The 61,298-nt window shown below is 35.4% G+C and overlaps 1 protein-coding gene across 1 annotated transcript; it reads right to left on the bottom strand.

Annotated features, from left to right (window-relative positions):
- Nucleotides 1–37,945: 37,945 nt before the first annotated feature.
- Nucleotides 37,946–43,246, bottom strand: LOC133329922 (uncharacterized). Its single transcript, XM_061538380.1, has 2 exons — nt 42,956–43,246; nt 37,946–38,395 (listed from the first exon to the last, which is right to left on the bottom strand). Exons 1-2 carry the CDS (start codon nt 43,244–43,246, stop codon nt 37,946–37,948), a joined length of 741 nt encoding a protein of 246 aa, XP_061394364.1.
- Nucleotides 43,247–61,298: the final 18,052 nt, after the last annotated feature.

Here is a 61,298-nt window from a genome sequence, read left to right on the forward strand (position 1 = left end):
AACGTTTTGTTCGTATTGGTTCCTTGGTGCGTCAATTACATAAAATCAATCTATAATAAAATGGAGCTATATCTAAATCTGGACCGATTTTCACGAAACAAGGCAGACATCACTCTAGGCTCAATTCAGTACGTTATGCCAAATTTCGTGCAAATCGAAAGATATATAGCGACTTTGGTGAACCATTTACATGAAATCGGACGAAACTATATGTGGGAGCTATATAGAAATATGGACCGATTTTATCGAAACTTGGCAGACATCACTCTAGGCTCAATTCAGTACGTTGTGCAAAATTTCGGGCAAATCGAAAGATATATATGGATGTTGGTGCACAATTTACATGAAATCGGACGAAACTATATATGGGAGCTATATCTAAATCTGGACTGATTTTCACGAAACTTGGCAGACATAACTCTAGGCTCAATTCAGTACGTTATGCCAAATTTCGTGCAAATCGAAAGATATATATGGATTTTGGTCACAATTTACATGAAATCGGACGAAACTATATATGGTAGCTATATCTAAATCGACCGATTTTCACGGAGCTTGGCAGACATCATTCTAGACCTAAATGATTAGGCTGTACCAAATTTCGTGCTAATCGAAAGATATATAGGGACTTTGGGGCCCCATTTACATTAAATCGGACGAAACTATATATGTGAGCTATATCTAAATCGGGACCGATTTTCATGAAACTTGGCAGACATCATTCTAGGCCCAATTAAGTACGTTATGCCAAATTTCGTGCAAATCGAAGGATATATAGGGACTTTGGGGCACCATTTACATGAAATCGGACGAAACTATATATGGGAGCTATATCTAAATCTGGACCGATTTTCTTGAAACTGGGCAGACACCATTCTAGACTCAATTCAGTACGTTATGCCAAATTTCGTGCAAATCGAAAGATATATAGAGACTTTGGGGCACCATTTACATGAAATCGGACGAAACTATATATGGGAGCTATATCTAAATCTGGACCGATTTTCACGAAACTTGGCAGACATCACTCTAGGCTTAATTCAGTACGTTATGCCAAATTTCGTGCAAATCAAAAGATATATAGGGACTTTGGGGCACCATTTACATGAAATCGGACGAAACTATATATGGGAGCTATATCTAAATCTGGACCGATTTTCACGAAACTTGGCAGACATCATTCTAGACCTAAATGATTAGGCTGTACTAAATTTCGTGGAAATCGAAAGTTATATAGGGACTGTTTACATTAAATCGGTTAAATATATATATGGGAGCTATATCTAAATCTGAACCGATTTTTCCCAATTTCAATAGGGTTCGTCCTTGGGCCAAATAAGTGACCTATGCCAAATTTCATCCAATTCGGATCATAAATGCGACCTGTACTTTGTTTACAATTTAACATGGACAGACGGACGGACGGACAGACGGACATGCGTAAATCGACTCAGAAAGTGATTCTATGCATATTCTCAAAAGGAACCATGGGTCTATCTCGATTATTTTTGCCTGTTACAAACATATGCACAAAGACATAATACCCTGTACCACAGTGTGGTGAAGGGTATAACCATGGGTATATCTCGATTCCTTTTGCCTGTTAAAAACATAATACCCTGTACCACAGTGTGGTGAAGGGTATAAATACACAAGCGATATTAATTGGAGTGAGAAAGGGATCCCAATCATATCATGGGGAAATAGTTGAGAATACAGACATAAAAAATTGCTGTAATGTAAATGAAGGATTGAAGTGGTCTTGGAACGTTTAATGAAAAACCTGTAAATATTGGAGAAAATATATTGTGTATGGTACAATTACAACTGATTAGAAAAAACAAGCTAAATTTGTTTTTAATATTACCATCTATTGAAAGGAATCAAATATACTAATACATAGACCGGCTGCTACGAAATACCTACAAATAGTTTTCGACGTTAACTATCCAATGTTAATAACTTTAGTAGGGGCAGCGAAGCGCCACGGGTTTAGCTAGTGTTCTATAAAAAAGATGACTTGGATAGAATTTTTTCTATTTTGGCCACTCTACAAATAATAGAACGCCCATTTTTGACAATGAAAGGTTTGCCTCTGGGCATCATTACAGAAAATACAAATAGCCCTCCATAAATATAGGAATTGCCTTCTCTGGTATCCAGTAACACAGCAAATACAAAATTATTTTGCCATTTAAGGTATAAAAAGCAACTGGAAAAAATTATCTGTAGTTTTACATTAAATTTACTTACGACAACAATCTGCAAAATTATGGGATCCCAGTAGAAAATGTTGCTCAATTCTGTTGCTTTTCTTTTCCAATGGTAGCGGCGGATACGCAAGCAGACAAACAGACAGACCTACTACATCGGTGTGTGGACACAAGAAACGAGATCTGAATTAATAAAAACGTTGAGCAGACTTCAACTGTGTTCGGAAGAGACAAACGGCAACAACAGAAGCAGAAGCGAATCAGACAAAAACACTTAAAGCCAGCTAAATCGCAACAATTGCTGCTGCTAACTACTGTTTGTTTGTTGTTGGCAACTTTTGTAGTTGAAGTTGTGTATCCATCCATCCATCCGTCAGCAGACACAACAGCAACTGCGACAGCAACCAAATATCCGTAACGCAGAACCGAATAGGCAGGGGTGTGACAGCAAAACTATTTAAATAAATAAAGGAAAAGAAAAAAAAAATAAATGGAATTGCCTGGCAACATCATCATTCCCGCTAAATAACTTGGGAGTACACAATAGAGAAAAAAGAATCGATTCACTTGTCCTGATTCCATGATGGATGGTTGGATGAATCAGAATGGATGGCGAATGGAATTTCCATATCCATGGCATGGAAAGATGAAATCCGCAAATCATCTTCTGAATGCCTGTGACTATCTTTCCTCATACTCTCTCGCCGAGTCCACATTCATGCTCTTTTGTTTCTCCTGTGGAGAGGTGCCAAAGAAATGTTCTTCTAGGAACCAACCAACAACATTGGCTGTGTACGTGGCAGGAAGAAGGAAGGTGTATCATTATAAAGAGATTTTGTTTCATGGTTATGTTAATTTGCTGAACAAACTTAACCACCACATGGAATAGTTCGTTATGGTTCACATTTTATGTTAGGGGTTGATGGAAACGGAGACTGAATTTAGAAGCTGTAACGTCACATGTCCTTGAATTTTAAATGTCTTCCAATTAGGCTTTTTGAGATAGAAAGCTCATGGTTTTTGGTCGCTGTTATTATTTCATGACGACGACGATGATGAGGATGATTTTTATTTATTTAAATATTCATTAAAACACAGACGCACACACATATGTACATATATAAAAGGTAATTTTTCTAACTGTTGTTTTAATTTAAAGTTTTTTTGTGTTGTTGGATTTTTTTATGTTGTTGTATTTCAGCATCTGTTGGTTGGCAGCAGTGTTGCCAAAACTTTGTTGAGGAAAAATGCTAGATTTTGTTGAAAAAAATGCTAGAAAGTGCTAAAAAATTTAAAAAAGTGCCAGAAAAAAGTGCTAAAAATTTCTAGAACAAAATTATTAATATTTAATAATGAAATATTCATCAGAAACCTCATTTATTCTTAACGGCTATTTGCTGTCAATTTTGCTTTGGAATTTTGCACATACGTTGGTACTACTCCTATGAGATTTGGTATTGGAAATGGAATATATCGGTCTTTTTGGGTACACCATACCCCAATATTTGTTTTTTTAAGCTTTTGGGCCCATTTTCAACCTAAATTGCTGTATATTTGTATTTTGTGTTCTCCCTGGATATATAGACTTCTTACTAGAACTTATCAATATTGATCCACTTTTAAGGGTAGCCCTCATCAATTGCATTGGTTTTAATTTGATTGATTAAATTTCTTTGAGTAAAAAATCTCCTTATCAAAAATTATTAATATGGGTCCATATTTAGGGGTAGCCCCCAGAGAGCGGTACCCTCCCCATTATTCAACATTCTGGGGACGTCGGACACGCAACCGGATTGACTAAATTTTTTATATTTTTTGTTTTGATGGGGTTTGAAATCTTCCTACTAAAATATAAATACTAATATTGTCCAAATTTGGTTAAGGTAAATACCTGTAATTATACATTGCGTACATATATGAATACAATTATCAATTTTCGTCCTATTTGCGTACTTTTAAGGGTTTATAATGTCTTTCCCAACATCGACTTTAATATAAAAAAAATAATATTTGCCGGAATTTTTCTAGTTGGTCCTTATTCTGGCGCAATCCCAGTACGCTCGCCTTTTCTGTAATCTAAAGTGGTTATAACTTGGTATTCGGGATTCCCGCTAAATAGAATTTTTTTTTCGGAAAGTTCCGACATAATTCATGTTCATTATTTTTACATCGCTCTCATTCAATGTACAATTTAATTTGTTTATCATTTTTCCAAATAAACAATCTACCAGCAGACAGTGTCATAGTCACCACAGAAGTACCCGACCATTTTTTAAGAAATTTGGAATGCACCGCATATTCTGGATAGCATTGGAAAATCAAATTCACCGCATGAAACATAGCAAAAATGCAATGCGTAAATATGAAATCGAGCAAGTGAAAAGGCGTTAAGTTCGGCCGGGCCGAACTTTGGATACCCTCCACCATAGATATACTGACAGTTAATAGAAATGAATATATAGAGAAAATACCAAAAAGTGGACCTATACCGACATTTCTAAAAACGGATTATGTAAGTCATAATGTTAACCATAATACAAATTTCAGAATTTTATAATGGATAATTATACCCTCAGCCTAATGGCTAATGAGGGTGCATACACTTTAACACGGTGAAAATGTGCCTCATCGAAATATTGGTTCTAGAAATTTAGATTTCATCCAAACTTTGCCCATCTTATTATTTCTTCCAAACATAGTTCAAATTCGAAGATAGTTAATATCGGCCCACTCCCTCTGGAACCTCCACATAGGGGCTAGGTCTAAATGCAGATAGAGTTCATTATCGAACTATACTAATCTAATTTTTTATCTCGCTATCCTCCGCAGGTGAAATGATTACAACAGAGTCTTAGAATCAAACTCAAAACGCGGAAAAAATCAGATAACTATTTTAATATAAAAAATGGGGTTATATGGGGACTATCCCAAAAAGGGGGCGAATATTAAACATTTTTGGTAGGGAGATTTGCTACCATATACGACTACAAAATACCAAATTGCAGCGAATTCGGTTGAAAAACGCGCTCAAGAACCTCAAAATACCGAAAATTAGGGGTACCCTTAAATGGGGGCTATCCGAAAAAATGGACCTATGTTTATAATTTTTTGTGGAGAGATTTAGTACTTATTAAGAACTCAAAATACTAAATTACAGCCAATTACAGCCAAAATACGATCAAAATCCCCAAAATACTGAAAATTAGGATGTACAGTTATATGGGGTGCTACCAGAAAAAGTGGACCAATATTTATAATTTTTTGTGGGGACATTTAGTACCCAATAAGAACTGAATGTTTCAAATTTCAGCGTATCCGGTTGAAAAACGCGCTCAAGAACCCCAAAATACCGAAATTTGGGGGTACTGTTATATGGAAGCTATGCCTAAACGTGGACCGATTTATCCCATCTTCGAACTTGACCTGCCTGCAGATTAAAGACAAACCTATGTAAAATTTGAGCACCCTATCTCAATTCCTTTAGAAGATAGCGTGATTACAACAGACGGACGGACATGGCTAGATCGTCTTAGAATTTTACCCTGATCAAGAATATATATACTTTATAAGATCGGAAATTAATATTTCGATAAGTTACAAACGGAATGACAAAATTAATATACCCTCCATACTATGGTGGAGGGTATAAACACGGGATTTTTTTTTTATTGAAACCAAAATTGTAAAAAAATCCTAAGAAATAAAAATATGCTAAAAAAAGTGCTAGGTGCTAGACCAATTTTTTTGGTGCTAAACGAGTTCAAAAAGTGCTAAATCTAGCACTAAAAGTGCTAAATTGGCAACACTGGTTGGCAGCCTCATGTTGTATAGACATGTTCTGTGTTTTTGGTGAAGGCTTTATTCCATAAAAACTGGTTTATTCATATTACTATCCGCGTGAAACCAATATGTTTCAAGTGGCAGGAAAAATTGTAATTTAGGGTAATTAATCCCGTTAGGACAATATTTTATTCACTGAAGTGAAAAACCAAGTTCATTATAATTTAATGTTGGAGTATTTGATATTATATTTTTAAAGATTGTTGTTGTTGTAGAGACTAAATATGAACATGGATGGGGTGTTCTTCATATTAGTCAGGTTCTGACTCTTCTGCATCCAGGTTCTGGATATAGTTGATTGGGTTCAGTTGGGCGGTTGCAGAGTATCGTGAGGTCCTAGGCAACATGTAGGGCATATGTCTGATGTCATACAGCAATTTGGGTCCAAAACGAAGTTAGTCGGCTGCACCATCCTGATCTTAGTTGCGCTAAGAACCACTCGCATTTGTGGACTCCAAAAACTGCATCTATTTGAATGCTAGTCCTTTTTATATATGTGCCGTTGGACCTCTCTCTAGATCGTGAAAAATTTTCCTTGCATCCATAAGTGGGAAAATTCTATCCGCAAGGTAATGATATGAATGATTTTGGCGATAGCACCCATCCACAACTTCCTGTTGTGTAGATGAATGGATAAAACCTTCATTCCTGCTTGATATAAGCCTTCTCCCTTGTACCACTCACATTAGAGATTGAAGGTCTCTCTTTACGTGTGGGAGAATCCTATCCATGAGGTGATGAAATGGATGCCTTCAACGATAGCATCCAAGCAGTTTCCGCATGGAAAACAACCTGCTTGTAAGAGAAAAATTTACTTAGAAACAAAAAATTACTTTAACATTACCCAAGAGCGACTTGGGGGACGTGTGGCTACTTCTAATTTTGTCGCATATAGCGATGGCTTGCCCGTAGACTTACTTTAAGTGATTATTTAAAGCTTTCAATATGATAACCAAATTTTATAAAGGAACATTGTAAAAATTTAAATCTATTATGAATAAATTTTGCAAGGAGGTATGTTAGTCATACACAACCCCATATTGCATATAAATGTTATATTATATACCAAATAATATTTAAAATAAATCTTAGGATTGCAACAGGCAGACGATGGACTTCGTTACAAGCCGCACATTTTAATAATACGCATAAAAAGACAGTTCATGATACAAATCCCATAAGAAGTGAACAAGTCCACCAGTTTTATTTCTATCGTATATTTTCGTAAAATTCGAAAATTGAAATTCCTAAAACTAAAAATTTTTTCGCTTATGAGAAATTCAGATAACTGAAATTATTTTCAGTTAACCGAACTCCTCTTAATTGAAAACATCGGATAACTGAAACAAACATCCAATTTTTTTTCCGTTTCAGTAAAGCGGAGTCGACTGTATTAAACCTTTTACGTATGTCATCGATAAGGGGGCCCGGCACCATGATCTCTATGACGCCCGATGAGAACATAGGGACCTTGTTCCTGCTTCTAATTATGGTCCTAAAAACAGTGATTTACGCAGACGACTTAAATAAGCTAGCTTTTTCGAAATTCTTACGCAATTAATTGTTCATGATAATTAGCGGCATCGATGTGGTGAACCGTGACTTCATATTCCTCAAATGGAAGAACTGCTATAAAGACCTTTATCTTCCACACATAACATCGATAATGCATCCAAAACCATGATCCGCATACATTACAATCTCTATGCCATCGCGTGATTTAGAATTACAGAATGAACGAGGTTAAACAATCCCTATATCCTCGAACAGCTTTGCGCAATTAACAGTATCGAATAGGCAGGGGTGTGACAACAAAACTATTTAAATAAATGAAAAAAAAAAACAAAAAAATTTATAAATGGAATTGCCTGGCAACATCATTATTTCCGCTAAATAACTTGGGAATATACAATAGAGAAACAAAAACAAAAAATCAATTCACTTGTCCTGATTCCATGATGGATGGTTGGATGAATCAGAATGGATGGCGAATGGAATTTCCATATCCATGGAATGGAAAGATGAAATCCACAAATCATCTTCTGAATGCCTGTGACTATCTTTCCTCATACTCTCTCGCCGAGTCGACGTTTTTCGCTAAGTCAAGAGCTATGAAAACTGTTTTGTTCAGACATATGTTGATGTTCGGCGACTGCCTTGCCTAGTTTTAGTAGCGGGTTCACCTGCCTAATTTTTAGGCCTCGGAAAAATGTGGTGGCTAACCAACGTCAGATTAAGTAAAGCTGTCAAATACTTTACTCCAGGTACATCCAGTTGCTTAAGCATTGTCATTGAGATTCCAGGAACCAATGCTTTGTATAAAATCTTCGTAAATTGTGATTTATCTCTTCGGCTCGGAGGCATCTCATACGACAAAACACACGTGAAAGCCATTCTCTTCTCCTTCCAGGAGCTGTGAGTCCGTTCCGGATACGATGTTGCAGAGCTTTAGATGACCTAGCCACTAATATGTTGACTTCATGAGAGATTTGTTCACTTTTGGGCCTTCAGGTGTTGTACGACGAAGCTAATTACGCTTATTCGGAATGATGTCCTGGAAACTCATCTCAGCTACACGAGGATCTGAGTGCTTGGACAGATCTTTGAAGCGATTATTGATTAAATCTCCGAAAGCTGGTCAATCTACATTACCATGGTTTAGGAAATAATGGTGTTTAGAGGTTATGCAATCGAGTGGTCTATTAACGGAGACGATGATAGGTCTGAGCCGAAGGAAATTACGGGTTGGCAAGTTTTGCTAGGCTCCACAAACCAGATATCTGACGAAATGTGCAAGTAATGGTTTGGTCAGTGTTATTTCCTCTAGTCATTTCTTAGATCGAAATGTCAGAACTCTGATGGACATTGAAATCCACCCAAAATCTAGCTTATGCCGCACAGTGTTACGACCTCGGAGCACAAATTTATTGATGGGAATTGATAGAATACACTCCAATTATAATAAATATGCAATTTGGCATTGATATGGCAACTAGTTTTGTCTAAATATCAAATCTTATTGCTGTCATCGTCCAAATTTTTCAAGACCTATTGTATGGTAGGTATACCAAATCTTGATACGATCAGTTTTTCGTCACTTGCTTTATAGTCTGAACTTCCCAGTTTTTTGCGACTTGCTTTATAGACCTACTAAGTATATGTTAACTGCCAATTTTCATGAAATTTTCTTGTATATTAACGATTGGTCAAACGATTAAAAATGTCAAAACCCATTACATGGGAGCTATACTAACTCTTGGTCCAATATATTCAATTTTTTGTCAGTTGCTATTTAGACCAAAAATAAGCAATTGTACAAAATGATATCCATCTACGGTAGCCCTTTCTATTTTTGACCAATGTTAATGTGAACTCGCGACATAGTGTGCCAAGCAAATAACTCGGGGTACACTGCAGTCTAGCTCAACCGGGATAGGTCTATATTGAACAGAAATATGCAATCAGAACACAAGTGCCCCATCTCCGCTTCTAATACGATCCTTTCGCGACACAATGTATCCATCGCAACGGTGCTAGCTTCAGGCTTCGTTTCTTGGATCATGGCGACCATAATAATTGTCCGATTCATGAAGTCAATAATTTTGCTAATTTTATTACTGAACATTTTGTGTATTGTACACATAGATCCGAATTTTTTTCCTCTTCAATTTATTTTATTTCAAATAAACTACAACACTTTCCATCATCTCCTATAATGAGTTTAGGTTTCAGTATTACAAATTAATATTGCAATTAAAATAAAAGAATTTTAACTATTCATGTTGTTGCTTCTATTGGAATAATTTAAAGTAACCTATCTATCAAATCGCAATCAGCAATAATAGTTCGCCTGTCTTTCTTTTCATTTTTTCTTACTATTTGATTGCCACGCAGTAACGCCGCGAGAAATGGCTATGCTGTCGCCGGGCGGTGGTAATTGACAATGGTGATGATGCCGCCTCGACCATTACTCATCACGCTGGCATTTGTGCTTTGCTTTCGAACCAAAAAAAAAAAACTTTTATTCGTTTTTAGTGTTTTACATTTTTTTTATTTATTTATATTTTTTCTTCTTTTTTGCAAAAAACTTTTTGCGCAAATTCTTCGATGCTTAAAAAGCATTAAAAACATTCACATTCTGCGTTCCTAATAACTTACCAAGCAAAACAAAATGGCATTTTGCAAAATAAAATAGACGACGACTGACTGCTGCTCTAACGGCTACGGCCAGAGTAGAAGAAGAAAGAGAAGCCAACGAAGAAGAAGAAAAACGCCACTAGAAAAAATGAAAAGAAATTCAGTTTTATAGCTCATAGTTTTTTGTTGTTGTTGCTACGATGCTGTTCGGCAATGAGGTTACGTACCCCCAGAGCATGTTATAGATATGAACGAACCGAACATGCAAGTGGGTCTCGGTCTAACACAAGGGTATGAAATAAAAAGGTGAATGATTTCTGATGTGAAGGGTTAAAAATCAAGGTTAATATTGGCATCCTGTGTTTTTGGAGGGTGACAAAATATATTTGCAGACTATTTTCATTATAAGTATAGGTTTTCGCATACCTCCTACATCAAAATATCGCTCCATTCTCAAATTGGCATACCGCAACTTTAGAGGCTGAAAAACATCATTGTTTACATAGTACCCATACAAAGTTCCCGGAAACCGTCGGGTATTAAAGTTCCTTGTCCAGTTTTTCATAATGAGTGTATGTAATTTTCTTCGAGCATAAAATCTGAATCTGGCCTGACGCATTTTTTCATATAAAGACATCCTTTTTAAGATATTTAGAGTTCACATTACATGTTGAAGTTCCTAGTCCTGTTTACCATATTGAGTGTCTGTAGTTTCCTTAGAGCATAATGGAACCCAGTAACAGACAACTTACATGACAAAATCTTCATATAAAGGTCCCTTTTAAAGACATTTTGAATTCACATCACATGTTGTAGGGCATAATAAATCGAACCGGTCGAACTTAATTGTTAATATTTTCAGGGTCCTAAGATCATGTTTCAACCAAGGGGATATAAGTAGATATTTTGGATTTTCGGAATACATTTTTACATAGACTCCATATATAGGTCACGCCAAGACTTTGTCGGTCCGCAATATACACATTGGTGTCTATCATGTTGTGATAGACGGAAGGCATTCATCCAGTGTTTTAGACGTTCGATCCGAGGAACGAAGGGGTTATCACTCGTCTTAATGACGGGGGAAAGATGCGATCTAACACAACACAGAAACTCGACGTCGAAAAGCTGCAAAAACAAAAGGTAGGAGAAGCCGATTGTATAGGCGCACAATGACCATGCAGTGTTGCAAAAGCAACACTTGGGTACCAAAGACCACCATCAAGAAACCCATGGTACGATCAGGAGTGTCGTAATGGTACTGATGTGAAAAACGCAGCGTATAGGGCAACACTGCAGATAGTAGCATTACTTAATGCCAGAGAGAATTATCGAGAGAAAGAGAGTTCTCCTCTCTACGTATTTACTAAAAAAGAAGAAAGGACGGGAAAAACGTGTGCGTGAGTCAAGATGTACAGGAATCAGAATGATGTCCGGAAACTTTACCAGCGAGTAAACCACCAAACTGAAGTATTTGGTGCAGGCACATACTCTTGCAGAGATGAAGGAAGAAACCTGGTTTCAGATAGAGATAGCGTGTTGAGTATCAGGAAGGAGCATTTTGCAAAGCTTCTGGTATCGAATAGTGGCGGTGAAGAAGATATTCCAGAGCCAATGGGAGATGGCGGAATAGAGTGATTACCACCTACCCAGGATGAGGTAAGAATAGAAATCGGCTGAAGAATAATAAAGCAGCAGGTGCCGATGGGTTACCAGGTCGGTGTTCAGATGATGATCAGGAGCATGCATTAGCCGATTAGTGCAATTTGGATAGATGAATACATGACCAATGATTGGAACCACAGTAACCTGTATCCCGTTCACAAAAAAAGAGACAAAAAGATATTTTTAACTATAGAGGATTTGTCTCCTTCCAAGTGCGTGCTGTGTCCAATCCGCGGCTTCAGACCTGGCAAATCCACCAAAGACCAGATTTTCACACTGCGCAAAATCTTGAAAAAGACGCACGAAAACATATCGACACATTCCACCTATTCGTCAACTATAAATCGGCATTCGACAGCCAAATCCGCTCAGAGGTGCTTAAAGCCATGTCAGGGTCAGCAGCTAAAGTCGGAATGGACCCATTGGAGCTTTCAATACCGTGTGACCTTTTTAACATACTGCAGGAAAAGGACAAATGAGATGCAAAGGTCAAAGAAATGACACTATCTACACCAAATAATACATGTTACTCGCCTGGGCCGATGACATCGGTATAATTGGTCGAATATTACGAGCGGTAACAGCCACCTTCGAACAAATTCAGAAAATGAAAAACAAATGACATCAGTTTTGAGATTCGGAGAAACATAGTATTTGCCAACAGATGCCAGTATGGCCTAAGTAAGCAATCTAGAAACAAGATCACCTCTCGTCAGATCAAACTCATACTCTACAAGACGCTGATACTACCCGTGCGTGTACTTGTACAAACATATGATAAAGCTCTTTGAGTGTTTGAGAGAAAAATACTCCGAAAGATCTAACGGCCGATTTACGTCGACGGTGAATATCGGTGTCGAATGAACCACGAGCTATATCATCTACGGTGGGTAGGCCATATTGTGAATGATGTGGATGATGATGGCCCAGCTTAAGAGTCATATAAAAGCGAAACTACTGATGGTTCATGCAGAAGGGAAATAAATGCTACGAATTCGATAGAAAGATCATGTGGAAGATGACATATTAAATCTTGGTCTTTCAAACTGAAAACGCGCTTGGAAATCTTTTTTTAAGTTCGGCTTATGGAACAAATGTCCTGTCTTGATCCAGCAATAAAATTGGAACTACTCAAAAATGTGTACCGTTTTCTACACCGTTGACAGACATGGCTAATCTGAGGTATCCGCAACCGTCCACTATTTCTGAACCTAGTGACAATCCGCTTATATGAGATTTACAATTATTCAATTGTTTGCCTTTAGTGGACCAGGTATCAAGAGAAGTGTGCCGGTGTGGTTCACCTTTGGACCAGATACAGGTTTTCGCTTAATAACTTGACTCTGAGCATCTGTGGGGGAGGTACCAGAATAAATGAACAAATAGAACCCACCTTCAGATGACCTAACACTCAATGAAAAGCCATCGAAGCCGTGTAAGTGACCGAAAAGTTAACGATCCGTTAGGGGTCAAAGGCAGATCCGGATCGTCACAACCAGTAATTTCTTCATCCTACATCTCCAGTTATGTATTTGTATTACCATCAGCTCTATCGGAGCAGAAGCAGAACCGAGTCGGGCATTGCAGACTTCAGTCGCAGTAATATAAGTATCTGGAATTTTTACAACAGTTTAAGTTTCTAAATAAAGAGAAGAAGTCTGAATTTAGAAACTAATGACGGCCCTTTATTTCGACTCAGTTGAAATCACTTTTCCTTAAATAAAGGCCCAGGACGGATATTTATTTCCGTTCGATGGCTCTTTATTTCGACTTTACTTCGAGAGCATAATTATGATAGCCCACCTTAAGGTCCAACCGCATAATTTTTGTTTCTATAGAAAAGAAATATTGCGTATACATTTTTCGTACTATAAAATCTCGAAAGAGTAAAATGATTGTGGGAGAGCGAGAGAAAATTTGCAAATACTGTTGTTGTTTTTTTTTTAATTTTTTTTTTTTTTTTGCAAAATGTTAATGTTTTAGAAGTGTTCATGTTACGTTTTCCTCAGTCGTTGGACGTTGTGAAGGTAAACATGTTTCTCACTTTCTGCCATGAACTCTGGCGCGGAGCTGTTTGGTTTGGTTGTTATCTATCCATATTTGCTTGAAATGAATGAAAAAAGACTAGAACAACAACAACGATGGCAAACTGATTGTGCGAAATTGGTTCGCAATAAAAATCGAAACAAAACGCACACACATTTATACACAATAAAAGCTTATATATAATATTAATAATACGGAATTGAAAACTATTTTAATTAAAATTTACAGTTCTCAATTCAAAACTGTACTAAGACTTTATTCTTACAAAATGTTGATTAAACTATTGTATAGTCTTATACGCCCCTGCAGAAATCGGTTTTTTTGTAGACAACTTACTAACAAGCACGTAGTATCTCTTTATCAATACTACAATACATTTCGAATGTATTTAAAAATATAATAATAATAAATTTATAAATTATTGCCCTCATCATTAATCTATTTGTTATAACACAACTAATCATTGTTTAATTGAATTTTAAATTTATTTGATGTCGATGTGAAATGTCAGCCGGACTGCAGTTCGACAACAGCAGCAGTAGCACCACAACCAGCAGCACTTCAGGGAGTCTTGTCCATCTACAGGCGACAAATGATTTATTTATTTAATAAAAAAAACATGGACACACTTTTATTGACAGGTGTATAGTAATTATTCAATTAATAACAAATTCATTGTTGTCAGAAGTCAAATTGTCAATATTCAAAATGTGGGAGTGATATACAAACCTACATACATACATACATAAATCAAATTGATAAATATGGTATGTATGCATAAATACGACACTATTTTGATTATTTATTGAACAAGTAAAAGAAGTCGAAAATTATAATGTCAACAATTTTATGAGTAAAATCGAAATTTCAAAAGTCGAAGTTTATTGAAGTTGGAACATGTATGATAGTAGCACAAAGGAAGTTTGACTGTATGTTCGTAGAGATGGTATTTACCGGATAAATACCCATTTGCGGGCATTTATTTAGGTATTTACTGTATTGAATCGGAAATACAACATCTTACACCCTACTTCCGGCTTTCTGTTATCAAATCGATTTGCGATACTTTAAATACTTGGGTAAATACCCGAGTATTTACCCAAAAATTGGGTATACAATCATTAACTGGCAAACCACTTGGGGTCCCTGGGTCCAATTTTTGATTTGTTTGTCTATTAGACACATTTTAGCATCAGAGAGTTCTCTTTGGGTACTAAATATTCATGCAAAAATTTATCGATGTAGATTTAGGTTTATGGTACCCCCGAACAAAGGTACTCCTATTTTGAGTATTTATCCAAAAATTGGGTATAAACTCATTAACTGGCGAACCACTTGATTTAGGCTGCCAACATTTGGCTCAGTTGGTTTTTTATATCAATACAATTACAGGTATGGGAAATGGGGTCTCTGGGTCCAAGTTTTGATGTAGCCCCCAGAAACCTTGCCTCCCGATTTAAGTTAATTTTTGTCTATTAGACACATTTAACCATGAAAGGATGTAATTTGGCCCAGAGAGTTCTTTACTAAATCGATTTGATAACAGAAACCCGGAAATATGGTGTAAGAAGTTATATTACCGATAGTAAATACCCAAATAAATGCCCACAAATGAGTATTTATCCAATTTACCGGGTATTTACCCACTGCCCATCTCTATATGTTCGTAAACAGTAGAGACATGAAGAAACTCGTAAAGCTGGACCGAAAATTCAAAACACTTAAAATTGATCGAGTCTTTTATGTGGGCTATGCGATGATATATTGCTGCCAGTAGCAAACATACCGGAAAGGTTCGAGACCATTGTATGTAGGCTATGAGAAACATGAACATGTTATGTGAATAAGTTGTTTACTAAGGTGCCTTGTAGATTAAAGGTGCCTAGTAGTAAGTTTTTATTCAAAGGAATCTGGAAAGCCAAATTACCCCCACTTCGGTGAGAAAATGTGACAGAAAGATTTTAATATGAAAAATTTGCGGTATGTTGTCATCCTTCAAGAACCTAGAAAGCCAAATTACAGGACTTCGGGGGGGAAAATTTGGTTAAAACCTACAAACAAAGTAAATATCCTTCAACATGCGATGAACATTCAGTACTCATTAAATCGATCTGGACATTTATATGGGGACTAATTCCTGGCCTAGTTGAAATTATGTGAAACTTCTGTAAAAAAACAGTGAGCAGAGCAGTGTAGTCGGACGGGGCCGACCATACGATACCCTACACAACTACCATGAACTTTAACTTTCTGCGGATTTTTATTCCGAGCCTGGGCAATATTTCGTGATACTTGCACCCTCTTGCACGATTAGAGGTCAACAGCACCACTTCCTTACACTGACATATTTTCCGAATATAACTAATATTCAGTAAAGCCCTTCTAATTACTTGTCGGCTTATAATTGTGGCCTATAGATCGACTAAAAAACACAACAAAATTAAGGTCCACTTCATCCCAAAATTAGTATCTGATTATCAACGAAAATTATAGTCCTTGTTCTTGACCACAGCTCGATGAGTTTCAAAACATTTCAAAACGATCACTGCTATATTTCCGTCCTGCAGTGTGGTAATGAATACGTAAGCTCATGAAAATATTTACGTGTAACTCCCACATCCGAGTACATACGACAGAATAATTAGTATCAATTTATAGGTCAACCACTCCTCTTGGATATACTATCAACTTCTCGGGTCTATGTCCTTCAGGTGTAAATATACAATACAAATTTTGTCATTTTTGACACAAAAGTCAGGGTCTATTTGACCCACTAAATACTGACCGATCTTTATCAAAAAAGGCATGCTGATTCTTTGACCCGATCTCCTTCTCCATGTAAAAATTCACGATGTTTGGGCCATAATTGCAGCCTCTGGAGCGACCAGAAAACCCGACAAAAATTAAGTATTTGGTCCATTTCATCCCCTAAATATTAACCGATCTTTACTAAAAACAATAGGGGTCTTCATTGGTCCATAACTGTGGCCTGTATCGTGTTTACAAATTATAATGGACAGACGGACAGACACACATGTCTAGATCGACTCATCTAGTCGAGATATGACGATCGGTATACTTAAAGGTTGGTCTAGGACCAATATTTCGCAGCGTTGTGGCTGCACAAAGCTATAATACCCTGACAACATAGTTGTGTAGGGTATAATTATCGGAAAAATGTTTCTATTTACCGGGCTCTCAATTAGGTAATTTTAGGTGCACTGTTATATTGAGACAAAAACACACCCCCCAAATGTTCTCTATTTATAAAATTAAGACAAGTATTTTTTTTTTAATTACTAAATTGGTAGTTATTTTTGGACTCCATCTAGTTTTAGTAAAAAAATATGTTGTGCCAAGTAGAAGTCAATTCGGTTCCTACTTTCCCATCCAAATGTTGTTTATCTTCCAAATGTTGACCATTTTGTTGGCGAAACATCACATATAAGGTTCGTTCCCGTACTTTTTGATAGTAAAGCTAGTAAAAGAGCGAACTATCAAAAATTACTCTCACATACAAGATTTGCGCAAAAAGTAAAGGAACGAAAAATAGTTAAAACATGAAGAAACGTCAAAATCAAAAATTTCATCAATTCAGGACAAAAAAAGACTACAGAAACCTAATGCACACAAAGAAACAAAAAGTTAAACGGCGTCCATTGTGTGATTTTGATAATATTAATATTTATTATTTTTTATTTGTATAATTTAGATGAAAACATTATTGAATATTTGGAAGTGGAGTTTCCGCCGACTCCAAGTCCGGAAAGGCTTACATGGCTGGACGCTACCAAAATGTTAATGTTTAGGGGCTCCACTCGGATCATTTTGAAATGATTACCGTAAGTAGCCCTCCTTGTGCTGACTACAGTGATATACATTTCATGTCGGGAAATACATACTTCCCGAGAAATTGGCATTGAAATTTCGGAGCATATTTTGTTTAAAACAACCTTTTCAATTGCAACCAAGGCATTATAAAGGTTATATCGGGTACTTTTTAAGAGAACTTAAGAATAAGTCTTTCACATATGGAAGTATGCATTTCTCCCCATAAAATATATATCACTGTAATCAGTTCACCGAGGACTACTTACTGTAAAAATGTCAAAGCGATCCAAGTGGATCCCCTAAACTTGACTTAAGCCCAAGATAATTGGGCCAATGCACACACATTGATTAGTACGATTAACCAATAAAACTTGATGATGCACGTTCCCAACCCAGGTCTTCTTTCTATAGTATCTTCATCTGAATCTTCTCCCAGCCATTCATCTTCGCTATCCTCCAAAAGAGAATAAAAAATCTGTTTGTCCATTTTTTAATTTCTTAATGTGTGTGCGTCTGTGCGTGTGTCCCTTTTGTTGAAGCGCTAACTTTCATGTGCTTTATTTCGGACTGTATATCTATGGCAATCAAATGGCAAATTCATAATTTACTACATTTACTATTTCGTGCTAGGCCAAATTGGTCTTGCAGAAAATAGGAGAAGAGAACGCCATTTTGGTTTTAACTCTCTTAAATTTAATTTCAATTTGTCTTACTTTTCGGCGTAAGGGAACGCTTTTCTAGCAAAAATTGCAAAACTAGTACAATATAGTACTATATTGCAGGTTTGGGAACACAGCTATAGTGTTTTCTAAATCTTCGAGCATGCCCTAAGATTCGCTGTTAAATATTTGGATAAAATCAGCAACTCCATTTATGACTTATAATAAATGTTTGCCAGCAAGGCAGGCTACTACTTCAATCTACTACAAATTATATGTAATGGGCTGAGAACAAAGACATTTGGTGGTCTAAACCCGATATTTCGATTATTGTATAGCAGTGTATACCCCTTACAGACCCAGCTTAATCAATTGTGAGATCTGAAAATGTTTAACATATGGTATATGGGTCAGTTAATTAATTGTTATTGGTTTAAGATAAAAAAATAAACTGATAACGAACTTAATGTGTGGCTCCAGTTTCAGTTTGTCTACCATTACATCAGCAGAATGTTTAGTCTTTGGGTCTGAAAGGGATTTAACCTAATTAGTCGTAGGACTGAGATATTATGAGGTGCGTTAAATCAAATTTAGATTTTATATAATCCCCTATTATGGATTCTAATATAAATACTATTATATAGAGTATCATATTATCGGACTTCGATTTTTCTTATTTCCTTACTGGTATATTTATTCAATTTTTTGCTATTCTGTGGGGGAGATATCCTCTCTCAATCATCCTCCAACATCATCTAAGTTTAGCAGAAAATTACGAAGAAGTTACAGTCCTAAATCACTAATTTAAAAGCACTTATTTACTCTGTGTATTAATAAAAACGTCCATATTCCGAATAACCTGGAAAAAATCATCCAAAATAATATCGGTATTATTGGAAAGTCAAAAAGATTTGAAGGTTTTCCATAGTTACTAACTAAATGGTAGCAGGCATAAATTTGCTTTCTTTCAACTTATTTTTCTTTCTATACGTCACAACAACCATAAGTATTCACATGTTTACATACATGTGTATGTATGAATGAAGATTGGAAGGAACCCTTCGTTCTGTTAGTTGTTAGGAGGTTGGTTACATGGCTACAACTTGTTTTTTATTCAACATTGGAAATAACAGGAGTTGAGAAACGTTAAGAACGATGATACATTTGCTAATGGCAACTAATTTTCTTCTATTTTGTAAACACATTTGTAAAAACAACAATAACTGTGTACAAAAGAAGAAGAAGAAGAACAAGGAAAACAACAATAAAACCAATTCCGAATGCACAACAGATAACTGATGAGGGAGACAGAAAGAATCCAACAAATTCATGTGATGGAGTGGAAAATGCTGGAAGGTTACAGACATTTGCTTTGGGTATAATAGGAATGTTTTTACATACATCTGGGTTATCGGTCACCATTCTTAACAAGTTCCAAACGTGCATTTGTACAGCCACTTTCCAATTCCGTATATAGTCAATTCGGTTGTATAATACGTCAAATATCATAAAAAAAAACTATTAAAGGGCTTATATGTGGGCTATATCCAAATTGGATCGATGTTTATAATTTTTGTTAGTAAGATTTGCGTCTCAATGAGAAGGTATAAAATAGAGCCAACTCTTTAAAAAATATGTCTGAAATTCTCAAAAAACGAAAGTTAACTTCAAAATTTGGACCGGTATTTGTAATTTGGGGATATCATTATATGGGAGCCATCCTAAAAGTCGGTATGCAAGTAAAAAGTGTCTGCCGGTGTTGCTAACAGATGTAAACCCTCAGCCTATGGTTTGCGGAGGTCTACAGAATAAACCACAGGTTTTATTATTCGCTTTGTATAAGAAATATTTCTTTATCTTTGCAGAATTACCAGAAGAGGTTGCCCTACAGTAGGTTTGTAGGTTTGCAAAAAATATTATGATTTGTAAAGTTCCCATTATCTGGATTAACAAATTTTCAAAATGTTGGTACTTTGTGCGAAGGTACCAAAAGGTGTGGACCTACGGTTTCCATCTTCAAGCTTGACATATGTAAAGTATATATACACCTTCCGTTTGCTGCATACGAAATTTTCAAGTTTTTTGACACTTTGTGTGGGAGGTACTAGAAGAAGTGGACCAATAAGTCCCATTTTCCAACATTATACCAAAATAGTTAAAATATTAGGTTGTGCAAAATTTAGTTTTAATCGGATAGTCCATTCGCATGATACAGTAGTTTTGATTTAGCTGCCTTGTACATAGCTGCACTTTGGATTTAGCTGCCTAAAATACACAATACAAATACATTTTATACCTGCAAATTTAAGATACCAGCACAGAATTGTTATACTTTTGCCGACACTTTACTGTAAATTTTTAAATTTAGCACCACAGAGAATATCAAATTAAAAAATCTCTATTCTCTATTAAACATCGAAAACCACACACAGGGACTATTGTTTTTAATACAATAAATATTAGGTTGGTGAAAAAGAATTCCATTAGGCCGGTCGTCGAAAATGTCGATAAAATCGAAGAAATGGTCGAAGGTGATCGGCATGTTAGCAGTCGCAACGTCGCCCAGGAGCTAAAAATCGACCATAAAACTATTTTAAACCATTTATACAAAGCTGTAGGTCGATTCACTATCAAAATTAAACAATTCTCAAATCGATAAAATATTATAACGATAAAATAAACAATATTTTAATTTTATAAAAGTTTTTAACAACAATTGTTAAAAATGTTGTTAATAATAACTTATCGACAAATATCCTTCAATATTGTTTTGTTCAAAATTTGTATGCATGTTGTTTTCAAAATTTTCCAAATTAAAAGCTTTTTGAAAGTTTATCGACAGTTTGTCTACATTTTTACAGAATAACGTGTTCGTTACTGCTAACGATTTTATGTGTAGACAAACTTGTCGATTGTCGGATCGTTATAAGTTACTGAATCGACCTACTGGATTCAAAAAGAAGCTCGATGTTTGGGTGCCACACCAATTAACAGAAAAAATAGGATGGATCGAATATCCATCCGTGAAGCCCTTCAAACGGTGGCCAAACAGGATTAACGGCCAGGAAGGTTCTGCTATGAATTTTGTGAGACTGGAATGGGATTATTTATTATGAGTTGCTTGCATATGGCCAAACGCTAAATTCTGATCTCTAATGTCAACAACTGGACCGTTCGAAGATAGTAATTGATCATAAACGGCCAGAATTGGCCTACAGAAGAGGTGTCGTGTTCCACCAAGTCAACGCTAGGCCACATACGCTGAAACTTCGGGAGCTTGGTTGGGAAGTTTTGATGCATCCGCCATACAGTCCGGACTTGGCACCAAGCGTTTATCATCTTTTTGTTGCATTGCAAAAAGTCTTTAAAGATAAAAAATCGGTATGTAGGGAGGATTGTGAAAATCGACTACTAGAGTGTTTTACAAATAGACAGCAGGACTTCTATGAGAGAGGCATTATGAAGTTTTTTTTTTCGAACGTTCCCACGCCACTCACACCCGCCCCTGCCGACCGAGGGGGCCACCTCCCCATAACGTAGAGAGAACGTACAACCCATAGTCCATAGTCCGGACTATGGGTTAGTAGTGAAGGAAAATTACTGGCTACAGAATTAACATCAGCCAGTCTTATATTAGTTGTTAAACATAAAGAAAAACACAATAGTTTTGACAAAACATGCAAACGGAAACATTACATACACAATTTTCTGGCAACTATGCCACAATTAAAGACGAATAATAGAATTTTTTATTACATGAATGGGGTCAGAAAATGATACTCTGTTATATAAATTATTATAAATTTCACATAAAGCGCGAAGTGGATTAGTTAGTTCATAATTATGTCTAACTAGGGATAAGTTAAGAGGTAAATAATTACGTGTTCTACAGGAGGGAATATTAAATTTTATTTCACCGGTTAAAAAGTTTGAGTCAATTTGTCCACATAACAATTTAATTATAAATATTGCTCTAAGCATTAATCGCCTTCATTCAAGAGTTGGAAGATCAATCAGTTTCAGACGGTTAACGTACGGCGGAAGTGCTTCAAATGGATTCCAAGGTAGAACCCTAAGAGCAAATAAAAGAAACTGGGTTTGAACCGATTCTATTTTATTAGAATATTTTTTATAAAATGGGCTCCAAAGTACACAGCCGTATTCCAATGTGGGTCGAACAAGGCTAATGAATAGACGTTTAGTCATTTACGGATCATCACATTCCTTAGACCATCGTTTTATAAAACTAAGCAACGATTTAGCTTTATTAACAATATGTAAATATGTAAATGAAAACGCAATTTGGTATCTAAAATGATACCAAGATCTGTAAACGAGTCTACAGAGTCAAGTTTATGAGAACCTATAAAGTAAACAATAGATATGGGCCTGGTCCTAGAAAGAGTTAATTTTTTGCACTTCTTAAGGTTTAGCGACATACCATTAGAACTACACCAGTTTACGAATGAGCGTAGGTCATGTTGCAAATTTAATGAGGAGTTAAGTGTATTTATACTACAAAAAAGTTTGTAAATAAGAGGAAATCCAGTTAAGAAGGATTGTCGGGAAATCCATAATATCAAACTTATAAATTAATAAACTGTATACAACAGTATCGAACGCTTTACTGAAATCTGTAAAATTTTATCAGTTTGCAGTTTATTGATAAACCCATTTTGAGCGTGACACATAAGCTCCATTAGGTTCGTCAATGTAGACTTCCCCCTTAAAAAGCCATGTTGGAAAGGAGATACTATAGATGAGACAAAGTGGGAAATTCTTCGAGAAACCAAAAGTTCAAATTACTTTGGAATCGCACTCAATTTGGCGACGCCGCTATAATATTCAATATTGAACCGACTACCAGTTTTTTGTAAAGATCTCCGACTACCAGATCTCCAGTGAAGAGGAAATAAACCAAGAGGTAAGGAATAGTTAAATAAATCTGTTAGTGGTAAGTACAATTCATATGCACAAGACTTTAGTATAGATGATGGGACGCCATCTGCACCAGCAGAATTAGAGGTTTTTAGTGATTTCAGGGCATTTAATACCTTAACCTCCGAAAGTAAAAAATGTGGAAAATGGTTTATCTTATCCATATGGTAGTTATAATTAAAACTAAACGGAAAGTTTGAATAATTGTTCTGGAATAATTTGGCAAACATATTCGCAATATCAGAATTATTAGATGATCCCATACTACCAAGTTTCATATAGCTGGGTAATGACCGAACTTTACGTTTAGTACTAACGTATTTAAAAAAAAATCTTTTGGATTAGTTTGTAATCTACTTTTCATTTTTACTAGATATTCTGAATAACACATCTTATTTTCAGTATTATACTTATATCTAGCCAAAGAATAATTTCTGTAATTCAATGGAGAATTATATTTTTTGAACTTTTTAAACAAACTTTACATTACGCAGGCGCCTTATGCCATGTTCTGACGAGCATTCGAACAACGTAGTTCGCTCTCAGAATTACCTACATGAATTAACCCGTTCATACAACACTATTCTTAATTCATCTCATCAGAATTTTCTTTTTCAAATTTGTTGTTTCTCCTTTTACACAGAAATCTCAACATATTTGTGTGTATTACCTATAAATTTAAATAGAGAAAATTATTCTCTTTCTCCTGAATATAGTCTGAACCTATAGCTATTTACTTTTCATTCATGTTTTCCATTTTTTTGAAAATGTTGTTGTTTTTAATACATTTTTATATTTTTTCAATTCAAATGTCACATATACAAATTTGGAGAATTTTTTGTTTGAGTTTCCCCACATTTGTTTCTTGTTTTGTACGCTAATTAGAATAAAGGGAAAAGGAATGCATATTGCATTATGTAGAAAACAAAATTTACATCCTGCTACATATATAAAAACTATACAATTTTTAACTTTTCATTCATCATTTTCATTTTTACTGAAAAAGTTTGAAAATTTTATAAATATTTTCATGCTGCCAAAATTAATTTATTTTCGATAAATCCTCTCAATTGTTAGGGATGGGACAAATTTCTTAGTTATTCAGAGAGTGATTCGAATTGAACAACGTACAAAAGTCGGTGTTCGCTCAGACATTTTTGTATGGGGAACTAAGTAATTACTTCATAATTAAGGGTCGAACAACGAATGAGAGAGCGAACGACGCTCGTCTGTACATGGCATTAGATAAGAAGATGACCACGATGGTTCACTATCAGGATTGTATTCTATGAAGGGAATGAATAATGATAACGCTTCATTTAAAGTTGTGTAGAAAGAAGAAATGCGTGAGTCCATATCACCCTTAAAATCCCAATTTGTGTTGGATAGAATGGGGCGTAAAATATCAAAGTTGGCTTTCTTAAAATTTAGTTTAAGCTTTTTTTGTACAACATGATGAACATTAGTTAATTTATGCTGGAATTCCAAACTCACATTAAGAGTTGAGTGATATCTATACCTTTAAACTGGCAACAAATCATGCAACAAAACATTGCATATTTGGACATTCCGAAGCATGTTAAATAAAGTCCCATAGTTGATATAAAATATTTACTAATATTTGCTTTAAGCGATCTCCGATGAAAACTTCGATCTGTTGCAAACGGAATTAATAATAAACTTTTGAACCCCGAATTTGTGTTCGTAACCAAAGAACTATTTCGTTGTGAACAGATTTAATACAACTATCCGACATTGGGCCACAAAGGGATAACATATATTTAAGTTCTGGTGGGACGAAATTTACACATGAGGTGGGTTTTCATTTATGTCAGGCATTGTAAATCGTCTGTCAGGACGTGTTTTTTTCCGCAGAGAAAACGAAATTTGAACCATTAGTATGGGGGCTATGTGAAAACATTGATTTAAAAAATGCACAGATTTTTTTACCTACCGAGAAAGTCAAGTTTCTGAGTCTATGTATGTTTTGACATGTGGGCAATGGCAAAACATTGACTTACATGAACCACCTTTTTCAAATAAAGTTTTCACGTGGATATAAATTGAAAATGTTTTGCGAATGAATTTTTCACCTATGAAGAACCCGAAATACCAAATAATAGGCACTTTGGTTTGAAATTGCGGCTAGAACTATAAAATGTCGAAAATGGGGTGGATCAATTATATGGGAGCTATGCCAAAACGTGGACGTGGTGATATAGCAAATTTTCCGAAAAGATGTGGGTGGAAAACACCCTCCAAGATCCTTGAATATCAAAACAACAAGCCAATTCAGTTTGAAAATGGGACTTTAATCTCAGAAAATTATGCACAACTCCTGTGCAGTCCTCTCGAGAGATTGTCAAACGGGGCTAAGGGAATGCAATGATGCAGTCAATTTGCCATTGTTGTTGGTCCGAAACAAGATTTCTAAATGGTTTAAAATCAAAATAGTCGTCATGTCCGATCTTTTAAATATCCCCTTTTATGTTCCATTATTACCCTTCAATAATTCCCTTTTTACATCACACACACCCTCTCTAGAATTTTATTCTCTCGCGCCTCCAATTTTTGTTCCCATCAGATTTAAAACTAATCTACCGGATTATGTCGATTTTGTTTATCTTTAAAATGTGTTTAAAATTAATTAACTCTTCCGTTCGGTCGGTTCGTTCCGTCGACAACGGCGAGCAACATTTGTCATTACGATAAGTTTAATGAAACATTTTTACATTACATAACGGTGATAACATTTTTAAATTTATCGTTTTCAATTAAGTATTCATTTAGAAATTGTATTGCCATACTCTGGTGTCCTTTACTAAAAAGACACCCACCTATCTACCCTCAAACCCAATGTTTGTACATTCGTCGTACATACAAACAAACAAACATTATGTTGAGTGTTGTCTAAGGACCTCATCGTCGTCGTTGTTGTTACATTGGTGGTAGTGTGTAGTAGTGGAAACATGTGTTGAACACTCTATGCCTCTCCATATCTATTCTCTCTCACTGTCAGCTCGTTTGCAAGGATTAAACTTCGTGTGTATGTGTGAGTATGCGTGTGTTCCGTTATTTTGGAAAAATCCCTTCAATTAGCTTAATTGTGTGTGTATTTTATTTAAAATTTATAGCGAAATTTGTATGCACATATTCGCATTAAACGGACGGCAACAATCTTCCCCCAAACACCATGTACGACCGGCTGACTGACGGACAGACTTACTCACTAATGGTGTTTTGTTGCTAACACATTGTGACATTTTCCCCATATGGTCATTAGTGTGTGAGGGTTTTTTTGCATTTATCATTTTTATGCTGTCCTTACCGATTACAGTCACGGAGAGAAAACATAAACTGTGAAGCATTTTTGTTCTCTTTACCTGACCTGCGCATTTTGAATGTTAGAAATTGAAGTTAACAGGACTCAATTGTTCTGCTACTGCATCCTCAAACTAATTCCAACTCGTTGAGTGATAACTTTGTTGTGTGTAAAAATGAATTTCACAATTCCGATAGGAAATTTTGTAATCAAAATAGCAGTTCAACTTCATTATGGGTTATGACTTCAACGGTTGTTTTTGTCCATAACTCTTTAAGCTGGTTGGTTAATATGTTTTCATAGGTTATGTTATATAATGTATGAATTATTGCGAAAATACAAACGTTGCTACACCCTATAAAATTAATTTATTATTTATTATTTTATTATTAATTTATTATGTGAGTTATATTTCGAATATCCTGATTATGTGTCAAATCTTACTACCAAAAATTAAAACTATCGGTCGATATGTAGTTATATAGCCCCATTCAATAACCCTAGGCATTGCAAAGTGTCTGGAAATATACCGAATAACGAATATTTAGGAGTACCGGACTATCGTTAATCTAGGCTTGGGTAAAATATTACAAATTTTTAAAATTTTTGGTGAAATACTAGAAGGAGCAATCCTGCTAGGAATGGCTAGAAGTAGTAGCCCAATCTCCAAAAAATATATTAGTTAAAGTATTAGGTTTTTCAACTCATAGTGCGCATAATGTTATAAAATTAAATTTCAACTGTTTGTTTTTTTTTTTTTTTGAGTAGGCACCAGTAGAAGTGAACCTATATTCCCAGACGGACTTTTATTTATTAACTCCAAATTTTCTGAAACGAATTTGATAAAAAAAAACTTAGGGTCTAAAGCCATACAGCTTCATATCAGATGTACATGTAATCAAAATGATAATCCTTTAGTGTCGATTTCGAATAAATTTCGTAGGGATATTACGATAGAATTTTGTGTACACAATGATTTCCTATAGTTGTTATCGAAGATCAATCACGGATTTTCACGTACTTTAGGTTAGGCTGAGAAGAGGGTTGGTTTACAGCACCTCATGTCCAATATTAGAACATGCACTTATGCCTGTAAGTGGCACGTTGTACGCTCTAGAGATGGAAGAAATTTAGAATAAGTCATATTTGAATTTGATTATCCTAAATTTCTAAGAATTCAGTTTAGTTTATGCAGTCCTTCAATTTCTTCATTCACATTCCATAGACCGGTTATTTCACGAAAAGTGTCATTACTTAGGAATTGGATTTGGAAGCTTCAAAATTCTGGGCAGTGGCACAGGAAGTGTTTTAACGTTTATCTGTCTTCTCCATCTTAAGTAAATGGGCCTGCAGGCTGTTATGTCCTGTGAGAATATCGGTCAGCCTCCTGACCTATTGTATATACAATATAGTCTCCAAAGCTCTAGTTGGTATTGTCCTCATTGTCCCTCATATACCTAGGCAACATGTGACGGTTTTACATCACATTCTGGTCCATTACTGTCTGTCAAACTGGACGCTTATGTGAGGATTCGACTAATAGCGCTCTTACAGATCCAGTGTATCATCTTTGAATAAAACCCCATTTAGAACTTAAGGCTCTTCTGCAGAGGACAAACATCGGTGTATTTGTCTTCCCGTTTCTTTATGTAATCTTTCCATTTAAGTTTCCTGCCTAGGTATATATAAAAAATCGATACCTGTTTATGATTGGCCGGGATTTTGGCATCTTTTTAGCAGTCGAAGGGAAAGCACTTAAGCCAGTGAAAATGCATGTTACTCGCTCAAGAAAGGGCAGGAAAGTTAGAAGAACTCAAGTCGTGCATGAATAGTATTATTTCTCAAGATTTGGGTTCAAGGGCTTCCGAAATGTCAAACGTATCGCTGACTTCCCCTACACGCTCTACATCTTCTGCTTCTTTCACAGACTATATTGTGTAAATGTTCCTATTGTCCGTTCATCTAAGTTATCATAAAGGACAGTAGCGACCTATTTCAGCTTCTGTAAAAGAAAATCCTAGAAATTTAAGGATAATTTGAAGCAAAGTGCACATCAACTGAACCTGAGCTGAATGAACCTAAATCTAAAAAATTAGTTTCACATTAAAGTTTTTCATATTATTAATTGTTAAAAAATAAAAATATTTTTTTAATAAAAAATGCATACATAATTTATATTGAAATACTAATAAATAAATAACATTCGAATTTCAACATTAGAATAAAATTACCGACACTAAAAAGTCGCCGAGTTATGATAAATATTACATTTATATTAAATGTCATACAAGGTAAAATAATTTCTGAGTTTATTTTGAATATAATTCTTATAAATGCTGTTGAAAATACAGTAGACATCGGATATAAGAAACTCAAAAAAAACGTCAGAGATTTGTTTCTTATATCCGTTTTTTCTTATATGGAATTATCAGATATAAGAAAGTTGCTTCTTACGCATATAAGAAATCTATTTTTATACGAATATATTTTCTTAAAGTAAAATGTTTAAATGAAAATCATATTTAAAAAAAAAAAAATTATTAAATAAAACCATTCAGTATATAAAAATACAAAGTTACGAAATTAAATTACAGTTTGGCAAGAAAAAACTCAGTAGCTCAAAAACTAAAAATTTAAATAAACAAAATAAAAAAAATAAAATTAAGTTCATAGTTTGACTAACAATATTTTAATATATTCAGTGTGACCAACAATCTTAAATATTTTCTTATATGAAACGTTTTCAATACCTTTGTCAACTTTGGTGTTTGACAAATATTTGACAAATATTTGTTATATCAGTGTTTTTCTTATTCGCGTTTTTCTTATATGAAGCAATTTTTACACTGAAAATATGTTAAAAGGCTCGGTGTTTTTGATAATCTTTCTTATATCCGATTTTTTCTTATATGAGATGTGCTTATATCCGATATCTGTTGTATTGTATAATTTATACAATATTTTCGATCTTTCTGACAGTCGTGATATCGTAAAAAGAAAAATTATATTACATTTAAAAACCTAATATAAAAATATGATTTTGTAAATCCTTATAGTTTTTAGTTTAGTCTGTAAGGATTTTTGTAATCTATAGACTCAATAATAATAAAAACCTCTTTTCCCAAAAAATAATATTGTTATAACTAGTTACAATTGAAAGACAAAATTAGTGCCACTTTTCAAAAAACGATAACAAGACAAAGTTACTGGGAAAAACTTAAGAAATCGAGTATTTTTTAAATGCATAGATTTTTGAATTATATATAATTATCGATGATATTTTGATTACTGCAGTTTATAACGAGCATAAAGCTATTTAAGTGTAAGAAGGTCAATTTATTTGTTTTCTTTGAAAGATGATATTGTAAATAAGAAAATAACTGCTCACACAAATATATCGACGGAAAAAGAATCACATTTATAAGATATATTCTATAAACAAAGGTAATCTAGTCCATATTGTGTACTATATTTTCAAAAATGGAAATATGTTCACATTAGTAATAATTGCGAAATATTGATAAAAAAGACAGACCTTCAATACAATCACTATCTTCCAACATTTGATATTCCTGCATATTATAACTTTCTAGGAACGCCATTACATATTTTTTAAATCAAAGAGTCGAGCCCCTACTTAACCACCTCACGCCTCTAAACATTTTTAAGTCCGAATGCAAGGCACCCTTATCTTTCAAAAAATGTCACAAATTTGTGCTCTCATCAATTGCGAAAGAAATTCGAGGCTATTTCGAGTAACAGTATTACGGGACAGTGGTAGAGATTTTATCAATTCAACGCTAAGGTCAAGTTTTTTTTTTTTGTAATGGCCCTTTCCCGCCTAACTATATTTATGTTTTTGGATATTGTAATGTATTATTTTACATATAAAAACGATTAAAATTAATATAATTTTTACAACATAATTAAAATCAATAAATCATTTTTTAGGTTTGAATGTGAAGCAGTTTTTCCAAAAACAGTTAGAATAATAATTTATCACGCAAATTAACAAATTATTGCCAATAACAATTTTTTCTACGTATGAAAAAATCAAGATATTATGAAATTATATTTACGCTGATTCCATTCAATATTTCTTTACTAAATAAATTAAAAGAAAACGCAACATGTATGAACGTGCATACCCCTACTCAAATCTATAGACTGATGAAATACACTTTGCTCGACGAAAGAACCACAGCCGTGTTTTCGTTGTCGTTCGCAACACAACATTTGCTTGCTACTTCGTTTATTCGGTTACAAGCAAGAAATTCCGACCATTGTACTCGTTTATTTTTTCAATTGTCCATGTGGAAAAGGGGAGGAGGTGGAATCATATTGCAAGGCAAACACGATGATACTTTAATCGAGTCAGAAACCTCAAATGAACTGAAGAAATAATAAAGCAACAAATACACTACAACAACACAATGTGGGGAGAAAGAACTATCAACAACAACGCCACAGCCATAACTCTTTTAAGAGTTTAATAAACTCTCTGACTGTCCCCCACATACACACAACAACAAAAACTAAATAAATACTCAAATTCGTAAAGTAAATAAATATCCAAGAATTCAGAGAGGAGCCGATGTTGTTGGGAGAGAATTGTGTGGAGCCAAAGAGCGAAATGTGGCCACTCTCCCCCCATTGGGCATTGCTATTGTTTGGTTTGTTGTTCTCCCCTTATTGAAGAAGCTCTCGTTTCGACTAGTTTGTCATTTATTCCGGGTGGTCCGCCTATGATTTTACCTGCTAGCCTGGTATATTTTGCGATAGACGCGCAACGCTTTTGACATACGTCATCTGTCTTAAAAATGTCGCTGCGCTCTAGAGGTTTCGTCGTAACGTCGTCGCACGTTCGTATTCATTCTCGTTTGACGACGCAAAACTGTGTCGCGCAATGACAACAGCAGCGCACGTACGGTGTCTATGGTAGTCGTCGGCTGGTCGTTTGTCGTCGCAAGGTTTTGTTTACCAAACAAAGATGATGATGCCTTAGCAGTTCGCTCGTCTGAGTAGCGTTTGTGTTAAACGTATGACTGACTACCAACCAAGCAACTAAGTAAAACCTGTGAACAGGCAACCAATATGTTTGACGGACGTCAACAATTTGGCGCTCTTTTTGAATTGTACTCAGCCGCATTAAATAAAAGCGTCGTTCTTCGTAGCTTCTTTGTTTGGACAGCTAGTTGGTTAGGGAAGACCGTTTCAGTTATGCCGGTTGCTAAACGCAACCACAGCAGTCATTGTCGTCGTCGTTGTTGTCGAAGATTTATGCTGTTTAGGAGGATGAGTACAGCAGCAGCTACAATGACAGCCGCCGAGGGAATGCGGCGCCCATAAAATTGTTCACACCACTTTCATATCTTTCTTAAATTTTCGAAAGAAATTCCCAAACTAGTTTCTCTTTGAACTCCGAATGAACGAGGAGGAATTCGGCTGTAATACATTTTGATAGTCAATGTTGTTTTTGGTACAAACATCGTACTTTTTTTGTTGTTGTTTGAATTTAAACCAAATTTTATAAAAGTTTTCGGTTGTATGAGCATTTTCTACGAATTACTGAATTAGGGGTAATGAGGATATACACAAATAGCGGTTTTAGACCACTATCTGTTTAGACCAAATTATTCAACATTTTCAAATGTAGAAGCTCGAGATAACACTAATTAATGGAATCGGATGTATACAAAAGGCAACGTCTATTTACTATAAATATAAATTTTCAACAGAAAAAGGCATTGGAAACAAATCTAGACACCATTCAAATAATGATATCGATATTGAAAAGTTAAATCTAAAATTCATTGGTCCAAACTTGGCGGCCAATTCTGATAATATTTATTCACATTTGAATATTGTTCAAAATGAAAATGAGTTCTCCTTTAGATGTGTCTAATACACTGAACTTCTTTAAACATTCAATGAAATTAAATCGAATGCTGAGGGCATGGATGGTATTAATCCGAAGCTAATAAGATTAATCTTACCAACAATTCTGCCCTGCATAAACACCATTCTTGTTAAATCTACCTTCCCTTGAACATGGAAACAGGCAAAAATTATTCCAATTTCCAAATCTAATCATGACTATCGTCCTATAACAATATTGCCTTTAATATCTAAAGTAATGTAAACATTGATGTACAAGCAAATTAAAAAATATTTTACTAAAAACAACATGCTTACTGTTGGATTTAGAAAGAACAGACCCTGTATAGCAGTTCTCTTAGACGTCACTGAAGATTTGAGATGTAATCAAGTATGCAATATTCCTTCCTCGTACATCTAGACCACAGCAAGGCATTTGACACCGTAAATCTCAATATTCTATTACAGGAACTTCAAACGTTGTTTAACTTCTCTGGCTCTGCCTGCCGTCTTATTAACTAATACTTGAGGAACCGATTACCAGCAGTTTTTCACAACAATATATTCTCTTCGCATTTGCCTGTAAAAACGGCATTCCCCAAGGATCGGTTTTGGACCCTCTATTATTTTGCATATACATCAAAGATCTACCGGAGTCACTGACATATTGCAAATTAAATAAATATGCTAATGATGTTCAATTATATGTAGGATCGCAACCAATCAATTTACTATAAACATAATTAATGACAATTTGAGAAACATATCTAAGATCAACATGACATTTGAAAACTATCTTAAATATGGAGCTTTCGTCTTCCTTCATAAAGTTATAACTAACAAGGAATCATATTACTTAATATAAAGGATATTTGCCAGGTCGTATAATGCTGGGCAATAGCACAGGAAATGTTCCAGCGTGTCACTGTCTTCCCCACACGCTCTGCACATGCTGCTGCTTTCGCATCCAATTTTAAGTAGATGTGCCCTAAGGATTTTGTGGATCCCATTCGCACATTTCCTAATTCCTTTGCGTGTTTCGCTTGGCGGAATTCACATCTATCGTGGGTAGTGCAGTAGCACTCCTAGCCAGTTGATTTACTATATCGTTGCCTATGACTCCTTGGTGACTCTGTACCCATATAATTCGTACAGGTCCTTGTTGTGAGAAATCATCAATGGTATTTATACATTCCAGTACAGTTTGGGATTTAACCGTTTTAGAAGGTATTGCCTTTATAACTTCTTTGCTACCCATAATAATATTTATTGTATTTTGTCCTTGGTTTGAACTTAACCAGTTAAGACACTATTTTATAGCTTGAACCTCTGCCTGTAGGATCGTGCTGTGATCTGCAATACGAATAAAAATGTCGGTACCCGGTTCTTCGATAAAAAGTCGAGAGCCATCTATATTGCAACAGTAACATGGCGGCATCTGAAGTAGTGTTCCATTGTTCTCTATCTGGTATTTTAGTTTCGCGCCGTATTACTACTCTCGTTTCAGGTATGCGGTCTGAATCAAAGGTATTGATTGTTTACTCAGTAGTTGCATGTAATATGTTTTTGTGCGGTATGTTGTGTCCGGTGTCTATCCACTCGTCTATTGCTTTGAGTCGTAAAGCTGCAACATCCGCTTTATATTTTATTTGGATGTCTATTGGATGTATATATAATATTGTATCCAAGGCCCTAGTTGGTATTGTACGCATTGCCCCACATATACCTAGGCAACACGTTCTCTGAACTTTCTGCAACGCTTTTACGTTACATTTTTATCTATTGCTGTCAGCCAGACACCGAATGTTTGAATTGGTCTAAAACCGCTCTTATAGATCCAGTGTATCATCTTTGGACTGAAACCCCATTTAGAGCCTACGGTTCTTCTACATAAAGACCAGCATCTGTGGGCCTTTTCAGTCCTTTGCTGTATGTGGTCTTTCCATTTAAGTTTCTTGTCTAGAATTACTCCCATATACTTAACTATGTTTGATATGTCTATCGTTTTGTTTTGGAAGATGGACTCTTCATACTGACCTATTTTTGTCTTTCTAGTGAAGACATATCTCCGTTTTGTCCGGATTTACGTTTAAGCCCCTCGGTTTAGCCCAATCGTAGGCGATTTTTAGCACCGTTTCAGCTTTTCTGCATAGTAAGTTAGGCTTATTTCCCTAAGACGTACTATAACGTCATCTGCATAACAGACTGGTTTTAATCCTTCATCGGTTAAGTTCCTTAAGAGTCCATTTATGGTAGTTACACACAGGAGTGGTGACAAAATCCCTCTCTGTGGTGTTCCCTGACCTACTTTGTCTCTGATTGTTATGTCCTATATGCTACAGCTAATCCATCTATTCCTTAACATATATTTAATCCTGTCTATGATTTCCCGGTCAACTTGGAAAGTATCTAAGGATTGGATAAGCGCTGACATTGTGTAAATTGATTAATATTATGGTTTACATAATCGTCCTACAACAAAACTGTCGTATTTTGGGTTCTGAGAATCCTCAAATAATTGAAGAGAGGCCATTACGAAGATCATGCGATTGACACCATTAGACTTCTTTGCTCGCCTACTGCGAGCCGGTTGAGGTTTGATATTTCAGACAAACATATTGCTCCCGATGTTATCAGTAATATTACCACAGACATCATATACCTAAAATGCAAGGATTTCAAGAAATCCTAATGCGAATGTTCTCAAAGGCATTGGAATGGGTTGAATATCCAAGTTTTTTATTCAACTAAATTATTTCTCTAATTTCATATTTATTCCTACTTTTAACGCAAATGTTGGAAGAAGGAAAATTTTTTTACAACCTAAATCTCATTCCACATTTTCTTGGATATTAATTATGTCTATGATAGTGTTGCACTCTCTAGTTCATTAAGAAGATCGCTCTTTATAGTTCAGCTCTTATGAACGAACTAGTTCGTTCTTTTAGTTCAGTAGTTCGCCGATAATGACACATTAGTGAACGAAGATTGGGAATCGTACACTGAACGAGCATTTGCTATTTAGTTCATGGAAAGCTTTACTTTATTCTTATTTACTTCTGTTAAAATACATTTTTCATTTATTTTTTTATTTGTTTGAATTTTATTCAATCAAATAAAAATATGCGTATAAATTGTTATTTCATAATATATATATATATATATAATATATATAAATATTGATATTTCATATTTCATGAAAATAATTAGTTTTTTAATATATTAATGAAACCTATATTATTGCCTCTCACATATTATACGTATACCAACCTCTTAAACTTCCTCATATAAAAGCGGGTCTTTTTTGCGGTCAACATATTCTTCATTTATATATTTTTCCAATTCCCGAATGCTAGCCGCAGGATTATTTTCGGAATGGACAATTATATTTGTTTCTTGGTCGAACTCGGACCAAAATTCCAAATTCCTTTCTGCTGTGGAACATTGCGGAGTTTGTTGCTCTTGTTCCTCTTCATTTGGCAATCGAATGTGGCTAATTTTGCTTCTCAACGTTTTTAACGCCTTCACGCGCGACATGTCGTGTTTGAAACTTCTTCTTTTAAAACGGGGATCCAGAATGGTGCTTTCTGAATAAAGAGGGAGAAAAACCCTCTTTATGCAGAAAACACCAAAACGACTGATTAGCTCATTTGAAATACTGAAAAGCATATTAGGAACCGTGAAGATTGTAGATTTGTCTTTAGCTATGCATTTTTTTTTAAATATTCCACATTACTGTAACTTTTGAAAGTTTAAAAATTTTTTCTGATGAAATTTCCTTTGTAATTTCATAAAAAGGTTTCAAAATGATTATGGCTTCTTTTATTACATTATTATTTCCCAGTCTTCAAACAGAAGCAGCAAATCAGGACGAATCAAACATATGGTCGTTATCAAGGCATCTTTTATACATTATATTCTCTCCAGCATTTCATAGGTAGAGTTCCATCGCGTAGTGACCGACTGTTTCAACTTCAATTCTGGAAGACGCATAAGTTTTTGAGTTTGTTCAGGTCTTTTGAGCTTCTTCGAAAATGCTCCACGATGCTTTTCACCTTTACCACAGTGTCTTTGATTTCTTTCAATCCAGCTTCCACAACCAAATTTAAGGAATGCGCGAAACATCCCACCCCCCTCCATTGCCCTAGACGTATTGCCGCAGTAATATTTGAAGCGTGTCGCTTACAATAGCTGTAATTTTGTTCGCTCTTTAAAAATTCGGCCAAGTTTTCAGCAGTATGCTTTGCTGAATTGCTCACATAATAATAAATATGATTTTAAAACGCAGTTTTCATTTATAAAATGAGCAGTTACAGCCATATAGGAGGCATTTGTTCTTGACGTCCATCTCTATTAGCTTCTTGAATTCTGGCTCTTCCACAATTTTTAAGGCATGATGCCCCTTTGCTACTATTTTAAGTACTTTTATATCAATCGCTTCTACTTTACGTATAGGTGCTGGTCTGCGAATATACGGTGTTATGCTTTGTTGTTGATTTCTTGATTGAGAGCTTGTGGTAGGCAACTCAACATCAATAGGTTCAGGTCCCGAACTAGTGGTATGGGTACTTTGAATTCCTAGAGACATTTCTTGTCTTTCCAGGTGTAACGGAGTTAACGGATGCTTCGTCTTCATATGACGGGTCAGGTTTCCGTGGGACCCCCCAGCAATATTTAGTGACACCTGGCTTCTATACTGTTCAAAAACAAAACGATCAATAAGAACAAAATACAAAAACAATTAACTGTCATAAAATATTCCGTATTAGGATGGCAAAATTTAAAATTATCATCATATACCTAAATATTAACGTGATGATTTGTTTGGCAAAAATGGAGTCGATCTTATCGTTCCGTTTATTTAGGTGAAGTCGGCTAACCAACTGCAAGGAACGAACGATGTAATAGTTCATTGGCAACATGACAGATTTGTCTATGAAACGCAAGCAATTTGTTGTTGCGACAAGTTTTGGTCAAAGAAAACATCCGTGGTTGAACGAACGAACGATGTAAAAGTCCGAACAGCTGATAAATGTCAAAAGAACTATAAAGAACGACTATGAATGAACAAGTTCAGTTTCAACTGAATCGATCATCTGAACTAGTTCGTTCGCGAACTATACATCTTTAGTCTATGACCAGAACCCACTTCTTTTCAACGAAATTCCTTATGATCATACAAAGAAAGCATTTTGAACATTTTTACTTATAAAAGGATATTTTTATTTTCTGTAAAACAATAACTAAAAAGTAATACAATAATATTCTCTTATTTTCTTTCAGAATTTCATTTAATGTTTAGCCCGTATCCAGGTAATGCGTTCTTCTAAATTAAAATACATTAACCATTTAGTCTGATTTGTAATAGTCTTATTTTTTAAATATATTTTTATTATTAGTTTTAAATTAAACCACATTCAGGCATCAGAATATCTTTCATTGTCATTACATCCGTCCGTCGCTTTGTATTGCTTTTGCCGGCGATAACGACCCTGCGAAATTGATATCGGATCCACGTTAAGACTGGTGGCAATTGACAACTGTCCCAGCTGGCCATACAGTAGTGTTTCATCAATTAAACGTTTGGCATAGAGTCTTTGTTCCGTCGATAGTTTACGATAGCTAATGGCCCATCCTTCAGCAAAGACATCCGATTCATCGCGTTCGTTTGTTTGAATATATCGCTGCGATTCCTGCTTTGTAGTGGGTGTGTATACTGGGACAGGTTGTGGAGCCGGAGTCAATAGTGGTGAAGGCGGTTGCATATCCGTCGTGCTGCTGTATCTGGATCTTTTGGCAGGTTGTGCAGCATTTATAACGGGAGGATCAGGTTCATCGAAGGATATGGGCGATTTTGAAACGGAACACTGAAATGAGAATAAATAAAACGAAAATAGTGTTAAATTATTGAATGAGAATTATAAATACAATAATTATATTTTTGGTTCTCTTCGATAATAAAAAAAGTCCTGATGACAAAAAATTTAGGTGAAAGGACCAAAAAGTTTTCGGAAGTTACAGTCAAAAGTATCCACTTGTTTCTTTTTTTATAAAAAATGTCATACGTTCATGAATAAAATTGTATTTCTTTCATGTGTGAACATGAATATCTTAACCCGAGCTGTGCTAGCGTGACCATATGGTCACACTCATAATGCGATCTATAAATCATCTAAAAAACCTGTACCCGAGCAGTGCCAGTGTGAACATACGGCCACAGCCCAAAAATTGATCCTGTCTATTATCCTGATAAGAAAAGAGGATACAAATCAAATTTTTGAATTCAGTGGCCCACAATCTAAAGAAGCTGACAGTTTCGTCCCACAATTCGAAAAAAATAATTACAGCACTATTCGGGTTAACTTAAAATTAAGGCAATGAAATGAACAATATTTGAATTTGAATTCAATATAAAAAAGTAATGATTATTGTTTTTGTAATAAAATTAGTTGTTGTAATTCATGCATACACCTTGATTAAACCATTTTAAAGACTCTTCTCCTATTCGATTTACCTAATAATTCCGATTCCGAAGAATAAACAAAGTCCAAACAATGCATTTTTAGAATAATTGTCATCGATTCTCGCGTGTGTGCGTGCTTGGTTTTTTTTATGGCGCCTCAACGCATTTTTTTCTAAGGCATCGGAATTCTCACCTAACAACAACAACGACGAATTTGCTTTCTCTCCAAACAAACGAACATCAGCTCTACTAATAACAACAATAAAGTTCCGTTTTGTTGGATGAAACTCCAAGTATCCTCCCAATAGTAAGAAAAACGTACTCTCTCACTCACACTGTTTGTTTTTCACTCTCTCTCTCTCCATCTTTCTCACAGAACAATTTCTCTACCATTCTCGTAGCAAATTTGTTGTTTATGCCCCCCAACTTATGTTTGGCCAATGTTGTTGTCGTTCGTTAGTGACGACACAATTGTTCATGCCGTTTGTTTTTTTGGTGTATCAGGTGTAGTGCTGTGTGCGGCAATGCGAATAAACAGACAGACAGACATGTGTTGTGTACATGTGGATGGTTGCTTGGTTGGTACTTGGGGGAACATGTGTGAGCACAATTTATAGAATTTAACACGTAAAAGCGCATAATCCACCAGAAATATTTGCCATTATGTAGCTGTAGTCCGAAATGATTCGTCTTCCTCTGCCGCCTGGCTGTCATTCGGGGACATGCATGCCAAACCAGCCAGCCAGCAAGCACTCTGCTGATGTTGATGGCACGGTGTTGCGTTGGGTGCGCGCCTGACGAGCGCATATCGTCAGCCACATTTAATCCCGTGTAAGAAGCACCACAACTAGGCAGCTACCACCACCAGTGGTTGTGAGTGAGCGACACCGTTTAACAACGGGTAACTTACGTGCGACCATCACGTAAAATAACACGAGCAAGCATTTCATTAGGCTCTCAGCAATTTTAGTTGGGTTGTTTTCGACAGGCAAAGCACAACGAACGTCGGATCGCCAGCATTGGCAAATGAGATGTCAGTAGTGTACGGTGGACACAACAACAAAATACATACTCACACACAAACATTTCACGTTAATAAAGTGGAGCAATGGCATTCAAAACAAAAAGAGATAGAGAGAGCGAATAGCAGAATAACTCTCTTGAGACAGAGACAGAGAGAGAGAGAGAAATGTGCAAACATAGAATGTGTAGTGTGTGTGTGTGCTTGTGTGTATTATTGGGGGGATTGCCTTTTGTTTTGATTTATTTTTAAACAACGACGACAACATATGATAGAGTGGCTGCCTTCTCACCTCTCTTGCTCTCTCAAAAGTCCCCCTCTTCATAAACATGTGAATTTTATGAACACTCTTTGATTGAAATATCTGTGTGCTCTGTGTGTTTTGGTTATCTGACCCCCTCCATTCACACATGCAAGCCACAATTATTGTCGTGTATTGTGGGTGTTTTGTTTGGGGTCAGAGAAAAATGACCGGTGTGGTAGTTGATTTTCAGTTGCCCACTGTACAGCGTATACCCTAACCGAATTTTTTTTTTCGTGTACTGCTGACATTGTTTTCACAACTATTTATTACGTTGTAATTATGCTCCAAATGGCTTAGATTGATTTCGTGGTTATGGATATTGGCAAGTGGTGGTCAAGGTGGAAGGGTGTTTATGTGACGACAACAGCGAACGGTTTGAATGACACTCTACCTGTGAATACATTCACACAAAACGTTGCCTTTTGTCGACATCTCACATCAGAACAGAATAAAACGAATACAGAGCATTGCTTGCCTTCATAACACATATTACGAATGGTGTGAATAGTCGGCATATACTTCGTTTTGAACAGTTAATGAAAATAAAAAAAATGTTAAAACGATGTTAAACAGCTTATACATTAAAACTTGTTTACCGGGTTAACCTACTTTATGAGGAATTGCCAATTGAAACCCACTGGGTTAACGAAACCCGGTTAAATGTAAATGTACTATTAAGTTCGATCCGGCCTAATTTTTATTCCCTCCAACATGAGGATGACATTCAAAATATATAACATTATTGGAGGCTTTTAGGAGAAAATTAATTTTAAGATAGGAGCTTAAAAATATTGAGAAAGACCCGAAAAAAAAATGATTAAAATTCTCAAACTGCCTAAGAGTGGTGCCGGCGTTTTATGAATCTATATTTGGTGCAGCCAGTTCGTTTGGAAAATAAATACCGAATATAGGGGGGTAGCGTTATAAGGGGGCTATCCTGAAACTTGGGTCCATATTCAATGTTATTCAATGAGAACCCAAAATACCAAATAACAGCCAGTTCGGTTGGAAATCGTGTCCTAAATCCCCGAAATATCGAATATTAGGGATAACGTTATATGGGGGCTATCCTGAAACTTCGGTCAATATTAGTTATTTTTAAGTACAGAGATGTGCTATACAATGAGAACAGACGGACATGCTTAAATCGACATAGCATTACAGTAGATATCGGATATAAGCACATCTCATATAAGAAAGATTATAAAAAACACCGAGCTTATACTTTCTTATATCCTATAATTCCATATAAGAAAAAAACGAACATAAGAAAGAAATCTCCGGATTTTTTGAGTTTCTTATATTCGATATCTACTGTATATTCATTTTAAGAATGAATTTATGGCGATAAATTCTTTACCAAACGAACATTCGCCAAAGAATGGTCGCACACACATAACATCCGAGTGAGAGCACACAACAACGTTCGTTTCGTTTGGTGGTTGAAATTCTTTCTGACATTCTCTCACGAATGAAAACAAACATTCCCGAATTCTCGAGAATGCTCAAAACGGCAACAACAGTAACAACAAACGTTCGTGAACTCAATAGTTGTTGGACATGTGTTTTGTTATTACACACACTTTCAGCTACACACACATTCTTTCGTTGTTTGTGTGTGTTTTTATGATTTTAGATTGGGGAAGAAGAAATCCATTATTTTTATATGAGCTATAGGACTTTATTTAACTTGCTTCGGAATGTCAGATTTGGACCTAATATACACCGTTTTGTTGTATGATTTGTTGCCATTTTAAAGGTAACTTCATAATACCATTGGCATAAAAGTCCTGCTCTCTATTTGCAAAAAACTCTAGTAGTCGATTTTTACAATCCTCCCTAGATACCAATTTTTTATCATTAAAAAAAAATTGGAAATGCAAGAAAAATATGATAATCGCTTGGTGCCAAGTCCGGACTGTATGGCGGATGCATTAAAACTTTCCAACCAAGCTCCCGAAGTTTTTTCTGTCGAGTCCCTGTAGATGTGTATTGGGCAATTTTGGCGTTTTTTGTCAATTGTAAATGGTTTAAAAGAGTTTTATGGTGGTTATTTAGCTCCTAGGCGATGTTACGACTGCTAACATTCCAATCAACTTCGACCGGCCTACCTCTGCGAGGTGAATCTTTAACATCAAAAATTCCTGAACGGAATCTACGAAAACCAAAATTGCCCATAATTGGCTGTTAAAGTATCGGGAACTATAAACACCATTCACAATTTTAGCCGCTTGGCTTGAATTTTCGCCTTTGTCAAAGAAAAACTTAAAATGAACCGAATTTTCTCTTTGTTCATTTCCATTTTTAACTCGCAACTGAATGCACCAAACAAAAATTAACAAAATATTTTTTTTACTGCGAAATATCACCCTTCCAACGAGCATAAAACTGAAATTGTTTGATCGATACTTTACGAAAAATAATTTTTGAAACTCAGTTGATTTTACCCCCATTATAATACTATTCAATAGTAATTCATAAAATGTAAAGTAACACACAAAAACTGTATTTTTATAAAGTCGTTGTTCGTCCGTCCACTAGTCCGTCGATATTCACACGTCACACTCTTATTTACAGCTTCTATTGCAACCTTGATGAAACTTGATTTTTTTCTTTGTAAGAGTAATACTATCACTTACATCAGAGAATGGACGACAATCCTCAAGCTCGTCTTTATCGGAACTAATGAATTCATTTAATGCATTATGGGATTGTTCCATTTGAACACATCCGTGTCTAATCAAATTTGATGTCTGTTTGCCATTATATTTAAATATCCGGCAACACTTGCGACAGTACACCCTTCCCTTTATTATTTCGTTATTTTCATTTTCTATTACTGAGAAAATATCCCATATTCTGCTCTTTCTTGTTACTTTAATCGTACGATAAACTCCACTTTGTATTTTTTGTAAGATATCGGACTCCATTTGTTCACACTTCACGGACTTGCCAACGAATACTGACTGAATGGTACGAATACTTTGGTATTTTTAGTACATCAACCACAATTTTGCTGCTTGTCTGCCTGCCTGCCATACAACGGCACAACAAAACTGTACAATCGGCAAAAGCAACGAATGGAAAGTAAAGCGGCTCACACACGTCAAACATGTCCATTCGATCGATGTGAATCGAAAAAAAACATGTTTGACGCGTGTGGTAGGGTGTTCAGACCGATGTTCACTATCGCTGTCCATCCACACGCTTCAAAAACGAAATTCAAAATTAAGTTTTGTGGATCCATTTCATGTGTGTGGCTTAACAGCTTCACACCGATCGAATGCACATGTTTGACGTGTGTTGGCCGCTTAGGTAACAACAGTCGTTGATATGGGCGAATGAGTGCATGGCAATAGCAATAAAATAACGAATGCTTAACAGAAACACGAATCATTTCATTCTGAACCAGCTGGCTGCGACCACAGCAGTGTTGCTCAGCTCTTTACGGTTTCGTGACAACAAATCACACGTATTCTCTCTCATTTTAGATTTGTCGTTTGTTTTGCATAGGCGGGAGAGAAAACACATAGATAGCAATGCAAGTATTATGAACATCACTGAACCAAACCACCGCAGGCGTGTTCTCTTTGAGGGTTATATGTGTGTGTGTGTGTGTGTGAAAAACAAAAACACAAAAGAGCGGCTCTCTGTCTGTTCCTGTTCTGACTTCTGGTCGACATGTTAACAATGACAACAACAAAGTCGCTACCCCCACATCTGTCGCAAAGAGCAAGAGAAATGTTGATTGAGTAAAAGAGGGAGGAGAGAGCGTATTAGTGGTTTATAAACATAGGTGCCCAAAATTAAAATGCGTTATAATGTGTGAGAGAAAACAGAACAGTACAGAACAAAATTGTGTGTACATTTTTGTGGTCGGAAAAAATTATTGATGAATTTAATTTTTGTTATTTTATAAATTAAAAGCATTATTAAAAATGTTTTTATATGAATTACAAATTGTATATGTCACAAAAATCAAATAAAGTTTATAAAGTAGCATATACCGAGATAATAATCATATTATAATATTAAATATTACGATAATTATCAAATATTTAATTATTAAAAAACAGCAATTGTTCTGTTGTTTTTAAAATTGTTTAAACATACAAAACGAATTTTAAATAATAAAATAAAAATCCAAAATATATTGCAACACTTTTATCCCTAAGTGTTATTTCGTTGATTTTCTTGTTGTGCGGACACGACGTCGTGCGCGCACCCCAGCATGTGTTCATTCGTTGCCTGTCAAACAACGACTGACTGAAAGAGCATAACAATGCGTGTGAGTAGGCAGCTACTTTAAAGTATACTGATGGGCACCTATGTTTATAAATGAGTTTTGATTTTCCATATTTCTCCACCGACCGAACGACCGACTGATAAACAATAATTGTCGGGTGCCAAAAGTAGAGATTGTCACAGGATTAGCATGTTAAAGGCTTTAGTTGTTGTCACTAATGTTTTGACGAATTGATGTATATTTGCATTTTGATTTATTGGCATTTGTGGTATGGTGAGTGAGTGAGCGGTAGGTTAGGAGAGAGGTGGGTTCCGCACCAATACGTTGTCCTCCATTTATATGAAAAATATACATAGCAAAACTTGACTTCTTTGATTGACTTCTGAAAATTGTAAGCGTTTAAAGTAGGCCACCTACATTTAATTGGGAAAATGCCGTAATATTGTCATGATGAGTAGGGGAAGAGGTTACTTTTCTTTGTTGTTAAAATCCAGTGATGTTATTAAACTTTATTACACAGAAGTTCGGAAAAATACAATTCGTCTGAAATGAAAATTGATTGCCTGTATATTGCAGTTACCATAGGGTTATATCATTCTACACATGCATAGTTTGTTACCACTCTAGGATTTTCACAATAGAACATGGGATATATCTGTCAACGTTGTGATATAGTTTTCATATAATGGCACCAGCCTATTTAGAATATGTTAGAAGTTCTAGGTTTGTAACTTTCCATTCCGGGTTCATAGTGGTTTCTAAACTTCCTCACCAAAAATGCAGTGAATAGGAATTTGTATGTTCCAAGGCTTTTTTTCCACTTTTCTTGGTGCATAAAAAACTTCGCTGAAAATTGTCAGCATTGCGCCATGTCTTGACATACACAGTCAAAAGTATCCACTTGTTTTTTCATTATAAAAATGGCAAAATTGCGTGTTAATTTAATTAATTATTCTTTTTTTATATGTGAACATGAGCAGCTTAACTTAAAATTAATGAAATTGAATTGCGAATATTTATATAAAAATCAATATAAAACAATTATATTATGATTGTCATCCATAACAATCATAATTTCTAAAATTAATGGAAGCTCCCAGAGAAAACTCATGTTATCATAGCTATAGTTGGGTAGTTCCGGAACGAACTATTTCATTGGAAATATTCCCAGTAAAGAACGATCGGAAAATATAGTTAAATTTTCTGATTTCGGTTCTTTTTTGATCTAGTTTTTTTTCTGATCTTTTTCTTTTCACTGATTTCGTTCCTTTACTCCCATATTACTCATTCGTTCTCGTTCGTTTTTTTTTTTCATTTCATGGAACAAACGAACTATAAACAGCAAAGGAACTGTATAGAGTATAGCGGCAAGGAACTACATTGAGGAACTAGTTCCTTTTTAAAAAAGGAACGAGAAATACCGATCCGCTACGTGAACTAGATTGCCTTACTCTAATGATAGGAGCTTGAACATACCGAAAAATACGTGAGAAAAAGATGATTGAAATTCTCAAAATATCCAATAGTAGGAAAAATATATGGGACTATAATAAAACGAAGATACATTTTGATATTTTGTGGTCGTAAGATTTGACAGCCTATTCTCATTCTCAAGATACCAAATTATAGCCAATTCGATTGAAAAGCATGTCCAAAATTCTAAAAATTCCGACTTGAGTCAGTATTAAGAATCTTTAGTACGGAGATGTAGTGGTACCAAAATACCAAATTAGAAATTGCCTGTTTGAAAAACGTGTCAAAAATTTTCATATTGGTCCAAGTTTTAGGCTAGTCCCTAAAACTTGGGGGCTACCCTAGTACTGAAATAGGCTATACAATGAGAACCCAAAATAAAAAATAACAGGCAAGTTTGTTGGAAAGCCTGCCAAAAATACCGAATATTGGGGAGTACTGTTTTAGGAGGGCAACCCTCAATATTAAACATTTTTGAAAATATCCAATTACAGACCATCGGTTGAAAAACGTGTTCAAAATACCGAATATTGGAGGAATATTGTTCAAAAAATATATATTGAGGCACGAACCAAGAATCGAATTGGCAACAAGCTGAAATCCAGTCAGAAAAAAATATTCAATTTTTTTCTGACTGGATTTCAGAAAAGTGGCCGATAATCCAAAGTGAAGTGCACATAAACTTGCTGAAATCGCGGAGAAATGTCTGGAAAAGAAATGTAACCCAGAAACAATTCGAAGAATTGAAGAACAGTATATATATATATATATATATATGTTTTAATCGCTCTTGTGCTCTTGAATTGAATTTTACATAAGCATTGTCTTCATGGTAGAGTTGCAGTGAAAAGGCCACTCATATACCCAAACATCGGAAAATCCTATTGGTGTTCGTTCAGGAACACGAAAAAAAAATAATTTTGAATTTTGGAAATCAGTTTTTTTGCTGATGAAAGCAAATGTAACTTGTTTAGTTCGGATGACGCAGGGCGAATAAAGCCGTGGGCCCTAATCACACAATTCCGACCGTAAAGCGCGGATGAGGTTCTGTAATGGTATGGGACTGTATGAGCGCTGCCAGAGTAGGAAATCTCATTTTTATGATAAGATTTTATTATTGAAACATTCTAAAATAGAATTTGAAATGTAGTGCTGCAAAAATGGGAGGGGATCAAGATAATGATCCCAAACACAAGTACCAGATCGTTCGAGAATGGATGCTTTATAATTGTCCAAAAGTGATTCAAACACCTCCTCAGTCCCCGGATTTAAATCCTATAGAGAACTTATGGAGTATATTGGAGAAGAATAACTAAAGTATTTTCAATTCCTTGCAACCAGACAGAAATTCATTTATTGTTTTATTTTCCTTCCTAGGGAGTTTCTTCCTATCAGGTACTAATAATAATAAAAACCAAAAACAATCCGACCAGTCAACCAACCAACTCACAACTAGAACGCCGCAACATGCCCAGCATTTATTCTTTCATATTCCCTGTTGTGTACATGCATATAACGCTGAACGTAAACTACTACAATACGGCGCAACGTAAAGTATAACAACAACGCCGTTGTTGTTGTCGTGGTCGTCATCTTGGTGTATTGACTGCGTCTAGCCTCTAAACAAGCCATATGAGCACACAAGAGTCTATCAACACAAGCAACAAAAGAAAACACAAATCTACACACACTTGAGTCCAAGGTGCCATACATTCAGATATACATACATATTTTGAAAAAATAGCCAAAGAGCATGTCGATACGACACGTCGTCCATATATCGACTAGCTAAAATATCTCGTCTCCCAGTCGAAATAAAACAAAATCAAATTCAAAACAACAACATACCCTGCCTGTGACGATTTCTAATCACATCTTCTTGCTCGTTCGTTTGTCGGTCGTTGTTGTTGTTGGCAGCAAATATTGTCGCAACAAACAAACAACAACAACCCCAACCGGCCGGCCGATTTGTTTCGTTTATTCCAACAACAGTAGCCTCCTCATCTTGCATTATTATTATTTTCATTGTTTGTTGTGACGACTACGACGAACAAACAAACCAAGAAGTTTAGTAGTTGCCGTTTGAAATGAAAAAAAATAGTTTGGATTCAAATAACACGTACAGTGAGTCAAAGTCAAATGTATCCACTTGGTTTTTATACCCTTCACCACACTGTGGTACAGGGTATTATGTCTTTGTGCATATGTTTGCAACAGGAAAAAGGAAACGAGATAGACACATGGTTCCTTTTGAGAATATGCATAGAATCACTTTCTGAGTCGATTTACGCATGTCCGTCTGTCCGTCCGTCCACGTATTTTTGTGAACAAAGTACTGGTCGCATTTATGATCCCAAGGACAAAATTGAAATTGGGAAAAATCGGTTCAGATTTAGAAATAGCTCCCATATATATTTTCGTCCGATTTAATGTAAATGGTGCACCAAAGTCCCAATATATCTTTCGATTTGCTCGAAATTTGGCACAGCGTAATGAATTAGGCCCAGAATGATGTGTTAAGTTTCCAGAAAAACGGTTCAGATTTAGATATAGCTCCCATATATATTTTCGTCCGATTTAATGTATATGGTCCACCAAAGTCCCTATATATCTTTCGATTTGCGTAATTAATTAGGTCTAGAATGCTGTGTGTTAAGTTTCCTGAAAATCGGTTCAGATTTAGATATAGTTCCCATATATATATATATATATATATATAAATTCGTCCGATTTAATGTAAATGGTGCACCAAAGTTCCTATATATCCTTCTATTTGCACGAAATTTGGCACAGTGTAAGGAATTAGGTCTAGAATGATGTGTTTAAGTTTCCTGTGTTCAGTGGCTAAATAATTTAAATTTATAAATATTTAGAAGTTCCCTGCCTCTAAAACTTATGAATATAAGATGTAACAAGCATGGTCAAATCTTGAGAACAATGTTCAGCTTTCGAAAATATATTTTGTTTATTTTATTGACATACATAATACAAATTTATGGCATTTATTTTTCATATTATTTAAAATTTATAGATGAGTCCCAATATAAGTAGGGTTGCCATCATAAAATTACTAAATGAGACTACCTGCTGTAATTATGCCACGCCCTTACCATTACAGATCCTCATCCGTGGTTTTACGGTCTGAATTGTGATGTACAAAATAGGGAATGGCGCAGGGCGAATAATACTATGGACCCTAACCATGGTATTATTCGCCCTGCGCAATACCTTACTTTGTCCATCCGACCCAGACCCATTCATCAGAAAAATAACAGATTTCCGAAATGCTAAGTATTTTTTTTCGTTTTCCTGAACAAACTCAAATCGAATTTTTCGTTTTTTTTGGGTTTATGAATGACTTTTTCAGTGCCCAATTCTTTTCCAGATATTTCAGGAAGTGCACTTAGCTTTGGATTCTCGGTCACTTGTCGGAGTAAATACTTTTCGTCTCTTATAATTTATTTATAATTTTTAGTGAAATAAAAATTTTGTACCCAAAAAAGGAAACTTATGTGTAAAGTTTAAAAAAAACCTGATGCAATATTTAACTTTATATATAACCCACTTAATGTACCAAATTACAGCGAATTCAGTTTCACAACACGCTCTCTAACGCTCCTAAAATCAAAATAACGAAAATTAAAGGGGACCCTTTTATGGGGGCTACTCGAATAAATGGACCTACATTTATAATTTAGTGGGGAGATTTGCTACCAAATAAGAACTTAAAGTACTACATTACAGCCAATTCGGGGGAAAATGCGGTCAAAACCCCGCAAAACTGAAAATTGGGGGTACCCTTATATGGGGGCAACCAGAAAAAATTTACCTATATTAATTTTTACTGGAGAAATTTCAGCGAATTGGGTTGAAAAGCGCGCTCAAGAACCCCAAAATACCGAAAATTGGTGGTACCCTTATATGGGAGCTATGTCTGAACGTGGACCGATAAAGTCTATCTTCGAACTTGATCTGCTTGCAGATAAAGAGTGATTAAATCGTCAAAGAATTTAACTCTGATCAAGAATATATATACTTTATATGGTCGGAAATGATTATTTCGATGAGTTACAAACGAAATTAATATACCCTCCATGCTATAGTGGAGGGTATAAAAACCAAGTGGATGCTTTTGACTGTGAGCCACTGTATGTGCACTTAAAATTAACCCGCTTTCTTATGAACATAAGATTTATTGCTTGGTAACAGTTTGTTAGGAATTATGAAGATCTTTGGTTCTACTGTAATTTATAAAAATATATTTAATTCATTTGACTTACATCATTATCTGCCCAAAAATCGATTGGTTCTAATAGTGTTCTACCCTCGCTTAATATACCACATATCTCCTCTTTCATTTGCTCTTCTTCTTTTTCTTCGTTTTCGACCACCTTTGCTTTTTGAGATGTAGTTGCAGCATCCGGCAGAAAGTCTTCCACATCGACGTACTCACCATACGTTGCTCCTATCTTGATGATAAACTTAACTAATTGTATAAAGCCAGAGTCACCCATTGCCGACAATGGTCGGCCGTCTTGTGTCACCCATTTTTCAAAAATTTTCAATGCCTCTGCTTTGTCGTCAGATGAAATGGGTTTTGGCGTTAGCGATTTTCTAAGATGTTTGCAGCATTTATGACGAGTTAAATTTGATGTTTGTGAATGGCTGTGCCGCAAGGCTTGCTTGCACTTGCGACAGAATACAAAGCCATCTAAAACTGTACCATCTGATTTTAAAATATCCGCTAGTAAAGTCCATACAAAACTTCGACCCTTTCGCTGGGCAGATACTGTATATTTTCCACTAGCAACAGCTTCGGTAACACTTGTGCTATTTTGCTCCATTTCACAAATAGATGAAAAACACTCAGACACACAGCAACGTATAGCTAGCTATTCACTGAAATGTGCAATGTACTTTGTTGAGTGAATACCCGATTAAAAAGCGAACAAATCAAATCTATGAACCATTAACAACGAATCATAACTCGTTACTGAACAAAACACACAACAGAGAACTGTATGAGTGGCTGGTTTCGATACTCATGAGTGCTAGGAGAGAAAATATGTATATGTATGTATGGCCACTTACTCGTCGAAACTCGAATAACAGTTTCTGTTATACATTCCTACTTCTTTGCACATCAACAAACAAAGTCACTCATTCGAGTAGTCTACATTTTCAGAGAGAGAGCATGACTAAGGCAGTGTTGTGCAGAGCTAAATTGTGAGTAAGTGTGTGCGACAGACGAAAAGAGACAAAAGAGAATGTGTGTGTTTCACCATCGACGCTCAGTTACATTTTCGCATAAGGGTGAGGATCACAATGATCACAAACATGGAATACAAATAACCAGTAAGTGGCGTAAGCACTTCTGAGGATTATGAGTACCCGCACGATGCGATCGTAAATCAACATGTGTTTTTTGGGCTTGGGGTGGTGAAAATACTCGAGTACAAAAAACATTTTCACTCAAACACACTTGTATTTACCCAAGTGGCTTACTTTTGCCTGTGATTTTGTGCAGATCTCTGATACATACATATTTTTGTACAAATTTAATAAAGTCTATAAAAATGTGTAATTTTTTGCAAAAAAAAAAAAAAATCAATTGACTTACGTCGTTATCCATCCACAAATCTACCTCCTCCTCTTTAATAATGAAATACTCCTTTTCTTTGCATACACCCATTTTTACTTTTTGCGATATAGTATCGGGATCCGGCAAAAAGTCATCCACATCAACGTGCCTACCATACGCTGCTCCAATCTTCATGAGAAACTTCGCCAACTGTACAAATCCAGCACCACCCACTGCCGAAGAAGGTAGCCCATCTTGCGTCACCCAATACGTAAACATTTCAACAGCCTCTTCTTTATCGCTTGGTGAAACTTGCTTTAAGGTTAGCGAATCCTTCAGGGTTCTGCAGCAGGTATGGCGTCCTAAATTAGATGATTGTCCTATGTGGTACCTTAAGGCTTGCTTACACGTGTGACAGAACACAAAACCACGTAAAACTGTTCCATCTGATTTTAAAACGTAGGACAATATCTGCCACACAAAACTGCGACCCTTCCGTTGAGTACATATTGTGTATTTTCCATTTTCAATACCTTCGGTTACACTTGCAGCCGTTTCCTCCATTTCAAATACAAAACGCAAAAGCAAACGTAAAAACACACAAACAAACAATTATTCAGAGCGAACACGTGAACAATCAATGACCACAGCAAGAACAATCTCGATTGAAAGCGAAAATCACTTCCATGAACGTTTAACAACGAATCATAAATTGTTACTGAACAAAAAACACACAAGCACAAACGCTCAGCAAGTATTGTGTAGGGTTGGAATGAATCAAACATAAACGTATCATTCGAGCGTGTTCGAGAGCAATCGTTCTTTGCCGATCAAACACAACAACGTAGTGAACGAGCACTGAGTAAGTGAACGTGTATGATTGAAATATTTTTACTCAAAGTGGTAGTTTAGACATTGGGACAAAATTCACGCAACACAAATATTTAATTGCCTCTGAGTGACAAATAGGAATGCGCTATATTAGACTTTGTGAATTGTATGTTTATTTATTATTCGTAAATGCAGGTACAGTGACTCACAGTCAAAATTATTCACTTGGTTTTTTTCATTATAAAACTGGCATAATTTTATTAATTAACAAACTTAAGATAACTTAATATTTAACCAATAAAAGTCAATCTATTCATGGAATATGAAGTTAAATATTGGTTCAGAATTTTTTTTTCACACTTTACACTTGAGTTTGCTTATTTGGATAGCCATAGTGAGAATTTGGACTCCACGATTGCCAAGAGAAAGTTAGTTCTTCACCTTGCTGAACTAGGAGAATCTCAATGGAAAATAGCGGAAATGCCCAATATTACTCGATCTGCTGCCCAAAAATTATATTGAGGAATAAAACCGAGAATCGAATATGCAACAAGCCGAAAATCAACGAGAAAAAATATTCAGTATAAGAGAAGAAAGATGATAATACAATGCTAAGTGCTTCTAAAATTGTTGAAATTGCAAAGAAATATCTGGAAAAGAAATGTAACCCAGAAACAATTCGAAGAATTTTGCGTAAGTATGGTCTTCATAGTAGAGTTGCACGGAAAAAGCCATTCATAAACCCCAAAAAATCGGGAAATCCGATTGGAGTTCGTCCAGGAAAACAAAAAAAAAAAAAAAATGATTTTTCCATTTTGAAAATCTGTTTTGTGCTGATGAAAGCAAATTTAACTTGTTTGGGTCGGATGGACAAAGTAAGGTATGATGCAGGGCAAATAAAGCCATTGGCCCTAAGCACACTATTTCAACCGTGTAGCACGAAAGAAGCTCTGTAATTTGAAATGTAGTACTCCAAAATTGGGATTGGGGAAATTTCAATTTTTTTAAGATAATGACCCCAAACACAAGTCCCCGATAGTTCGAGAATGGATGTTTTATAATTGTCCAAAAGTGATTCAAACATTTCTTCAGTCCCCGAATTTGAATCCTATAGAGATCTTATGGAGTATTTTGGAGAAAAACGGACATATTTGTAAAGTCCTTCGAAGAAGGTTGACCACTACCAAAAAGGATATCTGCCTTCGAAAACAGAGTTCGCCGCCAGAAATCTGTAGCATACTGGGAAAACTTCCACGCTAAAAAGAAATGATACAACAAAATTAGAAGAGCCGCTAAACGTAACTCCTGGAAAATTTTCTGTGAACAGGTAAATAGCGTAAATGACGTCTCAAAAACCCACACTCAAACCGAAACCACGGTAGATGAAGGGGGAAATAGAATAGAGACAACAATAAGATTCCTCATGAAAGATCACTTCCCCCCAAACATATCCCCCCATATCAACATAAAATCTTAGCTGTGTGATATAGACTTATACTGGTCAACAAACCCTTTTTCCATATTCATTTAGTTTAGACTGATTCTTTTTTCAATAAAATTCGTTGTTGTTCTACTCAAACAATAGATTTGATATATCAAATGTTATTACAAATTTATATTTCCTCATATACTGCAAAAATATACAGGTTTTCTTCCTCGAAACCTTTCGAAGTCAAAGGTGTCCGTCAAGTGAATTTCTTACTTTTGAGTTTTTATTTCGAATTTTTGTTTATTTTTGTAAATATTTATCGATCTCTAGTTATTCTGGGCCATTCGCTTCTATATTTTTATACAAAGGCCGACTTTCCTAATTTTAGGTTTGCAGTACGAATTGTTGCCAATTAAAATAGACTTTACATAATTTTTTTAAAATTTTTCTTCTGAAAATGATTCATCAGACTTAATTTGTTAATACGAAGTATTAATTTAAAAATTTATTAATTAATATTAATTTAATTTTAAAATTCTAAGATGTGCTAATTACGTGCCCCTCTCAAGTTTGACTTGTTTCATAAATATATCACAAATTTCCCGGTATAATTTACTGTTCAAACACTTAATCGATCAAGTACAATACACTGCGTATCATAACTATAGACGCACCCTTAATTCAATTGGTATGTTAGTTGAGAAATAAAATGGACCCATTAAGTTATTATTCACAATAAAACGATCAAAAACACATATCATTGAACAAAAATAATTAATTTATTCTTTATGGTTTCGCCGAATTCTGCACTTTCAAAATTGCTGGTGTTGCATAACTATAGACGCACTTTTACAAAATTAGAAAAATTTATTTTTTAAAACTTAAATAAAATAAAATTACTTTTATAAATAATGGGTAGGACCTCCCTTATTTTGAATAAGTTCAAAAATTTTATCCATCACACTGTTGATCAAAATTATTCTCAAGTCTTCGTCGATTGACCGCCATTCATCGAAAATCACTTCTTGGAGGTAAAATACAGTTGGGTATTGGAGGTTTTCGGCATAGACACGATGAGTCAAGATTCCACACATGTTCTCGATCGGATTCTGGTCGGAAATTTTAATATTTTTCGATTTTAACCATACTTGAGTATGGCGACTTTTATGAACTGGTGCGTTGTCCTGCTAAAAAACGAGTCCTTGATTGTTGCTACTTTCCCAAAATTGCAATAATTTGTCTTCCAAGACTTGAACGTACTCCATTGAATTCATCCGACAACATGGAAATGTCAAATAAAGCATTCCGTGGCTATAAAATGCTCCCAAGGCCATTAAGGAACCGCCACCGAAATATTGTATTAAGAAATAACGATATTTCGGTAACCGCCACCTTGGGAGCATTTTATAGCCACGGAATGCTTTATTTGACATTTCCATGTTGTCGGATGAATTCAATGGAGTACGTTCAAGTCTTGGAAGACAAATTATTATTCAGTACAGCCGCCCCTCTAATTACTTGTCCAGATTCCCTTCACCGTGGGTGGTGTTGTGATATTCGGTTTATAATTGTCTCGAAAAAAAAAACAAACAAAAAAAGTTTTCGGTCCACCTCATCCCGAATTGTTATCTGATCATCACCGGCGTTGTCCTTGACCATTACTGGAACCTCGTGGAAAATTTCAAAGCGATCACTGCTATATTTCTGCCCTCTAGTGTGGTAATGGGTGGGCTACTAAATAATATCTGAATACATAAACACCTGTAAATATTTACGTGTAATTCCCACATCCGAGTACATACCGCAATATAATTGGTATCAATTTAAAGGCCAACCACTTCTCTTGGATATACTATCAACTTCTCGGCTTTATGTCCTTCAGGAGTAAATAAATACCCTATAGAATACAAATTTTGTCATTTTTCACACAAAAGTCAGGGTTCATTTGACCCGCTAAATATTGACCGATCTTTATCAAAACAGGTATGCTTATTCTTTGCCCCAATCCCCTTCTCCATGTAAAAATTCGGGAGGTTTGGGCCATAATTGCGGCCTCTGGAGTGACCAGAAAAACCGACAATATGTATTTGGTCCATTTCATCCCCTACAAATTATCCGATCTTTACCAAAAACAATAGGGGTCTTCATTAGGCCGAACCCATCCTACATGCAAAATTTCGTGAAGATTGGTCCATAACTGTGGCTGTATCGTGTTTACAAAAAATAATGGACAGACGGACGGACACAGATGTCTAGATCGACTCAGCTAGTCGAGATATGACGATCGGTATACTTAAAGGTTGGTCTAGGACCAATATTTCGCGGCGTTACAAACTCTTGGGGCTGCACAAAGCTATAATGCCCTGACAACATAGTTGTGTAGGGCATAATTAGGGATTTACAACAAAATAGTATATAAGCTTAAGTTAAACGTGTATTAAAGATGGCTTTTTCCATTTTTTGTTTTAAGTTACTTTCAACCATTTTTATGAACACAAATAATTCGCTGAAAAAGAAAAACGAATACTCTCCACTTTGTAGGGTTTCTTTTATCATATGGAATCTTTCCATATTTCTACAATAAGAACGAATGAGCTACCTCTTCAGTATACAACAAACAAGCAAGTATCATCATTCGTTAAAATTGAATGACATGGTGTGTCAGGCAATCACTTCGATTCATACATGTTGCGTTGTGCCTGGCATTTGTAGTTGAGTGAATTGCCGTTAGGCCATCATGGATATGTTGCGATCAAACACAATGCAATATATTTCATGATTCATACACAACACTGCTGTTCTATATGACTAGCTCGTACTCATTCGTTAACACGAACAAACATGACATGACCTGAAGGCTTGGGTGAGTGCTTAGCGTGCTACACTCGAGAAAAAATGTAGTAAATGTTAATTAATAATTACGAAACTGAAGGAAAAATGTGCCAAAAATCCTTAAATATTTCGAACTGTCTCGTGATTTCAACTGAGGGACATGTATGAATCGAAATCAAATTTTATTGTAAAATATATACTTGATGGTGTCTCCGGTAAATATTAAGAGGTCTTGCAAACAGAATGATAAATTTACTATACATTCCACCTTATGGTGGAGGCAGCGAGTTAGACACATGGTTCCTTTTGAGAATATGTGTAGAATCACTTTCTGAGTCGATTTATGCATGTCCGCCCGTCTGTCCATGTCAAATTATGAACAAAGTACAGGCCGTGTTTATGCTCCGAATTGGATGAAATTTGACACAGCTCATTTATTTGGCCCAATGGCTAAGCCTATTAAAATTTGGGAAAAATCGGTTCAGATTTAAATATATCTCCCATATATATTCTCGTCGGATTTTATACAAATGATGCACCAAAGACCTAAAACATGGCCGATAGGCTCAAAACGTACTGAAGTTAGTATAACCTATATTGTGGCAAGTTTCGTTGAAATCGGTTCAGATTTGGATGTAGCTTACATATGGTCTGTTCCAGTACTTTTTAATAGTAAATCTAGTAAAAGGGACAAATGTCAAAATCTCGCAGAGTAAAAAGGATTTGGAACGAAATACAAGTAAAAATTTCAACATTATATGACAATATTCAAAATCAGAAGTTGGCATTCCGACTTACCATTTATACTCGGCCAAATTTCTCGAGTAAAAAGTTTACAAGGAGTACGCCATTTTGTTTTGTGTTCCCTTAAATTTGGTTGAAAGTTTTACGGGTTCAGGAACGGTTTTCGAGTAAAATATTGCAAAACTTGTAAAGTATACTTTTAGTATATTTTTTCGTTCGATTTCAAATAAAAGATGCACCAAATACCCCATGTTTGGCAGATTGACACGTACAAACTTGAGCACAGACTGACGTAGTTGCGTTTTGTAGAAATGCAGACATAGTCCATATATATTTTCCACCGGCTTCATATTAATTGGGCTCCAGTTAATCAATGGATGTCCGATTAAGATTTGCTTTAAATCGATTTACATAATTCTGTCCCATTGCAAACAAGCGAATGAAAAAATTTAGTATAGATTACAGAATGACATGAGAATGTAAACCGACTTACACAAATCAATCTATAAAAAGATGTATGTAAGTCGGCTTACATTTAGATAAAGAGCACATATTTTAGTTCATACAATTTCATGTTAATGGTCCTGTGGAGTCTCTTAGGATGCGAATTTCTTAAACCCAGGCTTACGCCCAAATACTGACCCAGATACAACATTTCAGGATTCCCTTGCATCAGCAATTTCATTTGGACAATGATTACCATTTTTAGTCTAGTTTTCGTACCCTTATATAGTACATTTCGGATGTAAGAAACTCAAAAAAAGCTGGCGATTTCTTTCTTATATGCGTTTTTTTCTTATATGGAATTATCGAATATAAGAAAGTTGTTTCTTATATGCGTACATCCGCATATAAAAGTACAAAAGTAATTAATTAAAATCAGTTCACTGTTTGACTAAAAATAGGTGCACATGTTTCTATTCATAAAAATAATAATCTTCCAAATACAATAAGAAAGTATTTTATTTTAATTTTTAAAACATTTTCAAATGCTAATAAAGAGGCCAACCGTTTTACATATTTTCTTATATGAAACGTTTTCTAATACCTTTGTCAGCTTCGGTGTTTGACAAACATTTCTTATATCAGTGTTTTTCTTATACGCGTTTTTCTTATATGAAGCAATTTTTACACTGATGAGATGTAAAAAGGTTCGGTGTTTTTGATAATCTTTCTTATATGCGATTTTTTCTTATATGAGATGTGCTTATATCCGATATCTACTGTAGTGTGAATTTCCTTAAATCTAGACATATCACACGACTACGCAGCAATAGTGAACCACAGGTCTATACATTCGCCCAATATTAATGCCACATTTTGTATTACTCTTTGTACACATATTGTATGAATTTCCAAAAATCCCTTTGGGGAACATTAGAGAAGTTCCTTGCAATTGTTTTCGAGTGTAATTAGTTTGGTAAACTCGTTTTAGGTTTTGTTTTCTGTTTATGATGCATATTGATAGATTGTTGTTGTTGCTATAACACTCACACATGCATACATATACTCGCACATCCATCCCTGCGAAAAGGTTGACTCTAACTTTCTCTCTCGCTCTCCTGAATTTAACCCATATTGATGAAGAAAACTCGACAACATCTGGTGATGAGATACATGAATGTTGGGTTGTAAATGTCATGCGACCATGATCCTTTTGTTGCTGGTCGCCTGTTATAATACGTTGTTTAGGTTTGTTGGTACGTGCAAAGCCGACGACGTCGCCGTAACAAACTAATGGTTGGTTATGCCGCATACATCCAACAAACAAACATCATCAGCAACTAAATAAAATGTGTGAACATTTTAGGTATTGTTGCATTGGATGGGGTGGTTTGGTTGTTTGTTGGGAGGATCGAAATTGGTTGGGAATCAAAAGGAACATAAGAGAAGAAGTGCAACAGCGACGTCAGATTGTCAACTATATTGCGAAAAATAAGTGCAGACGCTGAATTTGACAGTTAAGTTAGTTACATGGTTAGCTTACTTGGAGTATTTTTATAGATTGAATAATCTCTCAAAAACAATTTGCAAGGTGCGTTTTTTTTCTTCCTGTTTTAGAAGAATCATTATTGTTACACAAAATCAATTTTAGCCTCAAAGTTATCCACAGGCATTATATTTTTTACACTTTACGCATAGTTTGCTTATTTGAGATTTGAGACCAATGGTGGCAGTGTGGCCATTTTAGCATTTTTGCAGCTAAATTTACCATTTTATTTTTGTATTTAGCCGCAAAATTTTCATTTAGCATTTAGCTTTTTTTTAGCATTTTGCAATTACGTATTTAGCATTTTTTAGCATTACTCTGCACACAACATTTTTAAATATTTTGGTATTTTTCTTACTACATAATTTGATATGGCTATAAAATTATGATGTAACAATGACAATCCTTTAAAAACGGCAACCATTACCAATTATGATCAGCTGTTCAATAGAACATCAGCGTTTTTCTTCATGACAACTCTTTAATGATGGCAATCATTTAAAATATCAATGAGCTGTTTGCTTGCATTCATTGAGTTTGGTAGTCAAAACAAAATTAAAGAATACAAATGTGAAGAAGCATATAAAAGCAAAAAGTGTGTTAACGTATATTCTTGTGATATTCATCTGTATATAAAACAAAACAAAAAACAAGTAAGGAAAGTATTAAAGTCGGACTGGGCCGACTTTATGATACCCTTCACTACTTTGGGGATAATCTACATATGTATCTTTACAGATGTTCGAAGGAACATTGACATGAAATTGAACGTACTTAAAATTGCAATCTTTATCTATAAGTATACCGACTAACATCAATCCTTACACATGCCATTCTGCAATCTATTTCATACTTTTTAAATAGACTTTAAGCAAACTTTACGCACGCTATTTGGTATGCTTCACTTTTTAAAATGTAATATCAATCAAGCACCCATTGATTATTTGGTTTACAATCAACATGAATTTATACTAATTTCAGTACGTTTTGCCAATCGGCCTAGCTATGGGTCTTTAGTACACCATTAACTTAAACACTAGGTTATAGTAACTTCAGTACATTGTACAGAATTGTGTGCGGGTCGGCCAATCTTTGGGTCTTTAGTGCACAATTTACTTTATGCCAAATTTCGTGCAAATCGAAAGTTATATTGGGACTTTGGTGCCCCATTTACCTTAAATCGGACAAAAATAAATACGGGAGCTATATCTAAATTTGGACCGATTTTCGCGAAACTTAGCACACATCATTCTAGACTTAATTCAGTACTATATGCCGAATTTCATGCAAAGCCAAAGGTATATAGGAACTTTGGTGCACCGTTTACATAGAATCGGACAAAACTATATATGGGAGCTATATCTAAATCTGAACCGATTTTCTCGAAACTTGGCACACATCATTCTGGACCTAATTCAGTACTCTGTGCCAATTTTCATGCAAATCGAATGATATATAGGGACTTTGGTGTACCATTTACCTTAAATCGGACGAAACTATATATGGGATCTATATCTAAATTTATTAAATTAAATTTACGCATCTCCGTCCTTCCATGTATTTTTGCGAACAAAGTGCAGGCCGCATTTGTGATCCGATTTGGATGTAATTTGGCACAAATTGGAAAATCAGTGCACCAATGTCCTTATATATCTTTCGACTTGCACGAAATTTGGCACAGCGTAATGAATTATGCCGAGAATGATGTGTGTTAAATTTCCTGTAAATCGGTTCAGATTTAGATATAGCTCTCATATATATTTTCGTCCTATTAAATTTAAATGGTGCACCAAAGGGCCATATATCTTTCAATTTACACGAAATTTGGCACAGCGTAATGAATTAGGTCTAGAATG

The sequence above is a fragment of the Musca vetustissima genome, unplaced genomic scaffold, assembly GCF_032173495.1.
Source record: "Musca vetustissima isolate MV318-11 ecotype Yass unplaced genomic scaffold, APGP_CSIRO_Mvet_v1 utg1514, whole genome shotgun sequence".
NCBI classification, from domain to species: Eukaryota; Metazoa; Arthropoda; class Insecta; order Diptera; family Muscidae; genus Musca; species Musca vetustissima.

Excerpts from the sequence above, each read along its gene's own strand:
- LOC133329922 (XM_061538380.1), bottom strand. The coding sequence starts at position 43,246 with ATGGAGTCCGATATCTTACAAAAAATACAAAGTGGAGTTTATCGTACG. Across the intron at positions 38,396-42,955 it reads ATTGTCGTCCATTCTCTGAT|TGTTCCGTTTCAAAATCGCC; the intron begins GTAAGTGATAGT and ends TTCTCATTTCAG.